The sequence below is a fragment of the Humulus lupulus genome, chromosome 7 (assembly GCF_963169125.1).
Source record: "Humulus lupulus chromosome 7, drHumLupu1.1, whole genome shotgun sequence".
Lineage (NCBI taxonomy): Eukaryota > Viridiplantae > Streptophyta > Magnoliopsida > Rosales > Cannabaceae > Humulus > Humulus lupulus.
In genome coordinates, this window is record NC_084799.1 from 36,069,754 (window position 1) to 36,141,257 (window position 71,504).

At 38.2% G+C, this 71,504-nt stretch overlaps 7 protein-coding genes and 2 non-coding genes across 10 annotated transcripts; 5 read left to right on the forward strand and 4 right to left on the reverse strand.

The window, feature by feature from the left end:
* The first annotated feature begins 14,978 nt into the window (after positions 1–14,978).
* On the forward strand, positions 14,979–16,714 carry LOC133791586 (protein MAINTENANCE OF MERISTEMS-like). Its single transcript, XM_062229509.1, has 4 exons — positions 14,979–15,491; positions 15,619–15,786; positions 15,865–16,194; positions 16,664–16,714. Exons 1-4 carry the CDS (start codon positions 14,979–14,981, stop codon positions 16,712–16,714), a joined length of 1,062 nt encoding a protein of 353 aa, XP_062085493.1.
* A 598-nt stretch (positions 16,715–17,312) lies between these two features.
* On the reverse strand, positions 17,313–18,637 carry LOC133791587 (uncharacterized). The gene is made up of 4 exons (XM_062229510.1): positions 17,932–18,637; positions 17,563–17,808; positions 17,461–17,484; positions 17,313–17,345 (listed from the first exon to the last, which is right to left on the reverse strand). Exons 1-4 carry the CDS (start codon positions 18,076–18,078, stop codon positions 17,313–17,315), a joined length of 450 nt encoding a protein of 149 aa, XP_062085494.1. The 5' UTR covers positions 18,079–18,637.
* Positions 18,638–21,858: 3,221 nt separating this feature from the next.
* LOC133791157 (protein THYLAKOID ASSEMBLY 8-like, chloroplastic) lies at positions 21,859–23,580 on the forward strand. The gene is made up of 3 exons (XM_062229074.1): positions 21,859–22,428; positions 22,716–23,106; positions 23,308–23,580. The coding sequence occupies exons 1-2, from the start codon at positions 22,051–22,053 to the stop codon at positions 23,103–23,105; spliced, it is 768 nt and encodes a 255-aa protein (XP_062085058.1). The 5' UTR covers positions 21,859–22,050; the 3' UTR covers position 23,106; positions 23,308–23,580.
* An 818-nt stretch (positions 23,581–24,398) lies between these two features.
* Positions 24,399–24,480, forward strand: TRNAS-AGA (transfer RNA serine (anticodon AGA)). The gene has a single exon. It is a non-coding gene; the product is annotated as a tRNA-Ser (tRNA).
* Positions 24,481–25,689: 1,209 nt separating this feature from the next.
* Positions 25,690–28,556, forward strand: LOC133791161 (uncharacterized). Its single transcript, XM_062229080.1, has 7 exons — positions 25,690–25,773; positions 26,107–26,267; positions 26,526–26,625; positions 27,287–27,453; positions 27,548–27,623; positions 27,720–27,783; positions 28,225–28,556. Exons 2-6 carry the CDS (start codon positions 26,142–26,144, stop codon positions 27,734–27,736), a joined length of 486 nt encoding a protein of 161 aa, XP_062085064.1. The 5' UTR covers positions 25,690–25,773; positions 26,107–26,141; the 3' UTR covers positions 27,737–27,783; positions 28,225–28,556.
* Positions 28,557–28,706: 150 nt separating this feature from the next.
* Positions 28,707–31,349, reverse strand: LOC133791158 (uncharacterized). The gene has a single exon (XM_062229075.1). It carries the CDS (start codon positions 30,436–30,438, stop codon positions 28,975–28,977), a length of 1,464 nt encoding a protein of 487 aa, XP_062085059.1. The 5' UTR covers positions 30,439–31,349; the 3' UTR covers positions 28,707–28,974.
* On the reverse strand, positions 30,144–44,763 carry LOC133791160 (uncharacterized). Of its 2 annotated transcripts, none has more exons than XM_062229079.1 (2): positions 43,894–44,763; positions 30,144–30,161 (listed from the first exon to the last, which is right to left on the reverse strand). In XM_062229079.1, the coding sequence occupies exon 1, from the start codon at positions 44,556–44,558 to the stop codon at positions 43,917–43,919; it is 642 nt and encodes a 213-aa protein (XP_062085063.1). In that variant the 5' UTR covers positions 44,559–44,763; the 3' UTR covers positions 30,144–30,161; positions 43,894–43,916. The 2 variants fall into 2 exon arrangements, with proteins under 2 accessions (XP_062085063.1, XP_062085062.1); XM_062229078.1 differs by lacking the exon at positions 30,144–30,161 and adding an exon at positions 43,271–43,818 and having other exon boundaries at positions 43,894–44,757.
* On the forward strand, positions 32,492–36,074 carry LOC133791159 (uncharacterized). The gene is made up of 2 exons (XM_062229076.1): positions 32,492–32,583; positions 34,770–36,074. Exon 2 carries the CDS (start codon positions 35,129–35,131, stop codon positions 35,963–35,965), a length of 837 nt encoding a protein of 278 aa, XP_062085060.1. The 5' UTR covers positions 32,492–32,583; positions 34,770–35,128; the 3' UTR covers positions 35,966–36,074.
* Positions 44,764–44,854: 91 nt separating the features above from the next.
* Positions 44,855–44,926, reverse strand: TRNAD-GUC (transfer RNA aspartic acid (anticodon GUC)). The gene has a single exon. It is a non-coding gene; the product is annotated as a tRNA-Asp (tRNA).
* Between the last annotated feature and the right edge of the window lie 26,578 nt (positions 44,927–71,504).

The following is a 71,504-nucleotide window of genomic DNA, read 5'->3' on the forward strand; positions in this document are numbered from 1 at the left end:
AAAATATAATTAATACTAATTCATTTAGAATAAAAATGTTAATTAAACTATTTTTTTTTATTTAAAATCAAGACCTAAACATCGTATTTTGTTCAACTTAATAACAAAATTTAAAAACATTAAAAAAATAATAAGTAAAATTACATGATACCGGGTCTTTTTTATATATATATATATATTAAAAAAAACTATGAAGTTATTAATCTCATATAAATAAAAAAAATAAGTCATAACTAGTGCATCAATTAAGTGGTATCATTATAAGAGCATAATATTTATTTTACTGTTTTATGATTCATTTAATTTATATATAATTAAATATTTGTGATATATTTTATGGAGATTTTCCGTAACCAAGCAAAAAAAGTCAGGTTTTTGATTATTAAAAAGAATAAGAAAATATGATGAATTTTTTTTTATTAATAGTGACAATATATACACCTAGTCCACTAGTAAATCAGTTGATGCGTGAAGTAGCTATGAGATTAATACTTTTACTAAAATATGTAACTGCAAGGTGACATCTTCACCTTTAATATGTAATTATTAAATTTTAGCTTTATATATTATAAAGGATAATAAAGGTCATCTTCATCTCTAACTATTGCCCTTACAGGTTCAACAGTAATTTTTTGACTACCGGAACAGAGAACCACACTTTTGAGAAGGTAGATGACAGAACAGAGAAGGTAAAAAGCTAAAATACAAACATAGTTAAGGAGGTGTACAAGCTTACTGAAAAGAAAATTAAAAATGATGGAAGAAATAACTCTTTAAAGATAAGTGGATTTGTGGAGACCCTGTTCATCGACTACGCATGTCGGATGCGAAGGTTGGACATAGAACCGAGTAGGAAACCCACAGCGAATGCTGAACTTACTTCATTTGCTGAGGTTTTTTCATTCCCATCAAGTGAAGTTGAGGTTTCTTCGGCAGTTGCCTTTGGTCCATTTGTTTGATACTGAATCTTATTCTTGGTTTCTTCATCATCATGGTTTACCTTGTGAGGTGTGACTGTGATACGACCAAAATATGACTCATATTCTTCTATCGCTTCTTCTATGGTGTTGTATCCTCTAAAACAGCTGCCACTAAATCCAAGCACCTCTTTGCTGCAATCAGCCCATGACTCAAAAATACCAGTTGATCTGCCCACAAATACGACATAAATTTTTTTTCGACCCATTGCTTGGAAATAAGATGATGAGATACAAATTAAAAGACGGTCAACTCAAAATAGAGTGTGTCTGAGGAGGAACGGATGGAGTTCTTTATTGGCATTATTTTTTTTATAGTTACTGTGACTTTTAGCCGACTAACACACGGTTATATATTGAGTAATCTTTAGATACCCTGTAAAAAGTCAAACTGGGTTTTTATTTGTTTACTCTCGAATTATTGTCTCTGCGAAAAAAGTGTCGATAAACAGTAACCTCCTGTACATACCATCATGATTTTTTAGCTAAAAACAGCCTTGAACAAATCACCTTATAATTAATTTTAGGGAAACATATATAAAATAAAAAACAATTGGATTTTTTGGATTTATTAAGTGTAGTATGGTAGAGTAAAGTCGAGTAGAGTAGAATAGGGGCAGGTGGAGTGAAAAAGGAGATTTTGACAGAGATGGTATATAATATTTGGTGAAATTGAAGTGACATTGCTGAAATTGGCAAGTCGTCATGCCTATTTGTATGTCCTATTTGTTAAGTTTGTCTTCAGTCTTCTCTTAATGTTAAGTGAGTTTTATACTCATTTATCTATGTGTTTTTAGGTTAAGTGTTAGGGGTTTAGTATTGTTTTGTTCTATTTTATTTTACGCTCGTTTTTATGTGTTTCAGGTGTCCAAGAGATTATGTGACTTAGGTGTGGAACAAATGAACAAAAGTTGGGGGAAATATGTGTTTCAGGCTACTTTCTGCGTGTGCAGTAAAAGGATTTTGGGGCCTAGACTGAGAGAAAAGGAGGCACTTTTGCAGACCTGGACTGACAGAAGAGAGTGACAGAAGATAGTGACTGACAGAAGAAGAGTGGGATCATAGAGAATAATTGGGATCAACATATTTTGGAGTAAGATTATATTTGCTTTATGATTAATTTTTTGTTTATATATTATGGTTGGGTAAAAACTTGGTATTAGAAGAATTTTGAAGTAGAAGTTAAAAAAACAATTTATTATTTTTTATGAAAGGAGAAGGTTACCCTAAAACATATTAAATTTTAAATTTTAATTCTTAAAGAAAAGTTTTTAATTGGTTTGAACCCATATAATGTTGGTATAGACAGAATTGATGAAGTAGACGGAAATCCAATAGTTTTTACAGAAACTTAATCTACTCTTGTTGTTTAGCTTCTTGAAACTAGAGTCTTGGTGTTGAGTCCAATAATAGTTCTTCTTTGAACCAATTAGTTTATTTTGATTTAGTTATCTTGATAAAATTATATACAACTTTTCTTAAAGAAAAATTATATTTTTCAAAGGAAAACTACTATGACTAAGGGGTTATAGTATAATTTTAAAACTTTTTAACACTTCATATTTTTTTTCTTAAATAATAAGAAAGATGTAAAGGCAAGAAAAATTGAGATGGTTAAACACCAAAATATATGCTCATATAAGTAGCACTCATACATACTTCTAGTTCCTATGTTTAATTTAAATTCAAGTTTGTACCATTTGACTTTTTTTATACAAGATGTGTAAGACAAAAATGTAAAGATAATCACGGGGCCAAATTCTGATAGAACAGGTCCACACACCACTTGGTCCTGAAATGCTGGATGTTCTCGTCGATAACAGTATCGAGTGGTAGCCTGGATACTAGATGCTCGATATGTTTGATGGCAAACATACCACAATCCCCACTGCATAGAATCGATTTTGTGTCAATAGAAGATAAAAATAACTTTAATTTTTAGATTTCAATATGCACTAATTAAATAGGGGAATACCTTGTCTTAGTCTGAGGACACTCCTCTGGAGGAATACGACAATATGAGAAAGGCCTTGCATTCTGCTCAGGTATCTTTTGGAGGTCCTCATGGTCGTCAAACAAGCCAGAACACCATAACAATGAAGGCATCAGTAAGCACCAAGGCTTGATCGCTTCCTCCAGGAGAGCGGGACTGACGACGCTATGGCTGGAATCATAAACATTGATGCACCACGTTGGAATGCAGACTTCAATGGCGATCCAATGCGCGGCTTTCTCGACGTGCAAGGAAAAATATACTTCACTCACATTTTGCCATGATATAAGGTATTGATTATCATCGCCCTTCAACATTCTCAACACATTGTCGTCCCATGTATACTTAGGGCCGTTCTCTGTGAAATGATTCCAACGACCTAGGCACACCTGGGGGAAGGTGGTGTTCATTATCGCAGCATCCTGCCGAAATGCATCACGGTAAAAATGGCGTCGGCGGCGTAGCATGTGCAAAGCGGCATCAATATGCTAAAAAAACATAAAAATTTGTTATTACCATCAAAATATTATAAGATTGAAGTGAAAACATGAATGTAATTTACATACCGAATCCCACAGCCAAGTCTGGAGTGTCTGCAACTGTAAGAACCATGCCACACCATGCGTCCCAGTATACATGTTGCGGTCTCTCTTATTGTCAATCTTCCCGACCATCCACCTATGGAAGGTCTTCTCCTGTCGTGGGTGACACTTCCTCAGTGGTTCAGGAACTAGTCCCTGTTTATCTACTCTGAGCTTCTTTGTTGGGTCGGTGAAGTCATCATTACGCTTGGGCCTGCGTTTCTTATTGACAACTTCAAGGCCAGCTGCCTCCTCGAGCTGCAGTACTCGGACACTGGGACTGTCAGCATCACTGTGAGCTACAGATGTCTGGACCTGTGGAGTGGAGGGTTGATCAGCGCGCTCGTAGTCTGAAGGCAACATATCAGACTCTGTATCTGATTTGACGTCGGTTGATCGACCTGAGACCAGTGAGAGCACCTGCGCCAACTGAGCCATGATCGTGGACTGATGAGCCATGATCGTGGTCTGATTCTGTAGTAAGGATGCCTGGCCCTCCTCAACCCTCTTCAGCCTCTCCAAAAGTTGCTCATAATCAGGCTGGGCAACCTGACTAGATGAAGCTGCACAGGCCTGTGAAGTGCGCTCATCAACCCTCTGGACATCCTCATAAAAAATGGAGGCTTCCCTTGCAACTTCTGCTAGCTTGGCTACCTCCTTCTCAGGTACCACTACTTCATCCACTGCAGTCCCAGCCTCCAACTCAGGGAATAACCCAGAATCAACTTCTGGGAGGCTATTGTAGTAGGCTACCTCATTCGGACGTGGCTTCAGCATGGAAAATACCACTAACTGCATAGTTGAATAATATGTGTCAGAAAAACTTTAATAAAGTAAATCGTTAATCAATTAATTTGTGATATTTAACAAGAGAAAATGGAACTTACTCGACGATTGGCGAATATAGGAGCCAACAGAGCTGTCGAAATAGTGATATCAGTCTTCGTAGCCCAGCTGAGCATCCTAGGAATCTGATTCCCACTATTCTCACCGAACTTACTCCCGAAAGAAGGCATGGCCTCAAAAGCCCAGTAAAGAACCGCGGGTGCATAGTAATTGAAAGTATACTTGGCCTCCTTCTGTTTTTTGCTTGACCCCTCTTTCGTTTTCTCCTCATAGTGTTTCAATTGCTTCTTCATGTCCTTTTGAAGGCCTTTGATAACCTTCTTAAATGACAACTTCCCCCAAGGATACTTGAAAAAGTAATCAATATCCTCAACCATCCTCAGGGAATCTCCCCATATCATTGTTGTCTTCTCTGGGGCATTTAGTACCCCCTCTATCAAATAGCACAAACCCAGCTTAAATGCATCTTCTGGGTTTGTGGAGGCCTTCAGTGCATCTTCCAACTGACCAAAACTAACCTTCGGATGACCATTAAAATATTCCTAGATAATCCGATCACTTGAAAGATGCTCTTTCAATTCATCCGAGGACGGTGATTTCCCAAAATTTAGCCCGGTAACTAGGGCAAACTCTGCAATACCAAATCTACAAAGAGTGTTGCCCAGGTAGAATTGACCCTCTTCAGGCTTCTTACTTTGTACCTTGCGCAACATTAGCTGATGGAGCAGAACCCCAGAAAAACTAAACTCTTTTGACTTAGAGAATTGCCCCAATGGGCATGCCTGTGCCCTTTCAATTAGACCGTGCCTCTTAAATTACTCTACAAGGGTATCCAAGTAGGCACTACCCCTGTAAGTGACACGGCCAGGAAAATGCTTCTCCAAAGGCACAATAAGTTCAGGCATCTGAAAAAAATTAACAAAAAACATGTTAAAAAAAACAAAATAAAACTCTAAAGAAACAAAATATACAATCTGGTAAGGCAGTTACTATCGAGGCAGAAACAATCGAGTTCTATCGAGTCTTATCGAGGCAAGGCAAAAAACCAAAGTTTAGTCATATCGAGTCCTATCTATGTGGGTCCTAAAAATCCCAAAGCCATGTAAGCTCAAGTCTTATGAAGTCCTTATCGAGTCCTATCGAGGTGTGTTCTCAAATTAAAAAAGTCTTGTATCATCGAGTCCTATTGATTCCAATCGAGGTATGTTCTAAAATTCCGAGAGTGTCATCGAGGCCCCTTATCGAGTCATATCGATGCCTATTGAGGTATTCCCTAAACTACCCAAAAAGACGGACCATCGAGGCCCATCGATCTCTATCGATGCCTATCGAGGTATTCCCTAAGCTACCCAAAAAGACGGACCATCGAGGCCCATCGATCTATATCGATGCCTATCGAGGTATTCCCTAAGCTACCCAAAAGCCTGTGCCATCGAGGCCCCATCGATCTCTATCGATGCCTATCGAGGTATTCCCTAAACTACCCAAAAAGACGGACCATTGAGGCCCATCGATCTCTATCGATGCCTATCGAGGTATTCCCTAAACTACCCGAAAAGACGAACCATCGAGGCCCATCGATCTCTATCGATGCCTATCGAGGTATTCCCTAAGCTACCCAGAAGCCTGTGCCATCGAGGCCCCATCGATCTCTATCGATGCCTATCGAGGTATTTCCTAAGCTACCCCAAAAGACGGACCATCGAGGCCCATCGATCTCTATCGATGCCTATCGATGTATTCCCTAAGCTACCCAGAAGCCTGTGCCATCGAGGCCCCATCGATCTCTATCGATGCCTATCGAGGTATTTCTTTAAGCTACCCAAAAGCCTGTGCCATCGAGGCCCCATCGATCTATATCGATGCCTATCGAGGTATTTTCTTAAGCTACCCAGAAGCCTGTGCCATCGAGGCCCCATCGATCTCTATCGATACCTATCGATGTATGCTATAAAAGTCCCAAAGTCTGTATCATCGAGTCCCCATCGATCTCTATCGATACCTATCAATTCCTATTGAGTTTCATGAAAAATATCGAAAAAAAACACACATTTCTCATTGCCAACCCCGATCTATCCTATCAATAAAAACCAACAAAAATAACCAGGCACATAGATATAAAACGAAATCCCTAACCTTCTCGACGTTTCCTGAAAATTTTGTTGGCTTTCTAGACGGTTGGCCTTCCCCTTCTCCGATCATCAAGTCCGACCTTTGGCTGCCCTGCTTGGTGTTGTTCGTGGAAGACGAAGAAGCTGGGTTTGAGAAAAGCATGCATTAAAAATCAATAAAACACGCCTTTATATATTTTTTTTTACAATTTATATTTTTGCATTAATTAACCGCTTAAAAATCAATAACCATTAATAGATAACAACGTGTAAATAATTAATCATTGTCTACAATAAATTTCATATTTTATTTCATATATGGTATACGTATTACTATTCTAAAATTCCCAAAACATTTTCGCATCGATTCATATCGATATCTATCGATGCCTATCGAGGTATTCCCTAAGCTACCCAAAAAGACGGACCATCGAGGCCCATCAATCTCTATCGATGCCTATTGAGGTATTCCCTAAGCTACCCAAAAAGACGGACCATCGAGGCCCATCGATCTATATTGATGCCTATCGAGGTATTCCCTAAGCTACCCAGAAGCATGTGCCATCGAGGGCCCATCGATCTCTATCGATGCCTATCGAGGTATTCCCTAAACTACCCAAAAAGACGGACCATCGAGGCCCATCGATCTCTATCGATGCCTATCGAGGTATTCCCTAAACTACCCAAAAAGACGGACCATCGAGGCCCATCGATCTCTATCGATGCCTATCGAGGTATTCCCTAAACTACCCCAAAAGACGGACCATCGAGGCCCATCGATCTCTATCGATGCCTATCGAGGTATTCCCTAAGCTACCCAGAAGCCTGTGCCATCGAGGCCCCATCGATCTCTATCGATGCCTATCGAGGTATTTCCTAAGCTACCCCAAAAAGACGGACCATCGAGGCCCATCGATCTCTATCGATGCCTATCGAGGTATTCCCTAAGCTACCCAGAAGCCTGTGCCATCGAGGCCCCATCGATCTCTATCGATGCCTATCGAGGTATTTCCTTAAGCTACCCAAAAGCCTGTGCCATCGAGGCCCCATCGATCTATATCGATGCCTATCGAGGTATTTCCTTAAGCTACCCAGAAGCCTGTGCCATCGAGGCCCCATCGATCTCTATCGATACCTATCGATGTATGCTATAAAAGTCCCAAAGTCTGTATCATCGAGTCCCCATCGATCTCTATCGATACCTATCAATTCCTATTGAGTTTCATGAAAAATATCGAAAAAAAACACACATTTCTCATTGCCAACCCCGATCTATCCTATCAATAAAAACCAACAAAAATAACCAGGCACATAGATATAAAACGAAATCCCTAACCTTCTCGACGTTTCCTGAAAATTTTGTTGGCTTTCTAGACGGTTGGCCTTCCCCTTCTCCGATCATCAAGTCCGACCTTTGGCTGCCCTGCTTGGTGTTGTTCGTGGAAGACGAAGAAGCTGGGTTTGAGAAAAGCATGCATTAAAAATCAATAAAACACGCCTTTATATATTTTTTTTTACAATTTATATTTTTGCATTAATTAACCGCTTAAAAATCAATAACCATTAATAGATAACAACGTGTAAATAATTAATCATTGTCTACAATAAATTTCATATTTTATTTCATATATGGTATACGTATTACTATTCTAAAATTCCCAAAACATTTTCGCATCGATTCATATCGATATCTATCGATGCCTATCGAGGTATTCCCTAAGCTACCCAAAATGACGGACCATCGAGGCCCATCGATCTCTATCGATGCCTATTGAGGTATTCCCTAAGCTACCCAAAAAGACGGACCATCGAGGCCCATCGATCTATATTGATGCCTATCGAGGTATTCCCTAAGCTACCCAGAAGCATGTGCCATCGAGGGCCCATCGATCTCTATCGATGCCTATCGAGGTATTCCCTAAACTACCCAAAAAGACGGACCATCGAGGCCCATCGATCTCTATCGATGCCTATCGAGGTATTCCCTAAACTACCCAAAAAGACGGACCATCGAGGCCCATCGATCTCTATCGATGCCTATCGAGGTATTCCCTAAACTACCCCAAAAGACGGACCATCGAGGCCCATCGATCTCTATCGATGCCTATCGAGGTATTCCCTAAGCTACCCAGAAGCCTGTGCCATCGAGGCCCCATCGATCTCTATCGATGCCTATCGAGGTATTTCCTAAGCTACCCCAAAAAGACGGACCATCGAGGCCCATCGATCTCTATCGATGCCTATCGAGGTATTCCCTAAGCTACCCAGAAGCCTGTGCCATCGAGGCCCCATCGATCTCTATCGATGCCTATCGAGGTATTTCCTTAAGCTACCCAAAAGCCTGTGCCATCGAGGCCCCATCGATCTATATCGATGCCTATCGAGGTATTTCCTTAAGCTACCCAGAAGCCTGTGCCATCGAGGCCCCATCGATCTCTATCGATGCCTATCGAGGTATGCTATAAAAGTCCCAAAGTCTGTATCATTGAGTCCCCATCGATCTCTATCGATACCTATCGATTCCTATTGAGTTTCATGAAAAATATCGAAAAAAACACACATTTCTCATTGCCAACCCCGATCTATCCTATCAATAAAAACCAACAAAAATAACCAGGCACATAGATATAAAACGAAATCCCTAACCTTCTTGACGTTTCCTGAAAATGTGGTTGGCTTTCTAGACGGTTGGCCTTCCCCTTCTCCGATCGTCAAGTCCGACCTTTGGCTGCCCTGCTTGGTGTTGTTCGTGGAAGACGAAGAAGCTGAGTTTGAGAAAAGCATGCATTAAAAATCAATAAAACACGCCTTTATATATATATTTTTTACAATTTATATTTTTGCATTAATTAACCGCTTAAAAATCAATAACCATTAATAGATAACAACGTGTAAATAATTAATCATTGTCTACAATAAATTTCATATTTTATTTCATATATGGTATACATATTAATACACTATTCTAAAATTACCAAAACATTTTCGCATCGATTCATATCGATATCTATCGATGCCTATCAAGGTATTCCCTAAGCTACCCAAAAAGACGGACCATCGAGGCCCATCGATCTCTATCAATACCTATCGAGGTATTCCCTAAGCTACCCAGAAGCCTGTGCCATCGAGTCCCCATCGATCTCTATCGATGCCTATCGAGGTATTCCCTAACTACCCAAAAAGACGGACCATCGAGGCCCATCGATCTCTATCGATGCCTATCGAGGTATTTCCTTAAGCTACCCAAAAGCCTGTGCCATCGAGGCCCCATCGATCTATATCGATGCCTATCAAGGTATTCCCTAAACTACCCAAAAAGACGGACCATCGAGGCCCATCAAGCTCTATCGATGCCTATCGAGGTATTCCCTAAGCTACCCCAAAAGCCTGTGCCATCGAGGCCCCATTGATCTATATCGATGCCTATCGAGGTATTCTCTCAAATTCCCACAGGCATGTGTCATCGAGTCCCCCATCGATTCTTATCGAGTGCCATCGATGTATGCTCTAAAATTCTCGAAGCCTGTGTCATCGAGTCCCCATCGATTCCTATCGATGTCTATCGATGTATGCTCTAAAATTCCCAAAGCCTGTGTCATCGAGTCCCCCATCGATTCCTATCGATTTCCATCGATGTATGCTTTAATAAATTCCCAAAGCCTGTGTCATCGAGTCCCTCATCGATTCCCATCGATTTACAATTTATATTATTGCATATAACCATTAATTAACCGCTTGATTTTGAAACCAACGTGTAAATAGTTAATCATCGTGTATTAAAAAATAGTGTCACTTATAATTTTGTACAATAAATTTCATATTTTGTTTGTACCAACACCATCATAAACTTTAAATATACATGCCCATTATATTATACTTAATTTTTACCATTTCATATATGGTATACTTATTAATACATTATTTAAATCAATTAAATAGGATAGTTTTATTATATAATAAAGGAAAAATATCATCATGTGGTTTTGGCCAATAAATGGAAATCAAAGATTTTCCTGCATGTGAAAGGGAAATGTGTTTGAGCAAAAATCTAAGGATAAATAAAGAGATATTGGTTGATTGAGATTGGTTCATCTAACGGTGAAAAAAAAAAGACTCTTGGAATGATGTCACTGCAAAAATAATAAATACCGTGTAGACACGGTTTGGACAGTCCCATCCGAACTGAAACCATCATTTTTTCATTTATTGCCTTGCGTGTGAATCTGTTAATATATATTTCATTTATTAATATTTGACCTTCTGTGTCTTTTAACGTTTACGCTTCAGATTGTAGCTCATACAAGAGAACAATGGCTTCCAAAAAAAAATGGTAGGAAATCTTCACATTCCAGAAGGGAGTTTGCTCAATCAAACAATTGGTCCGACTATTCTACAGGCAGCACTCCGTACTACTCTGACGAATTTGAAGTCAATGTAAACCACGACCAAGGTTTTCACCCAAACCCTCCACCCACTATGTCGTCGTCCATTGAAATCCAAGAGAGGTCAGCCAATATTGTTTTGCATGAACTCTCTTCTGACACCAGCGATGCGGAGGAACAACAAAGAATGGGAGGCAAGAAATGTGGGGACGGGGAGGAAGGTATTCATTTTCTACCCATTCTTAACTTTGTAATTTATAATTTTTGGTAATCAGCCCAACATAGTATGAGTTATATCTATTTTTAATTTAGTTTGTTTAACATAGTTTTTATTTCAAATCACATGATGAATATAATCTATTAATGTTGTTATATACTAAAAAATGTTGTCCTAATTCATTAACCCTCGGCGTTATGATGAATCTCTTTCAAGCCAATGGATATAAGAGCGATGGGTGCTTCTGTGCAGACTACACCGACTTCGGTGCTTCCCCATATTCATCTGAGGAGGCACAACCATCGTCGCCATCATTGATGGTGATAGATCCACAACTCTTCCAACGCTATACCATGAGCAAACTCGATGACATCGAAATTAGACAAATAGAGTGCAATAAGAAAGTAGATCGCCTGTCTTCTCAGATGGCTGCCTTCTTCAATGGTGCTGGTCCCAAACCTACTCCACCCACAACAGGTCCATCTACTGGAATCAACAATGGTAATGATAAATAGTTATGTATTATCGTTACGAGGTTTCTGCAGTTTTAAGGATTAAGTACTATATTTTCGTTTGAACTTGTTTGGGGTTACGGAACAGACTCAATATTTTGTATGGTTTGTGTTAGTAAACACGACTTTTGCCTGGAACTATTTCACAATCTGTTTTGGACATGCCCCTTGTAGTACTAATTATGCGTTGGAAGCAAAGACATGATTTTGCTATAGATAATGGCTTAAGTTTTTAATTTTAGTATTGTCGTTCCTATTTATTAAGGTTAATGTGCCTCTACATCATCAATTCTGAGTATGTTTGTTTTAGGGCTGTTTACACATGTGTATAAATAATAACAACTTTGTTTGAAATTTTATACCCACAACATATTAATTAATTATTATTATATATAACAGATTTTATTTAATTTAATAAATAATTAAGGGTGTGATTGGTATAGAATTCCAATCAGATTTTATGTTTTTAAAATTTAAAAGTTGTGGACGTACACAAAAATCTTGTTTGGTTTAACATTTTTTAAAATAATTTTTAAAAACAAACTCTAATTTATCAAAAGATTTAGGAAATGATATTTTCACGTTTTCTTACTTGTTTCTTATGTTCTCATTATATATTAATAGACTTTTTACATTTTTTTTAAGGTCTATGTTATGTACAATAATTTCTCTTTACTGACAAATTTTTTTTTCTTTCTACACTTCTGGTGTTAAATTATTTACTCTATTCTTTCTAATAAAAAGGGTATTTTCTTCAATTTTAAATTCTTATTCACCTTTATAACTATATTTGTTAAAATATTTAATTGTAAAATTATACAAAGGGATGCAATTGATTCTAATTTATAATATATATTTTTAAATAAAATTAAGGTAATGATAAAATATTTTATAAAATAAAGATTACAAAAAAAAATTACTATTAATAAATAAATATAAATTTATCATTTCAATTCTATACTAAAAGTTAAATATTATAAAATAAAAATAGCTAACAAAGTAAAATATTTATCTTACTCCACAAATTATAAATTGAGTTTTTTTAAAAAAACAAAATTTCTTCCTAATTTTCTTTAATTTTTCTTACAGTCTTGATTTTTTTTTCTTCTGTCCTTTTTACAAGTCAATTACTTTTTAAAATTTTTATCATATAAATTTAGTAAAATAATTAATTATAAAATCATATAACAATATAATTTAATTCTAATTATAAAATCATATAAAAAATATTTTCACTTCAATTATTATTATACCAAAAATAAAAAATATATGTTACATATTCAATTTTTAAATTTTCTACCAAAAAATTATTCATTTTTATAGAATTCAAAAATAGTCTTCAGACACTAAATCTAGAACATATTCAGACACTAAATCTAGAATCTTTTTTCAGAATCATACTTTTTCAAAATATAATTTTTAAATCACTAATTGATGCCCTAAAAAAATATAACTAATAAAGTTAATGCCCTAAAAAAAATATAACTTTAATTTATAAAAAATATCAAAGTTAATGACAGTGCAATATAAATTGTTATGAATTTAATTAATGTAATATCATAAAATTTTAATTTATCAATATAATTAAATTTTATCCTGTCACACCATTTCAAAATAAACCTCTCTTAAAAAAAAAATATTATGTATACTCAATCATGATAAACAATAGTATTTTATAAACAATAGTATTTTATCTTTTATCTGTACTTCTCATGCTTTCTCATGATTCACTAATATTCTCCATAAAACAATGTATGAGGGTAGTTATGTCAATTTACACATGGTTATCAGTGTAAATGGTTAGTTAAAAACCAGAGTTATAATTGAATGGTTTTGGCCTATTTTGGACCGTTACACCTATTTTAACAAATGCCACGTATACCTGTTAGGGTTGGGTAGGTTGTCAATTAATTTGTGGGATAAAATATACAGATTTCTCTTCATTCATGATTTTAACATCTTTTGACACTGTACTCAACTACTGTGAATATGATCTCAAAACTCCATTCCCAACCTTCACAAAGTCTATGTAGAATACTTGTACCATCGAAGAGATTCGACAGCGGTGCTGGGTGGGTACAAAAATATTCTGTGGACAGCGGTGGTTGCCGAATTAAAAATCGCAGCCGCCGACAACCTTTGAATCCAATCGTCGGCAAGCAGCAGAAATTCGAGATCCGTTAAAAGGTGTATGTTCTTTAAATAAATCACTTTCCATTTTAACTTCATCCATTTATTATTTACTTAATATCCATTCAAGTTAGAGACGAAAATTTATGTTTAAAAATGTAGGTGTAGGAAAATTAGGGACCTGAGAAACCGACCAAAACCATCTGCTCTGATATATATATATATTTATATATATATATAAAGCATATATCTTCACCAAACTAATGCAACAAAGTTTAGGAAAACATAGGCAGGGACATAAATGGCATCCTCAAGTAAAAGCCATATATAAAAAATGACAACTTTACTGCACTCCTGAGGTGGGGTTAGAAAATATGTTTAATTCGTCTTACATTGGGGAATACATATTTGGCCATGTATGAATCACAAATTTATTTGCACTCTTTGTTGTACTATTACCTTAATTTGTCTCATCGCGTTTTTTATTAAAATTTTAACTGTCACTTCAATCTAGCTTAAATTTGGTAATCGAATTTATCAAAACATGGAACATGAAAAGAGGAATGACCATGTCCGATGAGGTGAAGATGAAACTGGCCTCCAAGCGTGTATGTAAGTCGGACACCCCCATCTCTTCCTCCTCCAGCTCTGGCACCAAGGAATTCATGGTGGGGAAATCCGACCACAACTGAGACATCATTGTACACCAAGGACAGCATGGCATTCGTAGACCGAACAAATTAAGGACAAGGAATTCAGTGGACACTATCCGATTAAATTCAATGGACCACCTTTCATTTGAGGTACTCAATTTAAGTATATATAGCTCCAATTTCATATACTCAATTTAAGTATATATAGCTCCAATTTCATATAGGCATTTAGTTGTACAAACACTTATTCCAACGTATTATTAAAAGTCATTCCTAGTCCTTACACCTCTCGTTTGGTTTTACTTGTTTCTATTTTTATGCATACAACATAAAATTTGCTCATTTGTATTGGGAAGGTCGGTGTGGGTTATTTAAATTATCTTAAAATTGAAAATTTGTATTATTATGAGTACAAAATTAATTAATATACCATGTCAGGAGAAAGAGATTGATATTGACAGGGCAGGAGATTGTGAACTAATCATCGAATGGTATGCTAAGCTCCCAAATTCAGTAAAAGATAGAGTTAGAGTGACAGGATTACAACCTTTAGTGGACGGCATAAACCAATCAGAAATGGATGTTGCACTATTACAAGTACTTGGGGAGAAGTGGTGGGACACAACACATACGTTCATATTCGAGAAATTAGGAGAGATGACATTGACCCCCAAGGATTTTAGTTCAATTTCTGGAATACCAGTGCATGGTAACCCATTGAAAATGGATAGACGCATCCACAAAAATATAGAACAACTAACAAAGTTAGTAGGACAACCACTAGCAACCATTGGCAGAAGAAGGGTGAAATTGAGTTGGCTATACACAGCTTATCGCAATATGCAACTAAGAAATATTGAAGACCATGATATTTTAACTAGGGTCTTCATACTCGCACTACTTGGGTGCACTTTGTTTGCACGTTCTAATAAGATGGTGCACTTGTACTACTTACCGTGTTTGGCTAGTATAGGAGATATAGGATCTTTCAATTGGGGGGGAGCTGCATTGGCTTTTATGTACCAGCAAATGGATGACTTATGTAGACACAACACACACTGCATGGGAGGCCTTTGGAAAGCATGGAAGGTAATACAAAATCTCTGTATGAGGCATGTTTGTGTTGCCATTTTTCTAGTCATCATAGAATGTTGTATAAAACATTAATTTTTAATATATTATTGAAACTTAACAAACAATTTTCTTCTTATAACAGGTTTGGGCAAGGGAATACCTACCATGTGTGCGTGTTACACCACAATCGATATCATCAAAAGTCTTTCCACGAAGCCTTCTGTGGAGTAATTGCCCTCCACCAACAATGGGGATTGCGGCCCTGTTGAAGTACTATAGGGAAAAACTAACAAATCTAACATTGGACGAGGTAAAATCAAATGTACGCTATGCTAGCGTATAGACTGTAATTATGAAACCAAATTCACTAAATTTCTAATTTAACCAGGTTGACCTTTGTCCATGGGGAGATGAAGAAATTCAACCTTACTATGTTGCCCTAAATGAGGTAGCCAACTCCAGTCGAATCTTACTAGTTGGCCCGAACGGAGCAGAGTGGTATTTGGGGGAGCGAGTTTCAATGCAAAGTTGTGGAATTGTTCCCAACCGAATACCACAACTACCACCCAAGTCAATGCTTGTTCGAGAAAAACTGGTCATAATTACAAAGCCGTGGTGTTTGTCTGGTAAATCGGCATCAGAATTCTGGGAAGAACAAACAAAGGAGAACTGTGAAAAGTACAAAAGAGAAGTTTTGTGTACAATAACACACCACAAGGTATGTTATTCAATTTGATGGTGAAAGTTAACTTCAATATTATAAATCACTTGGTATGTGAACTGTGTATTTTTGTATTAAAAAAATTTAATCTCACTTTATCTCGCTATGCCACGAACTCCAAACATTATTTATTTTAACTATAGTACAAAAAGACACATCTATGTCTCAGCTGCATCCTTCATTCTAGCATTCCATAAACTTTTTCTGAATACTTAGAGCAATCTTATATATATTTTTCAAATTCAATATTAGGTAACACAGTCAACACCAAAAACACTTATACGAAAAATAAATGCGGTTCAAAGAGAGTTAATGCAGCAAATGATTACAACAACGACGGCCTTGAATAATTACAAGTCCATACTTGAAAATGTCCACGAGGAAATGGTACCTTAAATCAAATAACAATCCACAAGAATAGGAGTTATATTTAAATCAAAACTAATTGAAATTAATCAAATTGCAGGTTCAATGGACAGGTGAAGACAGCGAAAGTGATTTCAAAAGGGACAACTAAGGAGATTAAAAGGACTCCATCAACAATTCATATACTGGGCCCGTGGGGCAGCAGCAACAATAAAATTAAATTAATACTTGTTCTTCCTTCACTTTTAGAACATAATTACAATAATCAGGTTGTTGTTTATTAATGAACATTTATATGTCTACTTTAAAAACAACTATTGTTGCCCAAGTTCTATATTATTAATTAATAGGACCACTTGTGCTGAAGTTTTGTATAATAACCAATTTTTGAATCCAAGTAACATCCAAAATTAGTGACTGCTTCCTATAGTTGTTTAACAGTTTCATGGTTGAAATATCAGCCACGCGTGTGGCTCATTGGTTAAGTTCAAACATCTTTATTTTTCAACAATTTACAGCCTGAACAACACAAAGCTTTTCCCTAATTTTGTCAATTGAAATCACTATTATTTCTAAAAAAAATAGCTACTCCAAAGATTGTAGACTGGACAAAGAAATCCAAAATAAGGTATATTAACTATAAAATCATTGATAAATTGCAATATATTACAAAACTTAAATCAACACATTCATTGATTCCAATACACTTCAATATCTTCTTTTTATTCTTCCTTAGCGTAGCTTTCTAACTAATGCAATCCTTGCATGTCATAATTGTGTGCCTATTCACATTACTCACAAAATTACAAAACAAAGTTAACAAACGCAGGACGCTTTCTGTATTATAAAATCTCTTCTTTTGTTCAGTGAAGATGTCAAAATTAGTGCCCCTATAACCTTCCAATCAAACTCCCGCGGTACCTAATACAATTCAAACATTAATTATTAGTAATATTATATTTTCACACAATTTTTTTTTAAACATTCAGATACACTAACATATAATGGTCCTATTCGAATAGGTATTCCAGGAACATAGTCATCAACCACATCATCTGCTTCATCACCTAACACTCCCTTCACATATTCTTGTAGAAGCATTCTTGTGACATACACACTGCAATCATAATCAACGCATTTGTATCGATGGGAAATAGGTTCACTTATACTAAATTGTGTAAAAGAAAAATCGGATCCGTAAACTTTTTTGAATTGTTCACTGAATGCATTGTCCATGGAGCATAGCTGTTCACAAAAGACACAAAAAATATTCAAAATGAGTAAAAAAATGATAGTTCATAAATTTTGAAACATTTCTAAAAAATAAAATTATAATGTGAATAAAAAAACTACACAATATATACAAACCATCGACATAATTATGCCACCACATAATAAATACGAAGGAATGCTGAAGTTATCGAACACATTAACTTTCTTCTCAAACATATTGATTACGGCTAGAAACCAATGTCTTTTAGCAAGCACAGGCACGTAAACTTGCCAGATACTCATCAATAAGAATTACTAAAATCTCATAAAAATAAAATAGGAAACCATAAATTATATTCATAAAAGTAATCAATTTAACCTTTTCCAACTGATCAACCTCTCCACACCATTCAAACCATGTCTTTTTATTACTTATAGTACTATAACATAAACTGTCTGGCCGCTACAAAAAGAAAATTAAAAAAACCAAACAATATTGTCATCAACATGGCATACAAAAAAAACAACAAAATTCTTTTAACTAATACAAACCGATAAAGCTGTCGGGATCCACCAGAATCTCATCTTTTTCCCATTCTTTTCCACTTCAACCGCTGATAAAATATCAATCATACAGTTGAAAACCTTCAACATTAAAAAACTTGTCACATATTAGTTAATGTGAGTATAAGTCTTCATTGACCAACCTCAAAATTACAAATTTATTTAACATCCTCACTCTTGCGCTGCATAGTTCTTTATCTCCCAAACTCAAAAAATCAGACCTCCGCCCAACTACTTTGTCTCCCAAGAAAACTATCTCCCTTGTAAATGAAAAAATTAGTTCAAATAATTATATCATCTGTTTAAATATAACATGGCCAAATATTTAAATACAAAGCATTCAAAAGCTTACACCGGAGGTAATTTCGAGTCCATCACATAGTTCAACAACTTTTCCTCATAATCGTTCAACAACTCCAAATTTGACCACTTTGTTCGGCTTAAGAGGTCTCCACTAATGCAACAACGATCCAAAGTATACTAAATTCAAACACTACAAGTTAAGTAGATTCTAAGATTATTCCAACTACATGTATTTGTATTGGATTTAGTACACCAAAATAAAAAAAATATAATCAACAATACCTTCCCAACAATTTTATCAACTTCGCTATCTTCAATGTCATACATATCACAATCAAAACCACTACCTCCAAATTTCAAAACCAATTTCCTTTCATCCTCAAAGTGCCATTTTATTTTTTCTTCAGTCGTCGACAATGAAATCCTATCACAATGTTTGCTCTCACTAACAATATCTGTAAATTTTTCCAGTTCCATACATAAATCATTCCCTTCTACACAACTAGACCACACTTTCTCACTATGATTAGATACACCACTCTTCTTCTCCCTACCCACTTCAGGATCAAATAAAATCTTATCATTCAAACTATTACCATCAACACCATCAACCTCTAAATCATTCATTTCTACAGTAAAAGTACCAATATTGGAAGGCCCCTCTCCAATTTCTACACCCAACTCATCGCAACCAAGCACACTAGGCAACTTATCAACTTCGCTTATCTCATTTAAGTCAACCAAAAAAACCTCCTCCGACTCAAGTTGAACATTTTTAACCCCCCCCCCCCCCCCATCAACGGGATCAAGTTTTCGCAACTCCAATTCCACTTGTAATGTTTTGGATTTAGATAACTCAACCTTTCCCAAATTCATCGACGGTGTTCCTACACTAAATTTATCTTCCAAACGACCCACCTCCACCATATCTACATTTGCACCATCCAATTTACTCAATTTCTCACTCACAATGTTACATTCACTCATTACCAAAGATGCCTTCTCCAAAAAAACTTCAAAAGAATTGCCCTCTTCTCCTTCTCTAACCTCAGACAAACGAAGCTGGGAAACACCATGTCTAAGAGATGCAATTTCCTGCTTCAATTCCTTCACTTCACTCTCATGTGAATTCAATGCCAACAAGATGTCCCCTAACTTTTCCCTATCCATAGTTGCCTACAATAACAAAGAATTTCTTTCCATAATTATAATTATTATATAATAATTTAAATTGGTTATCGACATTTACACATCATCAATGGTGTCACATTAAAATAATAATTGCTTCACCAAAATATCAGCTTCGCCTAACATATTGGAGAAACCCCCAAAATTGGGTAATATATTAACAACAGTAAAAACACTAATTTTAAACGACTTTAATTTCCAATCAAAACGAATTGCAGTCTATTGTTAAACTTTAGTGACATATCATAACCCAGTAGTATTGGAATATGTTGTCCCTAGTTTTATATATAACAATATTATACATAGCTATAACCACCACAACCTTTTCCAATTCATGGGAATATATTTCAAATAAGTTTTCACAGACTACTTCAGAAAAAACCAACAAACCGAAGGGAAGTCATGAAATCATGTATATATATAAAATAATAGAAATGCTTTAATACTTAACAAATCCTTAGCAAAAGTTCAATCTACTCAACTACATAAACGGCACCTCTTCATCAACCTAATACCATAAATGACACCTTCCATGCATAAACATCATTCTTCTTTAATTTAGCATTTTTTTCAAACAAACCCCTCGCATTGAAACATAACAAGCAAACAGAATGCCAAACTAAAATCACTAAACACAGTAGGTCATGGCTAAGTTAAGTTGTAAATCAACTATTATTACTGGTCTTAATTGTACAAACCTGCTACAAATCTAACATCACTACGGACCACACAAAAATTACCCCAAAATAACAGAGTCCAACCTGCACACCCCAAAATAACAGAGTCGAATCAGCTTTGGTGCTTAGACAGAGAAACTTCACTCTCCAACTCCGCAGCCCCTAAATCCACAAATAAGAAACCACCAGTAGCCTTGCTTTGAAACCCAGTCTGAAATCAACCACAGCCTAACGCCCCACTGCCAAACACATATATCGTTAATTTACATTCGTATAATAGGTGGAAACTGTGAATTTCTTCACTATATTTTATCTTTATTTGTTGTTCAATTAACTATATATTTAGTCCCTCCATTACAAAGAGATATCAAAGCTTGGAGAGAATCAATGAATTAGTAATGGGTTCAATCCATAAACAGGCAAAGATAGTCTAGCTAACAATAATTTAAGCCAAAATCTTCATAACCCACCTTAAGTATCTGTGGGTAAGAAAATATCAAAGCTTGGAGAGATTCAATGAAAAATAATACAAATTGCAGACTACAGAGAAACTTTGTATATACCTGATCTTATGAGATGGGCAGGTTCGTGAAAGCTAAATTAATGGCAAGAAAATGATAATTGGACTTCAATAGGATAAGGCAAGGAAGTTTGAAAGCTATAGTGTTCCCTAGGCGATACGAGGTAATAGTTTCCAGGCCTTATATACAGTGATTCAATAAAAGCAATCACAAGCGGATGGATTACTTGGATTCCAGGTACAGCAGAGATCAATGGCCGAACTAGAGATCAATGGCCGAACTAGTTTGAAGTAAATAGATTCGTCTTACTAGCCTAACAAGAGCAGGAAAGTCGAAAAGAAACAGATTCGGAAGAGAGAGAGAGAGAATAGTTGTGAATGTGGATGGGTTCGATTGTGAGGGAAAGAGAGAGAGAATAGTTATGAGAGAGATAGACCAAATATTTGGAAAATCACAGCCCTTTATTTGATCAAAGGGTGCAAAATAAACGTCCCCACCGGTGGAAATGTTTTTACAGTCTCCACTTGAGCAATGCCCTATATTTATATATATAAACATTTTCGGACAGGTTAATATGTTGTTTTTGTTTAGTATCTAGTTTTCATTTTATCAATGTGGGTTTTCATTATCTTCTGGTTGGTTGGACTGAACTTGAATGTGGATTTTCATTATATTCTGGTTGGTTGGACTGAATTTGCGTTATTCTTGTGTGATTCATAATTACTCTATGACTTTTATGGATTTGTTTTTGTTTCATTTTCCTTAATAAATAAATAACTGAAAAATGGACAATAAATAAAATAAAAAACAATGTGAGTAAGTATATTTTTGAAATATTATTGTCTCAATAACCATATGACTTCGTTATAATTGGTTGTTGTAGGTTTGGTTCCGCAGTATCAACTTTCCTATGCATTTACACTGACAAGTGACACCAAAGGCATAACAGCCGGAAGCGCTGACACTCCCAAACGAAGCCTTTGAGCCACTCTATTGATCGACTTTTTTCTATCAGAGTTCTGATGGCGACTCGAGCATTTTCAAGATCAAAAATTTCAACCTTGGTTTCAGGATTATTCCGAGTAATTCACTGTACACCGATTAAGGAGACGCTGTTGCCTATAAAATCAAAAGTTTTAGCATTTGAAATCGATTCGCGGGAACCCATTTGCGGGTTTAGACTATACCATGACGGAAGGCCCAGGGGACCCCTTTGGAGAGGCAAGAAGCTTATTGGGAAAGAAGCGCTTTTTGTGATATTGGGGTTGAAGAGGTTCAAGGATGACGAAGAGAAGCTTGACAAGTTTATCAAAACCCATGTTCTGAGGCTTTTGAAGCTTGATTTGATTGCTGTTCTCACTGAACTTGAGCGCCAGGAGGAGGTTACTTTGGCTACCAAGGTTCTTATATTTACTTTTTCTTGCTTTCTTCTTCTGTTGCCAATATGTTTTCATATCTGCTCGCAACGTGTTTGACTAAATGTTACTTAGATATGTATGGACTTGGACACGTTTTGCTCATGCTTCTCACGCATTTTAAGCAGAGCAGTTTAACTCATTACGCTTGCAATCTGTTTGATTAAATGCTTAGAAGACATATGTGCACTTGTAAAAGAATTAATTCGATGTTGTTTGTTGTAATGGCGCTTCTTTGTGTGACCTCACTAGCAACTCAATGAATCTTTCAGGTATTTAATGTGGTTCGAAAGCAAGACTGGTACAAGGCTGATGTTTTTATGTACAAAGACTTGATTATTGCACTTGCAAGGAGTAAGAAAATGGATGAAGTTATGCAGCTATGGGAGAGCATGAAAAATGAAGATATATTTCCCGATTCTCAAACATATTCAGAAGTTATTAGAGGTTTTTTGAGCATTGGTTCTCCTGGAGATGCAATGAACATATACGAGGACATGAAGAAATCTCCAGACCCGCCAGAAGAGTTGCCTTTTAGGATTTTACTGAAGGGCCTCCTGCCACACCCTCTTTTGAGAAACAGAGTCAAGCAAGACTTTGAAGAGCTCTTTCCCGAAAAGCATATGTATGATCCGCCAGAAGAGATATTTGGCGCACACTGAGGTTTGCATTTCACCTTTATTATGTCGTTCCCTCTAAGCTCATTCTGGCTCACATATTTTGTCATGTATCTAATTGACTGTACGTATGTTATTCATATCATTTTTAGCATACATTCTCTCTTTTTTGTTATATTCATCTTTTTTCAGGTCTTTCTTGTAATTAGAAATCTAAAAGACAAAATCTGTATTGTTTTACTTGCAGAAGAAGAAAGATACGAAACCAAGAAGTTGGTGATCTTCTGCAATATGCAAGGAGCGTGCTGTTGGTGAAGACTGGAGTCAGCCCAGAACAATGTTTTCTCTCCTTAGCCTAAACGATATTAGGATATATTTTTTTCCCTTCACTTATCATTTTAGAGAGGTAGAGTCAGGTTTTAGAAGTTTCATATGGTTTTTGTTCTCCTCATATGGGGCATTATCGATTGTATATTGAAGCTTATGAACATAATAAAAAACATGATTTAATCAACTCAAACTTCTAAAATCTTTCTTCCTTTCTAAAACTATTGAAGTGAAAACCTGATGAGAATGAAATTTCGAGCTGCTTAAACAGAATCTGTTATATGTAAGGAATGCTTATACAAGAAAGATGGTGTCTACCATTTATCATGGCCATTTTAGTCTTTAACTTGAAGCTAAACAGTTCATGGAATCCTTTTAGATGTTGTGGCTAAAGGTTTTTCTTAGAAAGTCATGTTTGATTTGGTAGAACATAGGTAGAGAGAATTGTAATTTGAAATGGAATAATATTTAAAAATAAACTTTAAAGGACTCGTAATAGATTGGCAATTCAAGAATAACCATCTAATGGAATTATCATTCATTTGTTTAAAATGGAAAGTATAAAGGAATGGTTATTCACATTCCATTCTAAAATTTATTCCTTTAAAACCAAACATGCCCACATAAATGTTAAAAAGCACAACCCCATATAATATAATAGAAGAATAATGATATGTGCACCTAAAATATGTACTCAACAGTAACGTGTCACTACTTTTTAAAACAGTGAATCTTAATTTTAATAAATGTGATTGACACATCATTATGTGTAATGTTTGGGTGCATACATTATTACTCGTAATATAACAAAGAGCAATTTCCTAATGTTTTGAAGATGAAAAAGCAAATTCAATGGAATTAGCTTGTTTCTCGCTTAATCATGTGTCACATATTTGTAAACGAATCAGTATTTGGTTCTAATATAGAAACGATCGGTAGAGAGCCTATAAAGAGTATTGTAAGATAAAGGTAACAAACAAATATTTTATAATGATGTCAACAAATCATTGAGTGGGCGTGCCGGAGTGGTTATCGGGCATGACTAGAAATCATGTGGGCTTTGCCCGCGCAGGTTCGAATCCTGCCGCTCACGACGATTTTTATTTTTTGGCCATTTTTTAAACGAATAGATTGTCATTGACTCATTGTGAGAATTGATTCTTTAGATCATTTCTTTTATCCTTTATTTGGATAGATAGACCAAACTCTTATCACTTTGCTTTGCTCCAAGTTCAGATTTGATCGGTCCACTTCCACTTATGTCCAAAACAAACGACAAAATCACCAATAAATATATATTCAGCATTTTACTTGGAAAAATCTAAGCAATTCATCATACTCGAGTTCTGATATGAATGCAAGTAGTGGCTAGCTAGCTGCAACTTACCATGTCTTCACATTTTCCTACCAAATTGAAGTATATATATTGAATATATAATGATGATGGGACCCTAAGGTTAGAAATTTCTCAAAATGCATGATACAACAAATAATTGCATTGTTTGTCTCATATCTAAAAGTCAAATGTATACACCAAAGTGCTGCAAATAGAGTTAAAGGATCGAGCTCTCTCTCTCTCTCTCTATTCTTTATGGCTCACAAAGCTTTTAATTTCAGTGATCGTTTCAATTCAAACCAATAATTTTAACCGAATTGATTTTGCTCTAAAGCTTTCGCTACAATCCAAAGAAAAATCATATCAGCTAAAAGACATTGACACAGAAATTGTTCTCTTCTGTTTACAAGTTTTACTGATATTAAATTCTCATGTCTCTATGTTCTATACGCATACACCAACTTCTCATACTCATGAGCTATGAAGATATCTTAGATATGGTTTGGTAGCTTTATATGAGAGAGAGAGAGAGAGAGACGTAGTATATGGTCCTCTTTTGATTTTTAGAGGAAGACAGCCAATGAAGTTGGAGTCCACCACTATTTTGGAAGAAAAAAGATGCAACCTTATCTAATTTAGTACTGGTGGGATCAGAAGAAAGATTAATAATATTTGGTTTTTTGTGATTAATCAATCCATGCCTTTTTCAACTTGTTTATTAAAGAAAATCACTGACTAAGAATGAGGACATTTCGAGGAACAAAGACAAAGAATCAGAAATGAGCAATGAACATGGCACGGCATAGCAGAGAGGCAGAGAGAGGGGTCATAATAATATGCTATGAAAGAGTGGAAATTATCCATTTGGGTACACGTGGCGCTAGAGTGTTCGTCCCTTGGGACGACATGTGGAGCCCACGTGGCACTTATCCGTTTAATATGTCGTGGAAAACGATGATGATGGTTGGTTGGTTAATATGATATTATATTGTAAAAATGCAGATAATAGAATGTAAAGGACAGTGAGAAGGAAATTTCCCAGGCTTTTTGGTAATCAAAAAAAAAAAAAAAAAAAAAAGAAGAAGAAGAAGAAGAAAGAGAGAAGGAATAATAATAAAAGAAATTATTTCTATAATTTTTGGCAGATGGTGGCACATGGGCGGCACTCTCTCAGCAGTGCCGTCCTTCTATAAAAGAGATTTTCTTACTGTGAATTTTTGCATGAGTTTCTGATATTTTTTCACACACTGTTTCTTTCTCTGCCTTTTCTTTTCTTCATTGTTTGTTTATTTCAACTGGGTTTATTAAGCTCCGGAGTAGCTTTTTCAGGTTAAATAAATAACCTTTATCAGATTATTTCAACTGGGTTAACTTTTTCTGCAGATAGTTTTGCTTAGTGAGTTAACTGACAAAGGTCAATGGAGGGTAAGAAGCAAGCTAACTCGTCTTCATCTTTTACTGCCGAGCTTTTTGGTGGCAAAGAGTTTCCATCTCAGCACCTGTCCACTGGGATTTTCGCTTCCATTTTTCCTCCTCCATCGAAGGCATGTTCATTTACTGCTTTAGAAATTTTACATGCTTTTTTGCTTCTTATCATTTATGTTTATTGTAAAGAAATATATATATAAATTTATATATGAGCTATTAACGAAGGAAAAATCGTCCCTCTACTGAGGAGGAAATGGTTTTGGGTGGCTTGGTTTGGCCACACAAGTGTAAAAAAGGAAAAACTAGAGCAAAAATGTTCCATCTATGTAGTTTGTTAATGTCACTCAATTGGTTTATTTTTGGTCTGGTTTTAGGTGGTGGGGAGGAACTCCCAAAGTTCTGATCTTATAGGATCTTGGCAGAAACATGCCCCTGGAAACCAAACATGGCCCACCAACAAATATGGAAGCTCAGGTATAATTATCACTCAGATATGGTTTGCTTCTACATCTTTTCATTTCTTCATCTCTTAATCAATAAAAAAAGAATGGAATTCTTGATTTTAGAATCGACACTAAATCTTATTAAAAAATAAGTTATGTTATTGGGAGATACTTCCTTTCATATGCTCCTATTTTTTAAAAGCCAAATTCTTAGAAATTAGTAGAACTGTCATATATTCTAGGAAACGAAAAAGCTATATTCGATATCAATATTGTATGATGCGTTGTCAAAATAGAATATTTTGAAGTTTTTTTTTTTGTTGGTGAAAGTATACATACATCTAAAGAGTAACGCTGGAGACAAACACTAAATTTAATTAATTATATTTGTCTAATTAATTTTAGTAAGTTGGACCATCTCATTTATAATTCTTTAGTTTAAATTAATTACACCTTTTTATGTGTCTTTAGCATCAATCATGTCTAAAATCATTTTTCTCTATCAATCACCATATCATACTAGCTTATGCGAAAAGACTCGATATTTTCTCTCTTTTTTTTTTTTTCCAAACTGATACAAATGAAATGTCTAATTCTTTTCATTTCTCTCATCATATTCATTCCACTATGGAAGTTCTCATCTTCTCTAATGGATAATCTATACCTCAAACTTGTATTTCCCCCATACATAGCTAAGAATGGCGAAGTTGAACGATGTAGCATACCCTACAAGGACAGGAGTTCCGTTCTTCAAGAAGAAAGAGTGGAACCATGTCATCTAAGTTCTTCGATTTATTATGGAGGGCAAGATGTGTATTCCCATTCTCAAAGTTCCCAAATCTCTGAATCTTACCCTGTGGTGAGTCTTGATTATATACTGTGAGCATGATTAATTGATAAAAACGTGTAAATAAATAATTTGTTGTGATCGTGTATTCTTTTGAATGAATTAGTTCAAAAAAGATGGCCGGGAAGATGATCCAAATGGAAGCAATTCGAATGATGCTTCTCGAGGAAATTGGTGGCAAGGTCATAATAATAATAGTAGTAGTAGTAGTTAAACTCTTTGAGATTATGTTCTTAGACCATTTTGGTATCTGAACATTTTCACTTGGGTTTCTGCAGGTTCGCTTTATTATTAGGACCTTTGTCCTCCAACGCAGCATGAATTCTCCAACTATTTTTTGAGGTGTGCAAATATCCAAATCCATTGCTTATAACAGAATGAGATTTTGTTTTTTCTTTCTGCTGAGACATACTTTATTTACTTTACCTGTAATGTGAGAACAACTTTGAACTCTGCTTCCTCATTTCCCATGCATGTCAGTTTATCATGAATATTTTTTATAGCAAGAAACAAAAAAGAAAGAGCCACGGTAGTACTTTTTTCATTAAAGTTTCCCGGATTGCCAACCTCACTTCTGAATGAATTCAGCACTCATTTACTTACAGTTCACTAGCTTCTGAAAACCTTATTAGATTCTAAGACACTAATTTTCATAAAATGGACTTTTTCAAACTATGTCACCTATCTGATTCTTATGCTAATTGTTTTATTCATGCATCAACACTGATACATATATGGTATATCAGCAAATAATTGTTTGTCTTCTTACCCTCTCTCTTGCAGGGATGCACATGAAGCCAGGATGGAAAGCACAGGCAACAAACAATTTGCTATATAAATAAGTAGCTCAGCTTGGGGCATGGTTAACATAAATAAACAGCCGATACCTAAAGAGCTGACAGTGGATTTATTTAAGTCAGAAAATGCTAAACATTTTATGACAATGTAGTTGTTCTGTACGAGTTAAGACCAGGCTGAAAGATGAAAGATTCACTAAACTATTTTGCTGGCTTAAATTTCTTTTTTCATGCTATTTTAGAGCCTGTAATGTTCGTCTATGAATTGATGGTACAGGCCTTTTTTCCATTATATATCAACGTAGATGTTCGTAAGCGCTTAAATTGTCTTGTTGACAGTCCTAAATCCTATGAAAGATTCTTGAAGATATATGCAATTCGAGAGTAAACACGTCCCGTTTCAAATGCTCGTAAGATTTATTTTTATAAGAGGATTATCTTCAAGATCAACAAAATCACTAACAGAACTAGAGCAAGAGGCACAGATATGGATTACGTAAAAAGTGAATACAAATACAGTAGGCGCACTTTTATAACAGTTACAAAGAAGGCAATTAGCCAAATCTATACGTTTGGCAATAGCCAAATATGTTTCTACGTTCTAACTTGAACCCAAGAAAACTTTGTTGTGCCCCTCTGTCATATCCTACAGCTAATGCTTATAGGAATCCAAGTTAAAAATTCACTTTTGGAAAATCCTCCTGAACTGAAAAAGTTGAGCATAATCTGCTATTCTTTACTTTGATGAACCTCGGTAACGACAGTAATTGTCCTCGTTTCCTTCACCATCTGCTATGCAAAGGAAAAGCCTTTCGTAAGCAGCTGTCATCTTCGTGGCTGTGAATACCTGCAAACCCTTCTGCCTAGCTGCCTGACCCTTCTGCTTTAAAGCTTCTTTTCCATCATCAAGAACTTTAGACAGGATATTCTTTAACGAAGCTACAGTTGGTGAGAATGTATAACCCATTTCAGAGCCCACTATTACAGACCCTGTAATGCTGGCAACCCTGGTTGCCATTACTGGTTTACCAGACAGAATTGCTTCTAGTAAAGTATGATCCAATCCCTGCGCTCGAAGAGTTGGGTTCACAAATATGTCTATTGCGCTATAGAAAGCCGACAACTGAGCTTGATCTAAAGGCCCCAAAACAAGTACATTGGCTCCCAGATCTCTGTATCTAGAAGCCCAAGGACCATCTCCTGCAACCAGAACAAGAATTCTTTCTCTGAACTTATCATTTTCCGTTATTAACTGTTTCAAAGCCTCGAACATTATTGGATGTCCTTTATCCCTCACCAGCCTTCCGGCCATCCCCAAAACTATTCTCGATTCAGGGATACCAAGCTCTAATTTAAAATCCTCCCCCTTGGCAATATCTGGTTTGAAAATTTCCTCATCCACTCCATTAAGAATAATATGAACTCGATCTTCCCGGATCATGTAAATCCTCTTTAGGATATCTCCAGCATGGTCACTGGTGGCAACGTGATGAGCATAAGATGGAAAGAATTTCACCTCATTAACAACCCTTATAAGTTTCTCAGTCAATACACTTGCCTGTGGTTCCTCAGGATTCCGCAGAAGCTCTTGAATGATGTCCGAATGAATTGTTTCGTAGGCAATCCCGTGCCAAGAAACAGCAAGGTTGGTTAGACCACGAGATCGAGTATGAAAGAGGCCAACACTTTCAGTGTGCACCACATCGAAAGGCTTTCCAGTTGAGTTTTGAGTTAGGAATTGCTTCCAGACCGTAGCTTGGTCCAAATAACCTCCAGTTGTTGGTTCTGACAGGTGAAAATATAAATTGCTTATTGTGTAACTAGGGAAGGTAGAATTTAGATGGGACGTGGTGAAGACATGGAGCTCATGACCTCGTTTTGCAAGCTCAAGGTGAAGAGTCAACGCGTGACGTTCAAGCCCTCCTGCATGAGATTTATGAGGCCATTTCTTGACAAAGAGACCAATTTTTAAGAGTTTTCTAGACGGATATAAGGGGAAAGACAGATAATTCCACGCTGAAGGATATGTAAGAAGGTTAATTGGTTGGACTCGCTCCAGCTCCATTTTTTGATGTAAAATAAAACATGGACCAGAACAATCACACCAATAGACAAATGATATGAATGAGAATGAACAAAGCAAGAAGATAATGCAATAGAGCCGACGAAAACTAACCATAGAAACTTGCTCCTTTGCCATGGAAGTGTGGGCAAAGAAGCATAAAAAAGATATTCGAAAGACTAAAGTTAAATTTAGATCGAGAAATCTTGGGTACAAAAGCGAGCAATCTTAATCTATTCTCAGTATGAAAGAAGCGAATGACTTGGGAGAAAAACTTACAGGAGATTAGATGAGATGGTATGAATTGTTTTGACAGAGAACGGTGTCAAGTCTCACAATCCCTTTTTTCTTGATCTCAAGACTCTATACATTGATAATCTCAATGATTAATTGTTATAAAGAACCATGTGACTTGCTTGAGCAGCAAAGTTTATGCATTTTGACTTAGAAGCTCTAGTTGACCTACTTAAATCTAGCACGTTTAGTATATACTATATACCAAGGAAAGCCCATTTCCAGCCGCTGTTTCAGGCTCACAGCCATGTATGAGCCACTTCCGATGAAAAATAGTATTCTATACTAGAGAGGTTAAATGAACCATCACCCTACAGTGGACAATAAATAATGCAACTCTACCAGATTCTCCATCTAAACCACTAATTTAATATTATATCGAATTCTTTGTCAAAAGAAAAATATATATTATATCAAATTCCAAATCCCAATGACTAGTTTACTCAGTATAAAATTCTCTTTTGCATTAGTTCTGAACAGTGTCAGATAAGCTTTACTCCAAAGCAAGCCAACTGTTTCATGAATGGCACTACTCATCAATAAGCAACAACACAATTTCTGCCAGGTCTAAGTTGCAACTTGTTGCTTTCTCAGCCAAGAAGATCATAAATCAAATGAAGAGCAATTAATGAGCCCACAATTCCAATTATCACTTCCATTTTTTTTTATTCTAAACTTTCACATTGAGAATCATTAACTTAAAATCACTAGAACTTGAAAGCATGTATATACATATCTGTTGACGCCGTTTTTGGTCAACAGATAAAAGAAGAGAGCACGTAAACAATTAAAGACAATGGCTAAAACAAATAAACGAATCAGACACGCGGTTTTTACGTGGTTCAGCAGTTAAATCTGCCTAGTCCACGAGTCTCTGTTATTAATCTCAAGATTATCTCTGAACAATCCTTTAGCATGAATTCTCCAGAGTTTTCTCTCAAGAATCAGAAATTCGGTCCTTTACAATGGTGCATCACTTCTCTATTTATAGAGAAGGATGCAGAATACTATCCCACACATTTTGGGTAGTTACTCTTTTGTGAATAAAAATAAATGGCCTTAAATGCCAATAATCAGATATACAAGGAAACGTTCCCCAAAGATCAGGAAACGCATAACTGACTAAATAATATCCCACGATTTTTGGGGATTTACATCAATAAATGAGGATCATATCCCATATCTACAACACTTGTAGATATTCAAGGTAGCCATTGAGTATCTCCAAGGCTTCACGTCATTGTGCGAGCCACTGACACTTCCCGAGCTGACATTTCTTTCGAGATGGCATATCGAGCTCGAGATCCCTGCTCCGAAGTTGTTTCTGAAGATGAGGGGCTCACAGAGCTATCCTTCGAGATCGAGATCATTTCGAGGTCACCCTATTCGAGGTCTGTACCATACTTTGCAGGCTCCGATTTACAATCGTAGAGCATACCCTAACCCTCACGAGACCATTTAATGCGAACTCAGCTTTCGAGGTCATATTTGCTACGACTCGAAATCTGGGTATAACATTTTGCCCCCTCAAAAGTATTTGTTCGAATCCTAAGAGAAGGAAACTTTTGAACTACTCTTTTCGGGAACCATACCGCCACACTCTTAAAAACGGACACGTGCCAGATGGGTATTGCTCACTTTAGGTACTTGAGTACCTTGGGAACATGCCCACGATCGTTCGCCTGACAGCTTTTCGGCGCTATCTTATCATCGACTCCCCTCCATTCGATCTGTTGAGGATTTCAATCAACGTTCCTGATTAATTCAGTTTTCCCACCTATTTATGCAAGACTCCCTCTTCGTCTTCTTCACATTTTCTCATCACAGACCAGAAAAAAGAAACACTCCCTAAACCTCTTACCATAGTTTATGCTCATTGCATGTTTTCCAGGCCGAAGAAACAAAAGAATCCTGGTTTGTACGAGTCAGTGAGTTCTTTCCTGCAACCTCTTCTCCACTCGACGATTTCGCTGCACTCCCCATTACTGTGTAAGTACGCCATTTTTGTTGTTCCTTTTATACTGTGCTTGCTGTGTATGTTAGTTTACGTTATTAGCATGATGCGTTAGGAGGGTTTGAACCGATAGGTTTTTAGGCTTTCTGGATTTTCACTCTGGAAGTTCGTCTCTGGTTTATACTCAAATTCAACGTTTGAATGTGGTTTCAACTTTCTGGGTTTTGAAAATTTTAGGCTATGTTTCTTGTACACCAAGTTTTCGGGTAAAAACCCTTATTCTTGACAATTACACGAAACCCGAAAAAGCCCTTTCCTGGCTAACCGCCACCTTTCTTTCCCTTGAACTTCGGGATTTTCAAAAAATCATCCACGTTCTTTTTCTTCCCTGTGGGACACGCGCCCTGACCCCTTAGCGAGCGTCTAAATTCTTAGTTTCTTGCCCTTAAATCTCCGAGCTCATTCTTTCGAGCTCGCGATCCTTGCATGCATGGCCCTCACCATTATTTCTTTCTCGTTAGATGTCACAGAATCCGGAAAGACGGTGGGGGTCACTACGAGCAATTCCTTACGAGCCCAAATCTCCGAGCCCGGAATCGATCTTTGCCCGGAACCAGCGTCGGATTAAAGAATACGAGATCGCACGGGAACAAGAAGACATTCGAGCACACTATCGTCGCCAGATAGACGAGGTCATCGAAAAGAAGAGAAGGGTCCTTCGAGAAGCCATCTATCCGGAGCCGAACCCCGGGCCTAGGCCAGTTCCCCTCGACCCCGCGTTAAAAGTCACGGTAGCATACCATCCGGGGGAACTTCAGTTTTCCTTAATGGCGGAGCCTTCATCTTCGCAGCCTAGGAGGGAGATGTTTGAAGCCGAATTCTACCAGAGCTCGGTTACCACCTCCGACCAGATAACTGACATCCTGGCTATTCATGGCCTTAGCTCGCTAGACACACTGAAGTGTCGAGCTCCGACAAGGCATGAACGGAGCTGCTTCGCTCCTGGGGGTCGCGACTCCAGTGTGAAATACGCGGCCTGGAGCCAGGAACACCTAAAGGCAGGAGCTTTGCTGCCCCTGAAGTCCTTTTTCAGGGACTTTATCGATTTCGTTGGGTTGGCTCCATTCCAACTCAACACCAATTCATACAGGGTGCTGTCTGCCCTGAGGTCCTTGTTTCACGAGCAGGGGTGGACAGGTCCTTCACCCCAAGAGATTTTATATCTCTTTTGCTTGAAGAGTAATCCCTCCCGAGCTCGGGGAGGAGATGGTTTCTACTATCTTTCGAGCTACCCCAAAGAGACAAAAATCTTTGAAGATCTTCCAAACCATCCTCCTGACTTCAAGAAGGCTTTTTTCTGGACAGACGGTCTATTCCCGTCTCGACATCGTTCGTTTAGGCGAATTCGTAAGTATTCCCGTTACTTTCTACTTTTGAGCTCGAATTTTTAGCCCTTGAATCCATGTTTAGTTGAAGTGTATCTCGCCTTTCAGCTAACTTTCAGCGTCCCACCCCTGACGAGACAATGAAGGAGCACAGAGAGAGCCTGCTCCGACTCCCTTATGGCAGGAGGTCTCTCTCATTTCTGCTACATGAGGACAAGCTTCGAGCTTGTGGCTTGTTGGGACAAAGCCAGTCGACCTCTGACTGGTCCAGTAACAAATATGAACGCTGGGAGGAAGTGCCTCTGCCCACAGGCATCCTTCCTCCGAGGAGGGAAAGGAAAGCACCTCTCCCAATTCGCTCGAGAAGTCCGCGGTCAGGGAACGAGGCAAATGATGAAGCCTCGGGTTCGGACTCCGATGGAGGTAAAACCCTTCCTACTTCGCGAATGTGGTCTCCCACTTTATTAAAACACAGGCCCAATAGACTAGTCTCGTGCCCACAGGATAGATATCACTTCTACATATGGAGTTGGGTAGATGACTGTGTCCATAGGTTTGATAGTGGGCTCGGGAAATACGACACTATGTATACCACAGACGAGATGTGGAATGGGATAGCTGTGCAGTATGGGACCAATGACTATAGGGACCTTTCGAGGTTATCACCAACTTATAGGGAAGGCCCTCCCCCCGCCTCTTCTGAAGGCGGGGGAATTTCATGGTCCCCAAGCTCGAGCTCGGGGGAAAGTTCCAGTTAGGTTTTTTCTTTCACCACTCTATATAGTGTTGGAGTAACTTGTATTTCTTTTACTGACTCACTGTGATGACTTGTGCAGGCAACATGGACTCCGACCTCGACGCCCTCATCGACAATGCGGGTGCCAAGAGGAGCAAGCGCCCCAGGGCAAGGGGACTGACAACCAGTCAGCCTGGGAAAAGCTCCAAGAGATCTAGGAAAACGCCTCCTCCTCCCCCGCCGGCTTCGAGCTCTGTTGCTGCGTCGACTGGCCAGACTAACGTCCCCACGACGATACCACCCTCGCAGGCCGTCGTCTCTGTGGTGGCGCCGGCCTCGCAGACTGATATCGCTGCCGTGGTTGAATCCCAACCTCCTGTGGCGGGTCAAATGCCTTCTACCCAGCTCGTCAAAAGACCTTCTGCTTCCTGAGCTCAGAAGCTAACTATTTCCACCCATATGGACTCGTATGTGGTGGATAATGCTGCCGGTCCTCACGGGTCTACGCTGATCTCGGATGTAATGTCCCGGATTGGCCAGAGCTACGGCAATTTCGAGGCTCCTCAGTGGCAGTGTCTAACTGGCACTCGGGACCGCACTGTCCTGTACGAGAAGAGTATCGAGCACACTGCCGCGGTAAGTATCCTATATATTCCCTTTGCTTACATTCATGCTGTCTCGAGGCTAATGATGGTTTCTTCCTTTTTTCAGGCTCTTGCTTTCACTGCCCAGCTTAATTACGAGCTGAACAACGAGGTCCATTCGAGCAGGACCCTCGCCCAAGAGGAGAGGGACCTCCACCTTAAAGCGAATGATGACCTGAAGGCAGTGAATACTAAGCTCGAGGCAGTGGTTAAGGAGCGTGAGGAAATGGCCAAGGAGCTCAGAAAGCTGAAAAACGAACTCGAGGAGCAGAAGAAAGACAACATCCAGCTTCGGGAGACCAATAAGAAGCTCGAGGAAGACAAGGCCGTCACCCTCGACCTCATGGAGGATATCAAAACCCGCCTTACTGCCGAGTTCAAAGAAAAGAAGGAAACGGCGGTTGATTCAGCCATGTACCGGATGTGGGCCTATAACGAAGAACTGGATACCAGTTTTTTGGGTCCCCTCGAGGCGTCCTTCCTCGAACGATGGAATGCTCGGCTCGAGAAGGAAGAGGCTGAGCAGCTCGAGAAGGATAAAGCTGCTCCGAGTACCGTTTCGGAGGGAGCTCAGGAGGATAGTCATGCTATTCGTCCTGAGGGGTCCGGTGCCACTGATGCTGAGAAGGCCAAGGAGACTCCTCTTCTTTGAATCTGACCTCGGGGAGATCAGTTTTCGGGGCTGCGTCCCATTATTTCTGTAATTATTTCAACTTATGCCCACGGGGCTGATACAATTCCCTTTATTATTCTTTTATATGCTTACATTTCTTGGTTAGAAATATTTTGCATATTTTTATAATTGATGGATCGGTTATGTTTATTTATGCATACAAACATAGTTTGGATTTAGGCTCGAAATTCGATGCCTTCATGCATAGTTTATTCGAATTATCCGTTTCCAACCTCGTTATTTATCAAGGTCGGACATTACTGTAACCATGAACTGAAAAGTACTTATATGGCATGTAATATGAATGATTTGGTTAATCTTTTTAGTCACTTTTCCTCATCCTTAGTGTCTTAGCTCCGAGGTTATGAGTTCGGAACTATTTTAAGATGTTCCAGCCTCGATCTCGACATATTTTGTGACGGGTTTAGGCTCCCATTCATCATTGATCGATAATTTGGCTGGTTTGTTCCAAACCTGTTATGCTTGCACATCTGGTTAACTCCAAACGTTTTTGGTTTTTGGTAGCTTGGTAATGTCCGAACTATCTAAGCCCACGTACTTGGTCATTTCCAAATACTTAATGTTTTAATTCGGTTAAGTCCGAACTATCTAAGCTCGCTCGGTTAAGTCCGAACTATCTAAACTCGCGTATTTGGTTATATCCAAATACTTTTTTGTTTTTGATAACTCGGTTAAGTCCGAACTATCTAAGCTCGCGTATTTGGTTGTATCCAAATACTTTTTGTATTTTTTTTTTCTTTAAGCCGGAGGTATGTATACCAATGTTGCCCCCTTAATATCCTATGAGTGTGACCATAGGTTATTAAATTAAGAGAGATTGCAAAAATAAAAATAAATTACATGTGAAACAAAGTAGACCCTTTATTTGAAATTCAAAAACAAACTAAGTACAGAAAATCATGGTTACGGGCGACACTTCCTACACTATTGATAATATGGTCTAAGGTGTTCGCCATTCCATGCTCGTGGTATGAGGTTCCCATCTAATCTCGCAAGTTTGTATACGCCAGGGCGGATGACTGATTCTATCTGGTATGGTCCTTCCCAGTTTGGCTCGAGTACTCCTGCTGCTGGATCTCGGGTTGCTAAGAATACTCGTCTCAAAATCAGGTCTCCTACTCCGAACTTTCGACTTCGAACCCTTTTATTGAAATATCTTGTTGTTCGTTGCTGGTAAGCAGCATTTCTTAGCTGAGCCTCCTCCCTTTTTTCTTCGATCAAGTCTAGGGTTTCTTCGAGCTGAGTATGATTGGAACTTTGGTCGTAAATCTGAGTTCGAATCGTTGGAATTTCGACCTCAATGGGCAACATTGCCTCGCAGCCGTATGCTAGAGAAAATGGAGTATGTCCAGTTGATGTCCGAGCTGTAGTTCTATATCCCCAAAGGACTTGGGGTAATTCCTCAGGCCATCGTCCCTTTGCTTCTTCCAACTTTTTCTTCAAGGAACTCTTGAGAGTTTTATTAACGGCTTCGACCTGACCGTTCGCCTGAGGGTGAGCCACTGACGAAAAGCTCTTGATTATGCCGTTCTTGTTACAAAAGTTGGTAAATAAGTCGCAGTCAAACTGGGTTCCGTTGTCAGACACAATCTTTCTTGGCACTCCATATCGGCATACGATGCTCTTTACCACGAAATCTAGGATCTTCTTTGAAGTTATGGTCGCTAGTGGTTCAGCCTCTGTCCATTTTGTGAAGTAATCAACTGCGACCACAGCATACTTTACTCCTCCTTTGCCAGTTGGGAGTGAGCCTATGAGGTCGATGCCCCATACCGCAAAAGGCCATGGGGACGTCAACACGGTTAGTTCGGAAGGTGGAGCTCGGGGTATCGTGGCGAATCTCTGGCACTTGTCGCACTTTTTCACGAACTCGAAAGAATCCGTTTTAATGGTTGGCCAGAAATATCCTTGGCGTATAATCTTCTTGGATAGGCTGTGCCCCCCGGTATGATCTCCGCAGAATCCTTCATGAATTTCTTCAATAATCTTCTTTGCCTCGGGGGGAGTCACGCATCTGAGCAATGGCATGGAATACCCTCTTCTGTATAGTCTTCCATCCAGGATGGTGTAACGAGGAAGTTGATACATTAGTTTTCGAGCCTGACTTCGATCTTTTGGAAGAATTCCATTTTCGAGGTATTCAACGATCGGACTCATCCAGGTCGGTTCTGTCTCGATCATGCACACATCTTCCTTGTCTGACTCAGTAATGTTGGGTGCTGACAAATGTTCTATGGGTACAACATTCAGCTCCTCATTTTCTGTGGAAGTGGCGAGCCGAGCTAAGGCATCTGCATTTGAGTTTTGTTCTCGGGGAACTTGTTCGATTGCATAAAACTCAAAAAACTCCAATGCGTACTTTGCCTTCTCCAGATAAGCTGCCATTTTTGTGCCACGAGCCTGATACTCTCCCAAGATTTGATTAACTACGAGCTGAGAGTCGCTGTAGCAATGTATAGCTCTGGCCTTGAGTTCCTTTGCTATTCGTAGTCCCGCCAGTAAAGCCTCGTACTCAGCTTCATTATTAGATGCTTTAAAGCCGAACCTTAATGCAGAGTGAAATTTGCTCCCTGCAGGGGTGATCAGAATAACTCCTGCCCCCGCTCCATTATCATTTGACGACCCGTCGACGTAAAGTTTCCACAGCTCGTGGGCCGTGGTTGTTACCTCGTCGTCGGCTGTACCGGTGCACTCTACTATAAAATCTGCCAACGCTTGTGCCTTAATGGTTGTTCTCGGATGGTAGGTGATCTCGAATTGTCCGAGCTCAACAGCCCACTTAAGGAGTCGACCAGATGCCTCTGGTTTGGACAAGACTTGCCTTAATGGTTGATCTGTCAGTACATGGATAGGATGTGCCTGAAAGTAAGGGCGGAGCTTTCGAGATGAGTGGATCAGACTGAGGGCGAGTTTCTCCATCAGTGGATACCTTGACTCTGCCCCCAGTAATCTTTTACTGATGTAGTAGACGGGTTTCTGTATTCTCTCTTCCTCTCGGACGAGCACCGCGCTTATCGCGTGTTCAGTTGTTGAGAGATATAAGAACAGTACTTCTCCCGTCTCAGGTTTCGATAGGATAGGTGGTTCGGCTAAGTGCCTTTTTAGCTCTTGAAAGGCTAGCTCGCACTCGTCTGTCCATTCGAACTTTTTACTTCCTTTCAATAAGTTGAAGAACGGGAGACCGCGGTCCGTTGACTTCGAAATGAACCTGCCCAGAGCTGCCATCCTGCCAGTCAAGCTTTGAACATCTTTATGCTTCCGAGGTGAAGGCATATCGATCAGGGCCTTTATTTTATCGGGATTAGCCTCGATTCCACGAGAGTTGACAATGAAACCCAGAAATTTCCCTGAAGACACCCCAAAAGTGCACTTCTGAGGATTCAACTTCATGTTGTACTTTCTGAGCACGCCAAAGCACTCTTCGAGGTCATCAACATGGTTCTTGTTAAGTTGAGACTTTACGAGCATGTCGTCAACATAAAATTCCATGTTGTTCCCTATTTGCTCTGAGAACATCATGTTTACGAGCCGCTGGTACGTGGCTCCGGCATTCTTGAGTCCGAATGGCATGACATTGTAGCAGTAGAGCCCTTTATCCGTAATGAAGCTCGTATGCTCTTGGTCGGGGGCATGCATGGGAATCTGGTTATATCCAGAATAGGCATCCATGAACGACATCAGACCATGCCCCGCCGTGGCATCCACGAGCTGATCAATTCTCGGTAGGGGAAAACAGTCTTTCGGACAGGCCTTGTTGAGGTCTGAGTAGTCAATGCACGTCCTCCATGTCCCATTGGGTTTCGGGACCAACATTGGATCGGCCACCCAATCAGGGTAAAAAGCGTCCCTTATAAAATTATTTGCTTTCAGCCTGTCCACCTCCTCCTTTAGTGCTTTCTTTCTGTCTTCATCCAGCTGCCTTCGCTTTTGCTGCTTCGGAGGAAAGCTTTTGTCTATATTCAATGCGTGGCTCGCTACATTAGGGCTTATTCCCACCATGTCAGAGTGGGACCACGCGAAGACATCCTGGTTTTTCTTCAGAAAGCAAATTAATTGCTATTTTGATTCGTCTAGGAGGTGTTTCCCGACCTTCACCTTTTTCGAGGGATCAGATTCATCGAGCTGAACCTCTTCGAGCTCCTCCAAAGGTTGGAGGTCAATCTTCTCTTCAATCCTTGGATCGATCTCCTCATCAATTTCTAAAACTGTCCCATCTTTATACTGTATGACAACAAGTGCTTGCGCGCTTGTCTGTTTCTTTCCCCTTAAGGAAATGCTGTAGCACTCTCTTCCTGCCAATTGATCTCCTTTCAATGTTCCGACCCCGCTTGGAGTTGGGAACTTAAGGGCTAGATGTCTTACAGATGAGACTGCCCCCAGCCCGACCAGGGCGGGTCTTCCGAGCAATACATTGTAGGCAGATGGTAACTCTACTACCACGAACTCCATCATCTTGGTCACCGAGACTGGATAATCTCCCAAGGTCACAGGGAGTTCAATGGACCCCATACAGGCGGTTCCTTCTCCAGAAAAGCCGTACAAAGTGGTTGCACAAGCCCTCAGGTCGCGAAGGGAGAGTCCCATTTTTTCTAGGGTTGCTTTATAAAGAATGTTAACTGAGCTCCCATTGTCTATGAGAACTCGGCGCACTCTTTTGTTGGCAAGTTGTAGGGTGATGACGAGCGGATCATGATGAGGGAACTGGACGTGAGAGGCATCCTCCTCGGTGAAGGTTATAGGCTGAGTCTCAACCCTTTGGCTTTTTGGTGCCCTTGGTTCGGGTTCATATGGAGACCCGTCCCCAGTCTTCAGCTCATTCACATATCGTGTTTTAGCATTTCTGCCCCCTCCTGCGAGATGAGGACCTCCCGAGATGGTTATTACGTCCTCTCCATCTATCGGCAGTGGCCTATCCTCATCCCGAGATCGGGAGTTATTATTCTGTGTTGCCGGAAGCGCGGCTACTCTCTGGCTGGCAGTAGCCTGTCCAGTATTCTGGTTTTTGACATACTGCCGGAAATAACCTCTCGAGATCAATCCTTCGATCTCGTCTTTCAGCTGTCGGCACTCATCAGTTGTGTGGCCGGTGTCCCTATGAAATCGACAATACTTGCTGGAGTCCCTCTTGGACTTTTGATTCCTCATTGGATCCGGACGCCTGAAGGGGACCTGGTTTTCATTAGCCAGGTATATGTTTTCCCGAGACTCGTTGAGCTCGGTATGCACTTTATATACGGAGAAATATCTTTCTCCTTTTTTCTTCTTTCCTCCATCAGCCTCGGGATTATTTCCCTCGCTTTTTTTTCTCTTGGAAGGATTCTCCGAGGTAGGCTGTGTAACTAGGGGGTCAACCGAGGTTGAGGTGGAGTTAACGTTTATCGTGGTAGTTTCGGTCTGCGAGGTCGCTTTGAGTGTTGACCTCACTTCCTCTACATTGACGAATTTCTGCGCCCGTCTGTTAAACTCGGTTATCGACCTCACCGGTTTCCCTTGTATGTCATCCCAAAGTGCACTTCCGGGTAAAACACCAGCTCGGATGGCCATCAAGTGCCCGCTGTCATCCACGTCACGAGCTCGGGCGACCTCTAGATTAAATCTTGTCAGGTAGCTCTTTAGTGTTTCGCCTGGTTGTTGTCGGACGTTAGTCAAAGTAGATGCTTCGGGTCTGACTCCCACCATAGCCCGGAACTGCTTCTTGAAGTCTCTAGACAATTGATCCCACGAAGTTATAGAATGTCTCTTGTACTTCTCGAACCAACTCTTGGCAGGCCCGGCCAATGATGTTGGAAACAACATACATCTGAGCTCGTAACCCACGTTACTAGCTCTCATGATAGTGTTGAATGTACTCAGATGGCTGCATGGGTCGGTTTTTCCTTCAAACGCTGGGACGTGAGGAATCCGGAACCCTTGGGGGAACTGAGTGTTAGAAATATTGGGAGCAAACGGCTCGAGCTCCTCATCGGAGTCCTCATATCGACCGTTTCCTCGCTCATTCTTCAAAAGCCTAAAGGCTTTTTCGAGCTGATCGATCCTTTCTTGTACTGGGTCCTTAGGCGGTGTTGGGAATTGATAGTCATTAATCGCGATCCCAGGCTCGCGTCTCCGTGAGGGATCTCTACTCCCATTCAGATGATTCCTAAGATCCGGGTTTGTCTGATCTCCCTTTCCCCTGCTCTGATTCAGGTGATTGCGCAGGTCGGGATGGCTCTTGTGATTCCTAGTATTTTTACGACCCCGGTCGTGTTTACTGACAGACCTTGTTTCTCCGGACTCATCGCTAGTGAAACTCATCGATCGGTCATTTCGTGGTGGATCCTTTCTACGTTGCCTCGTCACTGCAGTGCGAGATCGGGACGTCTGACTTCTCTCGGATGGCGCGCCTTTCCGCCCCTGGAACGTCTCCTCGTCTCCTTGTCTCTCCCCTGTACGCCCTTCATCCTGATCTCGACCAGGTTGAGCGTTCCTGCGGGGAGGTGAAGGATATCTTATGGGAGACGGAGGAAACCGTATAGGTGACGGTGGTTGCCGTCCTTGTCTCGGCCTGGAAGGTCCAGAATTTGCCCGAGATGGGCCGGTTGCGTTTGGTGCGCTACCAGGAACCTGAGTCCGTGCCTCGACAGGAGCTTGGTTGTTCTCAGTTCCTGCTGGCACTTCCACAGGTGGATTAGGCGGGACCCGAGCTCGGGTACTCCTCTGAGGCCTAGAAGGAGCAGATGGCTCTGTTGGTGCTGGAGGCTGAGCTGGCCTCCTTGTGTTAGCATTTTTTCGTGGACGCCCACGGGGCCTCCGGGGAGGAACGTGCACGTCCCTTGGAGGAGGGGCTCGGTCTTCGCGCGGAGGTGGGGGCTGAGCCACCTGCGCCTCTGCGGCTATCCTAGTCAACTCCTCGTTACGTTTGTTGGCATCTGCCAGCAGTTGTTTCAGCTGCCGATTCTCCAATTCTACAATAGGGACATAACGCTCAGGGTTATAATACATGTCCTCATCCCTTGGTTGTGGAGGTGGTCCCCGGGAATCAGAGGATCCACTCCTTTCTTCAGCGTCCGGGTTCTCCATTGGTTGTTTTCCAGGACGCCTTGGGTAATTTTCTTCAGGAGTGTTCTGATTGTTTGTAGCCATGAATCTTTCTGGGATGGATGCTTGAGGCTCTCAATGAAAGCACCAAACTGTTGACGCCGTTTTTGGTCAACAGATAAAAGAAGAGAGCACGTAAACAATTAAAGACAATGGCTAAAACAAATAAACGAATCAGACACGCGGTTTTTACGTGGTTCAGCAGTTAAATCTGCCTAGTCCACGAGTCTCTGTTATTAATCTCAAGATTATCTCTGAACAATCCTTTAGCATGAATTCTCCAGAGTTTTCTCTCAAGAATCAGAAATTCGGTCCTTTACAATGGTGCATCACTTCTCTATTTATAGAGAAGGATGCAGAATACTATCCCACACATTTTGGGTAGTTACTCTTTTGTGAATAAAAATAAATGGCCTTAAATGCCAATAATCAGATATACAAGGAAACGTTCCCCAAAGATCAGGAAACGCATAACTGACTAAATAATATCCCACGATTTTTGGGGATTTACATCAATAAATGAGGATCATATCCCATATCTACAACACTTGTAGATATTCAAGGTAGCCATTGAGTATCTCCAAGGCTTCACGTCATTGGCGGAGGTCACCCTATTCGAGGTCTGTACCATACTTTGCAGGCTCCGATTTACAATCGTAGAGCATACCCTAACTCTCACGAGACCATTTAATGCGAACTCAGCTTTCGAGGTCATATTTGCTACGGCTCGAAATCTGGGTATAACAATATCAAAATAATTTACATTAAAAAATATATTGAAAGAAAGCTTCGAATTTTACAGAACTCACCACAACAATTATTTTGATATATTTTAGCGAGTGAAGGCATGAAGCACAAGAGCAACATAGACGATGAGTGCCAAAGGAACCAAAATAACCAGAGGAACAACCGCAGCAAACGTATAGACACTCCCACAAGCCAAAGTCCCAAATTTGATCTGAACCAAATCCACCAAAGCCAGCATCAAAAACCCACATCCGGAAACCGACCCAACAGCCGAAACCATCATCCCCAATCTCAAAGCCACCTGGTTCACGTGCCCTAGGTGGAAACCCTCAAGATCACCAGGCCCACTGCCTTCCCTAATCTTAATTGCCTGTTTCAGGGTCAAAGCGATGAGGCTCGAGAAGAGGAACGAGCTGAAGGAATACACGTGGTAGGTGATGAGGCCCTCCGTTACATCGGAACCAGCAGCACAAGCCGAATCGGCAGCGTCAATGAGGGTGGTTAGGGGATCGAACGTTGGGTACCAATTAAGACCGAGGAAGAGCGCGAGGGTGAAAAGGGAATTTACATTAACGAGACCGTCTAATGCCAATATATGAATGTTAGTCCTGCTTAGCGCCCGTCTTCGGAAACACGCGACGGAAAATTTCGCCGGCTCGACTTCGCCGGGGCCGGCGGATTTAGTAGGGAAAGCATTGTTATTAGAAAACTGATTCCCTCCCTTCATTATTTTGTTCTATGCAAAATCTGTGGTCGTACATTGAAGCTTTGAAGATTTGAATTAGAATAGAGTTTGGCGTGGGTTCTCTGCTCATCGTCTTCTTCCATTTCACGCAAGAAGGAGTGTTTCCAAGAAGAAAGCAACGTATGTATGGACTCCACTGTATATTGTACGAAACCGTTTTAACTCGTTCATACACTGACAAAAAAAGGAAAAAAAAAGAGTGTAACTGTAATAACTTTTAGTTTAGGGGTATAGATGCAATTTTCTCAAAAATCAAATAGGAAAAAAATTTAATGTAACGCCGTTGCCGGGGATCGAACCCGGGTCACCCGCGTGACAGGCGGGAATACTTACCACTATACTACAACGACTTTTTGGTTACACTAATAATATTTATTATTTTACTATTTTCCGTCTAAAATCTCTACATCGAAATTACATGCATAAATAATATAAGCGATATTCAACCAAATTTAACGTTTATTTTTTTGTTGAACTCCTTAGGAATACTAAAATTTGAATGATTTCCAAAATGTTTACCAAAGAAATTTCTCAATGATATTAAATTCTCCAAACTTTTTACATTCTTGTTCTATACCATAAATACAAAACACTGATTTTATAAACATAACTAACTTTTAGCAGACACCGCAGTAAAAATCAAAGCTCCAGAACCAGGACTAGAAATGCAGTAAGGACCAAACGATGATTTAATAAAACAAATCCTTAAATAAGGAGCTGGAAAACGCCAAAATATTTTGATATCAGATAAGCTCATAATTTCATGTGAAAACACATGTTTTAATTTAGGTAAGAATTGGAACCCTATCCTATAACCAAGTATTATGAAATGATCAGGCACCTAGGAACTTGACATAAATACTTGGAAAACTAGCTTTTCTGAACATGATTTTCTTGAAATAAAAGCAGGACAATTCAATAAGCAAAAGCACACCAAATGTAGAAGTAACTAGAAAATGTAAACATGCACTTAATGTAGGCACCCACTCTATGAGTGATGCAATCACCACTCTATCTATGATATTATAATTGTCATAATAATTGTGTTGAGATTCAATAAATTTAACTTTTATACATAAAGCAGAGTTAGTTAGTTAATGGCTATTTATATAAATTGCCACATATGTATTACATACGCTCTCACTCTAAGCCATAATTAATTTTACCTTAACACACTAATTTCAACAAAAAGAAAACTAAGAGACTCCCATACTAAACTCTATACCTATAGAATGTCACTCTCACAGTGCCATTAACAAACCAAACCTCTTCAAACATATAAAATATTGAATTTGGCATTATGCCATTATCGCAAGACCAAGACTTTTAAATGAAGAGCTGTGGTTTTCCTACTCACCTCTGCCCCTTTGTAGATGCTAATTTAATAACTTCTATCATCAAAAAGCTCATTTCTTCCTGCATTTATTTATAGTAAAACTATAGTTTATTAAACAGTACTGTGGGAGTAGTTTCTCCGAATTCCAACTAATTCTGTTAATGGGTTGTTTGGTTTACAACTGTCATAAAAACCTCATTAACTTAAGTGTTATTTCAGTCCTTGGTCTATAAAAGGACAACTTGAATCCACTTGTTACAGAAGAGAAAAATTCAGATAAAACAACAGAAAAGCCAGATTAGAAGAGAGAGCTCAAGTGTGGAAATCAAGATTGAGTATTGAGAAAGGTTGTGAGAGATGGATTTGGGGAACTGTATTGAGAAGCACAACTGTTGGGAAAGTGCTTGCTCAGGGATTGAGAGGAAAACACCCGTGTGATTGAGTGTTTAGAGAGTTTGATCCAAGATTGTTCCAAGAAGCTCCATTGAAGTCTTGTACTCATTTCGTTAATTGAATAAAGAAGAGATAGTGGTTCCTAAAACTGGATTAGGTTCAAGATCATATTGATCTTGTTCTGAACTAGTATATATACTTGTGTTGATTTATGCTTTCATATTTTTCATTTTCTAAGTGTTTGATAATTAGTCTTACTGATTTGTGTTCTTAGATTCATCTCTAGTTTACTGAGATTCATTTGAGGTTCTTGAACTAGGAAATTTATCCTCATTTCCAACAAAATCAGAGCCAGGTTTTTTATCAAAACGGGAGAAGAAAGTTCAAGATCCTAGAGCTTCTGCATTACAACTGATACATAACACAAGCTAAAAGACTATGTCAACCATGGCCAAGTTCGAGCTTGAGAAATTTAATGGTACAACCGATTTCTCATTGTGGAGAGAAAGTCGTAAAGGAATTTTGGTACACCAGAAAGTAGCCAAGATTCTTGGAGATCAGAAGTTACTGGCTGATAAGAAACCTGAAGAAATAGCTGAGAAGGAAGAAATGACCTATTATACCATAAACATGTACCTATCAAATGGAGTACGAAGGAAATTGACTTCAGAGACTACGGCAAAGGGATTATGGGATAAGATGGAAAAATTATATTTAAAGCCTTCTATTTAGTGTAAATCTTGGGCACTGACTAATCTTAGGACTAACTTATTTTGAACATATAATCATATTTATATTCCACTGTGATTACGTCACTATAAATAAGATTAGCTATATGCTCGGGATTTAATAGAAGTTTTTATTAAACAAATAATCATGAAAATAAAACATGTGAGCAAAGTGATTGACCAAGTCAAAAAATGATTTCTATTCTTTTATTGATAATAAAATGAGATTACAAAGAAATTGAGTTTTAATTAGGGCATAAAACCCCAATATGGGACATATAAGTGAGCAGGGGTTGAGAGAGCTTCACAAACAAGGAAGTATAGACAAGTTGAAGACCTGTGCATTACCTTTCTGTGAAGCATGTGTATTTGGAAAGCAGCATAAAAATTAAATTCACTGCAGCAAAGCACAATACCAAAGGAGTCTTGGAGTACATTCACTCGGATTTATGGGGGCCTAGCAAAATACCAACACACTCAGGTAAGCATTACTTTCTATCTATAGTAGATGATTATTCGAGATGTATTTGGGTATATTTACTTAGGACTAAAGATGAATGTCTAGAAAAATTTAAAGGATGGAAAAATCAGGTGGAAAATCAAACAAACTCTAGAATTAAGACTCTTAGAACCCAATAATGGCTTAGAATTTATAAACCATGAGTTTGACATGTTGTGCAATGATTATGGTATCACTTGACATAGGGCAGTAATTAGTACTCCTGAACAGAATGGAGTTGCTAAGAGGATGAATCGTACTCTATTGAATAAGGTTAGGTGTTTGCTGGTAAGTTCAGTGTTGTCTAAATCTTATTGGGGAGAAGCACTTGCTACTGCATGCTATTTGATAAATTGGAGTCCTAACAGATCTATAGATTCGAAAACTCCATATGAAATGTGGTATGGAAAAGCCCCAAGCTTGAAACATTTGGGAGTTTTTGGTTGTACAACATATGCACACCAGTCCAATGATAAACTAGGCACTAAATCTGTCAAGGGAATTTTTCTTGGTTACCCTATAGGAACTAAATGTTATAGACTTTGTGTTAATCAAAATGGTAAGCCTAAAATTATAATTTCAAGAAATGTTATCTTTAATGAGCATGATTTTCCTCACTTGAAAGCCGAGATTGGTAGTGTTTCAAATGATGCAGGTGGAACAAGTAAAATGAACATAGCTGAGTTTGAAGTTAAGCTGAGAAACTTTGAAGGAAATACTCAAGCTACTGCTGATATGAATGACCAAAGTGAATCTGAAACTGAGCTAGATGCAACAGAACAACAACCTGATCTATCTGGGTATCAACTGGCAAGAGATCGAGAGAGAAGAGTTATACAACCTCTAGCAAGATATGCTGAAGCTGACTTGGTGGCTTATGCACTTGCATCAGTGCAGCAAACTAACACACCAGAACCCAACAGTGTTGAAGAGGCTCTTTCAAGGAAGAACAAGGCTGAATGGAGTCAAGCAATGAAAGAAGAAATGGATTCATTGAGCAAAAACAGAACATGGGATTTAGTTGCAAAACCAAAAGGTCAGAAAGTGATTTCATGAAAATGGATTTTCAAGGTGAAGGAAGGTCTGACTAAAGATGAGCCTTTGAGGTTCAAAGCAAGGCTCGTCACAAAGGGGTTTACACAAGTGGAAGGAATCGATTACAATGAAGTGTTCTCACCTGTAGTAAAGTATAAGACTATAAGATTGATGCTATCTCTTGTAGCACAACAAAAATTAGAAGTATAACAGCTTGATGTCAAGACTGCCTTCTTAAATGGTTTTATAGAGGAGGACATTTATATGCATCAACCACCTGGTTTTTGAGTGGAATCAAGCAACAAAGATATGGTTTGCAAGCTTAGAAGGTCATTGTATGGACTTAAATAGTCACCATGACAATGGAATAAGAGATTCGACACCTATGTTCAAGACATTGGATTTGTTATATCAAAGTTTGATCATTGCCTATACTACAAAAATATTGAGCAATCTAAATCAGTTTCTCTCTTACTATCTGTAGATGATATGCTCATTATGGGGAAGGACAAGACAGTGATAAAAGGCATCAAAGACAAGCTGAAAGATGAATTTGAAAAGAAGGAGCTTGGTCAATGTAATGCCCTGAATTCTCTGATATGGTTTAATGGCGGGATTAGTAGGCCGGGAGGGCCATACTTGTTTAATTATGCCATTAAATGATATTATGCATGTATATGAAAATTATATTATAATATGATGTTAAATGCATGCATGTGGATCCACATCTGTTTACAAGGGTACTTTGGTAATTTGGCCCGTTGAGGGCATAATTGTTTATTTGTTAGCATGTCAATGATATATTGTGAGGCCACATTATAATGTGGATTGGTTCGAGTTATTCGGCATGAGACGATCTTTAAATATAAATTATCGGTTTGGTCATAACAGGCTTAAGCTTGGGGCTCGGAGTGAGTCTCGGGGTGATTTTAATGATTAGAGCGTTACCGGGAATTATAGGGTAACGAGATATGAATTATTGGTGTTTGAGGTTATCGAGATTAGCGGGAATTGGAGAGCATTAATTATAATTAACGGTATAGGTTGGAAAGGAAAATTTTGCCCTTGGGAAGGCTTTAGAAACCTTAAGTGACCTAGGGGCATTTAGGTCATTTGGTTTGGATGTATATGAAACTTTAGTGGCTGTAGAAAAATAGAACAAAAACAGAGCCCTTACTTCTCCTTCCCGTACATCATTTTCTCTCATCTCTCCTTTGGAGTTTTTGAGCCCAAATTGAGGAATCAAGCTAGGAAATCAAGGGGTTGAGTTCATAGAGTTGGTTCAGCCATTGAAGGGGATTTAATCTCAAGCTTAAGGTGAGTTTCAGCCATAAGTTTTCTGGTTTTACTCTATTTTCTTTTAGTTTTCAGCCTATGATTTTGTTGAGGATAGTTTGGATTAATGGAAGTTTTGATTGATGTTTAACTTGGGTTTTGATGAGGGTTTGATATAGATGATGTTTAGGGGTTGGATTGAGTGTTGGGATGAGGTTTGGAATTGGTTTGAAGGTTTGGTTTCAAGGAAAAACGCAGGGGAAGAAAGGTGGTGTTTGCTGGTTTGCGTAAAGGGCCGCGGCATGGCTATGGTGAGCCACGACCTATGTTGGCATTTTTGGGGCAGAAATGCCTCTGTAAGAGAGGTGAGCCGTGGCATGGCTGTGGTGAGCCGCGGCCCATAAGGGCATTTTTGGCCAGAAATGTGTTTTTAGCTTGGGGATTTAAGCCTTAGGCCTCGGGATCGATCCTACTACCCGGTTTAGTAGGATTCGATGTCTCGGAGGCTAGGTTTTGATTTGGGAACCCTTTGTTATCATTTTTATTGATGGAATCCCATAATTGGTTATGACCAAGTAACCGCTAAAGGACCAAAAGATTGATCGTTCTCAGGGGTCGTTCTTATATTAATTTTCACTCGAACCAGAGGTAAGAAAACTGCACCCTGTGTATATATGACATGCGTGATTATTATTAAGGCATGTTGATTGATAAATGTGGACATGGATTGCCTATTGAATGCTAGCGAATGTTAAATACTTGTATATGTACTGATTAGTCAAGGGCACTGACCTAAAGAGTCAGAAATGGCATAGCGTCATGAACGCCGAGCCAAATGAAGATTAGATCTAATCGATATCAGCAAAGAATAACTCATATGGGGTATTAATGTTGGACCGATCCTAAGGTCGATGAACTTATAAGCGCTTGTCTCATCTAAGACCAGTTATTCAGAGCCAGGGCATATGGCCCCGGTGACTGTTTGTCACATGGCTAGGGAACACTGTTCCAAGGTTATGACTCTATGGTCATGAGGAAGGTTATGTTGGTGACTATTCACCATACACCTATCCTGTCCAAATTTATGAAAGGTTCTCTTATCAGTTAAGCCCGAGTGACCCTAACGTCACATGGCTAGAGGGGGCTGTACCCACTTTTGTGACTGTTGCGACGGTCACCAATTTGTTTGGACTGATGGTCCTGAATGATTATTATGATCATTGTTGATATTATATCATGCTTTATTGCATTTTCTTGCTGGGCCTTGGCTCATGGGTGCCATGTGGTGCAGGTAAAAGGAAGGAAAAGCTCACCCAGCCTTGAGTGGAGAGCTTAGGTGGTGGTGTGTACATATGCGGCCGCTTGACCACCACGGCCAAGGCGTTCTCAGAGGAACTAGGGGGTTTACCCTATTTTTGCTGCTTAGGTCGGTGGGATTGTAAATTTAAAACTGTAATGACCATTTTGTACTGAGAACAACTTGTAAATGTTTTGACTAGCTCTGTAGAGCAGTTTGTAATGAAAGATATCCATTCCTCTTTGTTAGTTTTATACCTTAACCTGTTAATTACACTTAGAGCACGTTTTTGACTAAAGGTGTAACGACCCGAATTTGCTAATCAGGCTTAGGGCCTTGATTAGTGTGCCTGGAGGGCAATAAGTGGTTTAATATGCTTATGTGTGGATTTATGTGTATATATGATTATGATGCATGTTTAATTGAGTTAAATGCGCATGTGGGCCCCGTTTGGACATTAGGGGCATAAGTGTGACAAATGAGATAAATGTTGTATATATGTGATATGTTTGTATAGCACGATCCGAGACAGTCCTGGGGAGCGGTTAGTCAGAGAGTCACAACAGGGTTGAGATTCGGACTCGGAGCGAGTCGAGGGGTAATTTGGGTGTTAGATGAAATATGGGGTTATCGGGACATGAAAATAAATATTTGGAGATATATTTGAGGATAGAATGTCTAGGCGGGAATATTTGGGAAATTTACCATTTTGCCCTTGTGGACGTTTTGGTACCCCGAGCCTTGAGGTAACCCTTTAGACTTAAGTCAAATAAAACAAAAAGGGAGAATTGTTTAGAAACTTGAGGAAACCGACACATATTTCCCTTTGAACTGAAGTTAGTTCTTGTCTCTCTCTCTTTCACTCTCTAAGGCAAAACTCAAAGGGAACTCAAAGGAATTGGCTGGGAATTAAAGGGATTTCAGCTGGGATACTCTAGGAACTTGAAGCTTGGGGATTGAGGATCAAACTCAGGGACTAAGCTCTGCAAGGTAAGCTTTAATTACTAAGGTTTAGTTTTAAATTTCTGCTGGTTATAGGGGATTGCATGTTAGCCAAGCTTGATTTGTCTTTGGGTGTTCTAGCTGAGTTTTGGAGCATACTTTAATGGGGTCTTGGTGTTGTTTCTGGGCTAGAATAACTGTGCTGGATATCTGGGAATATTAGTCAAGTTTTAGGATGGATTGGCTTGGGGAAAGGTTTAGAAAAATGGTGTAAAATCTGGTTTCGGTGTAGAGCGCCGCGGCCCGCGTGCGCACGCGGCCATGGGAGGCTGAGAGGTTCATGCGCGCCGTGGCGCCTGGTGGGCGCGCCGCAGCCCGTGTGGGGGTCAGTGGGGTGCTAGCCTCTGTTTCGAGGGTAGCCGTTGCTCTTGTGTGTGGGGCCGCGACCCTTAGTGCCAATCTGAGTTTTTAAGGGTATTTAGGCTTGGGAACCTATGGGGTAAGGCTCGGGATGGATTTTATCACCCGGATTGATAGAATTCAAGGTCCCGGAGGTTGGGGTTATGGCTCGAGGTTATTTATTGGATTAGAATTTGATGGATGGACATTATTACTGTGTTGTGGCTAGGGTTTCGGCGAGGCTCACGTTAGAGGACTGTGCTCGGGGCATCGATGCTCAGAAAGCTCGGAACTCAGGTAAGAAAACCCCTGTTCCCATAGAGCTTATGTGCAGGGCTGAGCCCAATGTGTTTGTATGGAATTGATATGCAGGGCCGGGCCCAATATGTTAGATCTGCAGGGCGTAGCCCTTTATCTGTTTATATTGGAATTTTGTACTTGCTTGTTATATTATGTGTGTTATTCTAAGAGTGAACGGCAAGAGCTGGGAACAGTGTAGACTGAGAACGGCGAGGGGCCGAGAACGGCGTTAGGCACGTTGAGTGCAAGGCCGAGAACGGCAAAGGGCCGGGAGCAGCGTTGAGCACGTAAAGCGCGAGCTGCCAGGGCGGGTCCCTAAAAGGATACTTGGGATATCCTCACGGCGTGGTCCACGAACCCAGGGCTTGGTAAACACCTAGGACGGCTAAGCCGTATGTGTGTAGCCATTGGTGACCTGCTTATATGCTTGACTTATGTATTGCATATGTTATCTGTTTGTGGGTTTTCTTGCTGGGCTTCGGCTCACAGATGCTCTGTGGTGCAGGTAAGGGTAAGGAGAAGATCAACCAACCATGAGTATAGCTGGCGTGAGGCGGCATGTACATGTTTGGCCAGCCTAGCTGCCACAGCCAGAGGATTTTGGGAGGTGCTTGTAAATGAACTTGAATTTTGTCGTTTAGCCGACTTAGTACAACATTTATGTTGTAAATATTTTTAAACTGTATTTTGGGATCCCAGGTGTTAAACTTTTATGATTTACTATGAAAAATTATTATCTTTGATGTTTTTTCCTTTGTTTACGGCTTAATTACACTGTTGACCTAAAACCTCGATTAGCGAGTTAAAAGCACGTTTTTAAACTCACTTTGTAACGACTCTAAGGAAGTAGGGCGTTACAAAAGGACTCGGTAGTGGCTCAAATTTCCGGTCCACCGTTCACCGTAACTGTTCTGGGGTAACCAGGGCGTTACAGTCAAGTCCAAAGGATACTTGGGATAGAAGTGACAAGGAACAGAAAAGATGGGATTCTGAATCTTAAACAAGCAAGTTATATTCAGAGGGTACTTCAGAGATTCAACATGCAGGATTCAAAGAGTGTTTCGGTGCCTCTACGAGGACAATTTGTACTTTCAAAAGATCAAAGTCCAAAGACTATCAAAGAGACAAAGGAAATGGCAAAAGTCTCTTATGCTATGGCACTAGGGTGTTTAATGTACATCATGGTCAGTACTAGACCAGAAATAGCACATGCTCTAAGCATTCTTAGCAGGTTTATGTCCAACCCCGGATTAGAGCGTTGGAATGCTTTGAAGTGGCTACTTAGATATCTAAAGGGAACTACTGAGATGGGACTGAGATACAAGCAGATAGATCAAAAAGTTACACTTGAAGGTTTTGTAGATGCAGACTATGCAACAAGTAAGGATACAAGGAGGTCAACTACTTCATATGTATTCACAATAAATGGAGATTCTTATGTTGGAAGTCCCAACTACAGTCAGTGGTGGCACTATCAACAACTAAAGTTGAGTTCACGGCCACCACCGAAGCATTCAAAGAGGCAATATGGTTACAAAGAATGCTACAAGAGCTGAAGATGATGAAAGGTAAAGCTAAGATATACTCAGATAGTCAATCTTCAATTCACCTCTGTAAAAATCCAATATACCATGAAAAGAGCAGACACATTGACATTCATTTGTTTTGGATAAGAGAAAAGATAGAGGAAGATGTGATATCATTGGACAAGATTGGTACTGAGGATAATCCAGCTGATATAGGAACTAAGGTGCTACCTGTGAACAAGTTTAAGCATTGCTTAAACTTGCTCAACCTTGGTAACTAATGCTGGAACTCTAGGATCACTATCTCTACAAGTGGAATTCTATTACTACACTTAGGTTGTGATTTGAAGAATCTAGGTGGAATTTGTGGGAGTAGTTTCTCCAAATCCCAACTAATTATGTTAATGGGTTGTTTTGTTCACAACTATCATAACAACCTCATTAACTTAAGTGTTATTTCAGTCCCTGGTCTATAAAAGGACGACTTGAATCCACTTGTTACAATAGAGAAAAATTCAGATGAAACAACAGAAAAGCCAGATTAGAAGAGAAAGCTCAAAGTGTGGAAATCAAGATTAAGTATTGAGAAAGGTTGTGAGAGCTGGGTTTGGGGAACTGTATTGAGAAGCACAACTATTGGGAAAGTGCTTGCTCAAGGATTGAGAGGAAAACACCTGTGTGATTGAGTGTTTAGAGAGTTTGATCCAAGATTGTTCCAAGAAGCTCCATTGAAGTCTTGTACTCATTTCGCTGATTGAATAAAGAAGAGATAGTGGTTCCTAAAATTGGATTAGGTTCAAGATTACATTGATCTTGTTCTGAACCAGTATATATACTTGTGTTGATTTATGCTTTCATATTTTTCATTTTCTAACTGTTTGATAATTAGTCTTACTTATTTGTGTTCTTAGATTCATCTCTAGTTTATTGAGATTCATATGAGGTTCTTGAACTGAGAAATTTATCCTCATTTCCAACAAGTACTTACACCTTATTAATAGGCATGACAAATTGGGTTGGTGAGGTGGGGAGGGGCACCGACCCAACGGGGCGTCTTTGCTTCGGCAAAAATGGGGCGGGGAGAGGCTGGCCCGCCCCACTATCAATTCAAGCAGGGCAGTCCTGCCCCGAATTTTTTTTTCTATACTAAAACTCAATATTAAAAAAAGATTATTTTGATATATATGCAACTATTATATATTTTTCTTAACATTATTATTTATAGGATGTCTTAGTGTTGGTTCTACAATAGTGATGTGTCTTTATATGTATTTATGGTACCCTTTTATATTAGTATTATTTTTTTTTCTTTAGTCAAGAAAAATGGATTACAAATATCCAGGTCTACTATGATTTTACAAATGAGATAATATATATTTCAAAACTTTTTCTTTTTTTATTGAAATAGGGTCATATAATGTATACTATATAAACTATTTATAATTTTATTTCTTACTTTTAATCTAATTTAATTAAAATTAAAATTTTCTTTTTTAAAAAAAGTTAAACGAGTCGGTGCAGATCCACCCCGATTCAGTCGGGGCTGGGCGGAAGTGGGGCGGGGCGAGGCATACCCACCCCATTTACATGCCTACTTATTAAGCACTTCCACTTTCTCATATATTACCATGAAAAACAAAATATGTATATTTTAATAGTCCCAATCATAAATTGATTACACTTCATTCATGTATGTATATTGATACTTTAGTAATTTGATTAATGAGTCATATCTGAGTTGATAACTGGAGGTTTGAGTTTTACTTTTTTTCTTATTATTATTCATTATATGTTATGAATACATTATAATATAGTACATGTGGATTATGAATGATTTTTTTTCTTCTATTATATAAGAACATTACTCAACTAGACCTTAGAACATTATGGAAAGTATTTGTTGACCCTCAATTTGGTCAACGACACAGAGTCACAAAAAATGATAGAAATTAAAGAAATAAATGCAAGAATATAAACAACACAAGGATTTTATAGTGGTTCGGCCCTAGAGATTGGTAATAACCTACGTTCACTAAATGTTTTTATTGATGTAAAACCCCAAAACCCGCGATCAGCGAACAATGGTGCATTGAGTTTCACAAGTCTCAAAGATAGATACAAGTACTGTGTATAAAATCATTATTTCTCTCTAAATACAAAATATTGCACGTGAAATGAATAAATCCTATGAGTCATATTTATAGGCTCATGGATGTACGTATGGGCCTATGAGCCATGTTCAACTGACGTTACAAGCATAACAAATAATAACATAAAAAATGATATTTACATATAAAATAATTAAATATTTATGAAATATCTAACTTATAACCGTTTCTGAGCATTTGTCTCGGTCCCACGAGTAGCTCTAGTCGAATGCTTATGTCACCTTCTCTTCATGTTGCTCAGCATATACCTTGCGTCTATTTGAGCAACTTAATCTTTTCTGATACTTTGGTCGTCGGTCGACCAACCTTCCTTAATAGTCAGTCACATGCTATTCATGTGCCTCTTTTACATGCCACGTCTTCATACAAATATTTTGGAAAACATTTTCCCCCCAAGTTTATTTTAATGCGAACAACATTTAATAAACTTACGACCAGCAAACCTGCTGACCCGTCACATTTGACTGTATTTACTTTCTCGAAAAGGTAAGTAATCATGTCCTTTTTGGTTTCCCAAAAATGATTTGACAGTTATTGTGGTTTCCCATGCCTCGAAACTCTACTCGCATCATTACTCATCAGACATATCCGAGCAGTATAAATACAAGCCCCTTCACTCCTTTTCACTTTTACCCAAACTTTCTCTTTCCTCAAGAACTCTCTCAAAACTGCCAAGATTTTTTCAGTGCAATCCAAAGCTTTTGGAGTAATTTCGAGAAATTTCTCCTTGATTTCTTCCACAATCTTTACTCCAAGTAAGTTTTTTTTAACAAAATCTTCAGATTTTGTAACAATTTACCTGCGTTTTTGTTGTGATTTGTCTGTTTCGTAACTGGTTTTGCACTGTTCTTGATGAGTTTTTTGGTAAATCGGGTTTAGGAAAAAACACATAGAAAAAATATGTTAAAATAGGTATTTTAGGTAATATATTGCATATAACAATGTTTAGGGAAAGTATTGGGGTTTATTTACACTAATTTCAGGTCAAAAATCGATGTGAAATTTTGATTTTGGGTATTTCGAAAAAACTGAGTTTTTCCCGTCCGTTTATGAAGATGAAATTTTTTTTCCGAAAAAACTTTTCAAATTCACTTTTTGATATGTTTTTCCAATCTGCTCGCAAGTTTTTTGTGTTTTTACGAGGATGCTACTATTCGGATAAAAGCATAACTTTTATCCATGAGCAACATTATCCTTTTCTTTATTTCCTTTTGTTCTTCTTTCTCTATTGGTCGTAGATTCTCACTTCCCCTTATTCTTCTCAGATATTCATGCATGATCCCTGAGAAGGTGAGAGGCCAATTGACAACGATCTCCTCGCCTTGTTGTTAGAATTTCTTTCCCGGGAGCACAACAATTTTTTTTACGTATATGACTAATAAGAGACAATCTATCTATAGGAACAACCTTCTCTGCCCATACCAGAGTCTTTGGTACCACACCCTATTCCCACGACCAATTTTCCTCAAAAAGCACCAAAGAAAAAACCAAATATGGGATGTGTCAAACATACTGCCCAGAGAAAAAGAAAACCCACCGATCCACCTACTAGCCAGCCAACAACAAACACTAAGGGTCCTTCGAGCGACCCACAACCCTTAAGGGTTGCACCACCAGATATCCAACCTAAGGCCCGCCTACATGAGGTCCCATGAGCATATGTACCTTGGTACACCGCCCCTCCAAGCATCATATCGACCAGGATGGTGGCAAAGTATCCTAAGAAGTATGGGCTTCTTGGGATTACTATATATAGGCCTACACCTGACCAGAGGGAAAACGTGCCTGGAGGTGTCTTTAGTGCTTGGTCGAGGTACTACATAGAAGCGGGGGAAATTTTTCCCTTGCACAACTATTTCCGAGGGGTAGCACATTATTTCAAGGTCGCCCCATTTCAAATAACCCCCAATGGATATAGAGTGCTGTTATCACTCTATATTTTGTACAACCATAAAAAAGTGGCATGTGCCCACCCCTCACGAGATTGATTTTTTGTTTAATCTCAAATCCAACCCCAACCAAAATAACACGGGGTTCTTCCAATTTTATCACCAGGAATCTGGTCACACATTCCCGAGTGATATATGTTGGGAATTATTCTCTAAAAGCAATTGTAGTAGACAATGGTTTTAATGAAATCAATAAATGAATTGAATTATTGCATATATGTAGCTTATGTACTATATTATTACTAATCATATTAAGTAATCATCAGAAAATTCTCAAGTTCATCTATGTGGTCTCAATCTCATATTGGTATGAGAGGATCGAGATTAAGATAATGAACTTAAATAGTTCGTAGTAAAATAAAGGTATGGAATCTTTAGATTAATTACTGCTCGTGCGGTCCACTAGTATTATGAATACATGTGACCTAGATCTGGTTTACTAGTGTAGTAGGATACTTTAGTGGAGGTACTTTACATGCTGAGAGTATGTAGAACTGGACCAAATGTGTTTTAATAATACTTGTTTAAATAACATTTTGTAGTATTATAAAACACATCAACTGTTGATCATATATAAGCTGATCTTAATCCTGAAGTTACTATGAACTCCTATATATGTTACTTGATCCTTTGATTCATGCGTTACAGTTTTTCAGAATGATCAGGCTAAGAACAATTGTTTTGGGGACTCAATGATGTATATGACTGGGGACATAGTTTAACAAATATGTAATCTATACATTCTCATAGATTGAATGATGATTCCCTTTTGGGTTGGCTTTTGGAACTGAAAAGGTTATTGACGTCAAATTCGTAATCAAATTATGAATTAACCTTCACTAGTAAAGTCAATGGTACACTTGGAATCAAGATATAATTAAAAGGGTAAAACAATAATTTTATTTCCATTTAATTATGAATCATCAATAGAGGATTAATTTGTATGTAATGATTATATCAATGGAGACTTTATGGTTACAATAAATTACTTAGTGAATATATGTCTTTAATTCTCAAGAGTTCAGTCTCATATTTATAGTGGAATAATCATGAGATTAATAAATATGATTAATGAATCAAAGAGTTTTGGTTAATAATCTTTTATTTGTTGGAGCTTGGAATTATTAGTCCATAAGTCCCCGGGGCGGCTCTATCAACACTAATCAAGGTAAGAGTTGATACAGGGTTAAACTGTGAATGAGCTATTTGAGATAATATTTATTTTTTGGGATAAAGGTGCAATTATGTGATAATTGAAGTTGCACAATTTGTTATTGCATTTGTGTAATTTCGAAATTGTGTAGAAATAAAATAAATTGATTTTAATCAATTATTTTATGTAAGTGTGAATAAATACATATGGATAGTCAAAATTAGTTTTGATTATTATATTCATTTAATTAATAATAAGATGATGATGGAAATTCAAATTTTGAATTTTGAATTTTGAATTTTGAAATTTAAGTTGTTATCTTTTTCTTTAATTATTGATTGATTAAAAATAAAAACACATGAAAAATCAAAATCTCATTTTACAGGGATAGGCCACACGCATAGGGCTTGGACTGCTCTATGGGTGTGGCACATTAGATGTATATGATATTGGTTTTTAAATTTTAATTTTTTAAATAATTATATAAATAAATATTTTAAAATGGGTTTTAAAATGGTATGTTAGATTTTTGTCTATCATCATTATTATTATAAAAGGTAATTGATTTTTCTTCATTATGATTATTATGGTAATAATGTCTATATTCTATTTGATAGAAAATAAAAACAACAAGTTTTTGACAAATTTGAAATAGAGAAGAAAAAGCTATCATCTTTTTCACAAAAAGAAAAACATATTCTCTCTAGCCTATAATCAAAAGTCTCATGTTTTGAGAATACTTTTGATTCACAAAAATTGATCCTTGTTCTCTTTGTGCCTACCCACATCTTGAGGTGTAGAGAAGGTATTGGAAGATCTAGGTGTGAGTACTCAATCAAGGGTAGGAAGATCGAAATACATATGAAAAGATTCAAGGATTCTTGACAGGCTACAAGAGGTAAATCGTTTTCGTATTATCTTAATGTTCATATTATATATTGATTAGCATATTGCATATTAAAGGATCCTCATATAAAGATTGTTTATATGAAAAAAATTTGTATACCATTACCGCAATTTTCGTTGTGCAGTAGGAACCGTTCCTAACAATATAACCTATAAATCCAATGTGGGGAAGTGCTGCCAAGAGTATTTCCTCACAACCGATTTGGTCGCAGATAACATCGCCTTCACTCAAGGAGGCAAATTCTTTAGTCTCTGTTCGATGTTCTCTTAGTCTCTTTTTTATTTTTTCTATGTCCATAGTCAGTTTGTATTGTATCTAGGTCCATGGTACCGACCAGAACCCACTCCAGAAATGGAGATAAGGGTTGCAGCATTGGCCAGCATGACACATATATAAAAAAATGTCAAGGAGCTGGTCAGGTTGGTCGGCCTTTTGGAGCCTCACCAAGAGGTGAGGGAATCGACAGTGGGGAGTGCCATTGGAGATGGCACTGAGGAACAAGAAAACACCAAACAACAATAAGATGTGTCACAACCCCTCAAACGTATGCTTTCCCTTATTTTGCTCGTGTGTTTACATATGTTTATAATATGCTTTGCTTGCTTAGTATCTTATATGCCCCCCAAGTGATCGAGGAGTTTAAGGTTCTTGATCACTTGCCATTGACCAACACCTATTCGAACATTACTGCTCGCATACTTATAAAACAATCAATGATAATATAACAAAACAACACACGTAATAAGCAAATACTTGTAATAAATACAATAATTTCCAAGAATAACTAGCTGCGCACAGTTCCATTTATTTATCATAAAAAATGGACAAAAATTCTTGTCTGTACGAGTGATAAAAAATTGATCATACACTCATAAGAAACCAGCCATCTAATTGGCCAGCCCTTGTTCAAAAACTTGTAAAAAGTAAAATTAATACAAGCCAAATCTTTAAAAAGAAATGTTTATTGATAATACTTGTGCAACTGTTCTCCGTTCAAATAGCGAGGAACAAGATCTTCATTTAAGTGAGCAATTTTGTATGTGTCTGGTTGACGAATTTCTTCAATTTGATATAGACCTCTCCAACTTGGTCTAAGTACTCCAGCAGCATGATCACGCATGTTGAGAAAATCCTTCTAAGTACCAAGTCTCCTACATCAAACTTTCTTTCGCATACTTTAGAGTTAAAATATCAAGCTAACTTTTGCTGGTAGGCTGTAACTCGTAGTTGGGCTTGTTCGCGCCTTTCATTAACCAAGTCCAAAGACTCCATTAATAATTGGTTATTCATATTATGGTCATATGTTAACCTTCTATGTAAGGGTGGATCTAACTTAACTGGTAACACGACCTCATACCCATATGCTAAAGAAAATGGCGTATGGCCTGTTGCTGTTCGGTGTGTTGTTCTATATGACCAGAGTATCTCGGGTAATTGTTCTGGCCATGCTCCTTTTGCCTCTTCAAGCCTTTTTTTTTTCCCGTGTGTCCTTTAGCATTTTGTTTATAGCTTCTACTTGTCCGTTCGCTTGTGTATGGGCGATTGATGAAAAGCTTTTCGTTATGCCATGTCGTTCGCAAAAATCGGTAAACAAGTCACTGTCAAATTGCGTGCCATTATCTGATAAGATATTTTTTGGCAATCCATATCAGCATACAATATTTTTGATAACAAAATCTAGTACCTTCTTGGTCGTGATTGTCGTGAGCGGTTCAGCTTCTGCCACTTTGTAAAGTAGTCTACAGCAACTACTGCGTATTTGGCATTTCCCTTTCCTGTAGGCAAAGATCTGATCAAGTCTATTCCTCAAACTATGAATGGTCATGGGCTTAGCATCTATTTAAGCTCATTTGGGGCTGCTCGAGTTATCTTGGAGAATCTGTGGCATTTATCACAATTCTTAAAAAACTCCATAGAATCTTCAATCATAGTAGGCCAGAAATACCCTTGTTGAAGAATCTTTTTTTGACAACCTTTGCCCCCCAGCATGATCTCCACAGAACCCTTCATGTACTTCTCGCATCATTTCCATAGCTTTTTCCTTGGAAATACATCTCAACAAGGCCATAGAATATCCTCGTCGATACAAGATTCCTTCGAGCAAGATAAAGTGAGTCGATTGACTTTGTAGTGTTCTCGCCTTATTTCTGTCTGCAGGTAACAATCCATGTTCGAGATATTGAATGATGGGAGTCATCCAATTGTCGGATACTTGTATTACTAGGGAGGATTCTTCTACTTCAATGCTGGGAGCTGACAAACATTTGACTGGTACTATACTCAAAGTGTCAACGTCTTTGGCATTTTCTAGTTTGGCTAAGGCATCGGCGTTGGAGTTCTGGTCGCGAGGTACTTGCTGTAAAGTATACTTTTCAAACTATGATAGCAAGTATTTTGCCTTGTTTAGATACGCGACCATCTTGAGACCCATGGCCTGATATTCTTCAATGATTTGATTAACAACTAGTTGAGAGTCGCTGTATATCTCTAGCGAATTTAAGTTCACATCTTTGGCTAGTCTCAAACCTGGGAGCAACGCTTCGTATTCGACTTCATTGTTGGAGGAATTGAAGTCGAATCTTATTGCTCAATGAAACTGATGCCCTTCGGGGGTTATTAGAATCAATCCTGCCCCAGGGTTATGCTCATTTGATGATCCATCCATGAATAGTCTCTAGGCGGGAGCTTTGTCTTGGGCTTCAGGATTGATAATCTGCTCGTTGGCTGGGAGTCTAGTGAATTTAGCTACAAAGTCTGCTAAGGCTTATCCTTTTATGACTACTCATGGTGCATAAGAAATTTCGAACTGCCCTAGCTCAATTGCCCATTTTAGTAGTCGATTAGCGACTTTTGGTTTTTGCAAGACTTGTCGTGGTGATTGGTCGGTAAAAACTACTATGGGGTGAGCTTGAAAGTAGGTTCGCAGTTTTCTTGATGCCAGTATCAACCAGTAAGCCAATTTCTCTATAGTCGGATAACGTAACTCTGCCCCCACTAGCCTTTTACTTAAATAGTATACTGCCTTCTAAATGTTGTCTTCTTCCTTGATCAAAACAGTGCTGGCAACATATTCTGTTATTGCTAGGTAGATGTACTAAGTTTCTTCTTCGACCGACTTGGACAAAATGGGTGGTCATGACATATGGTCCTTGAGTGCCTGAAAAGCATGTTCGCACTCTTCTGTCCATTCGAACTTTTTTTCTCCTCTGAGTAGATTAAAAAATAGGACTCATTTGTCCATAAACTTAGATATAAATCTGCTCAGAGCTGTAATTCTTTCTGTTAGGCTTTGTACATCTTTAATTTTGGCCGATGACTGCATCTCGATTAGAGCTCGAATTTTTTCGGGATTGGCTTCGATTCCTCGCGAGTTACTATGAATCCCAAAAAAAATCATGATCTGACTCCAAAGGAACACTTAAGGGGATTAAGCTTCATCTAATATTTATTCTAGATGTTGAAGTATTCCTATAGGTACTTGACGTGCTCACCAGCTTTTTTCGACTTAACCAACATGTCATCAACGTAAACCTCCATCTTATTGTTGATCAGGTCTTTGAACATGTGGTTTATTAGTCGTTGGTAAGTTGCACCAGCGTTTTTCAAATCAAAAGGAATTACTTTGTAACAATAAAGCCATGTATCTGTTCGAAAGTTTGTATGTTCCTCATCAGGTGGATGCATACTAATTTAATTATAGCTGGAGTATGCATCCATGACTGATAAGATTTTGTGCCCTGATGTAGCATCGATCAGCTGGTCGATCCTGGGAAGTGGGAAAAAATCTTTTGAGCAGGCTTTATTAAGGTCTGTGAAATCTGCGCAAGTCCTCCATTTGTCATTCAATTTAGGGAGATGTACAAGATTAAAGACCCAAGATGGATAAAACGCTACCCTGGTGAATCAATTTTCCTTTAGCTTCTCGACTTCCTCTTTTAAGGCTTTAGACCTGTCTTTGTCGATCAGCCTTCTCTTTTGTTGTACCGGTGGGTGTTTTTTGTCTATGTTCAGGACATGGCTAATAACTACCGGGTCAATTCCAACCATGTCTTTATGCAACCAAGTAAAGACCTCCTAGTTCTTCCTCAAAAATTCAACCAACTTTTCTTAGATTTTTGTCTCTAAGTTTTTACCAACTTTCACAACTCTGGTCGGATCTTTTTCTTCTAGTTAGACCTCCTTGAGGTCCTCCACAGGTCCAATACTTTCCTCAAAATCTCCAAAGGGAGGATCTAAGTTTCTATCCTCACTTTGGGCAACACTTTATTTGGTGACTTCTTCACCTGATTGGGCATGTGATTTGTTTACCACTAGCAACATTTTTCTGCTTCGCTCCCTAATCTGCATTTTCTTGCTTTTGTGATTGATGAGTTATAACACTCTCTGGTCTCTCGTTGGTTTCCCAACACGCACTCAACTCCTGCTGTTAGGAACAGTTCCTAGAGACAACTTTAATGGTAGTATTGTATACAGCAAATTTTTTTGTTATAGACAACTTTATATGAGGATCGTTTAATATGCAATATGTTAATTAATATAGTATGTATATGTAAAAATAATACGAAATGATTTACCTCTTGTAGCCTATCAAGAATCCTTGAATCTTTTCATATATATTTCGATCTTCCTATCCTCGCCAGAGTACTCACTCCTAGATCTTCCAAGACGTTCTCTACACCTCAAGATGTGGGTGGGCACATAGAGAACAAGAATCAATATTTTTGAATAAAAAATATTCTCAACACATGAGACTCTTGATTATAGGCTAGAGAGAAAGGTGTTTCTCTTGTGTGAAAAAGATTATAGTTTTTCTTCTATGTGTAAAAACTTGTTGTTGTGCTTCTATTTTCTATCATATAGAATATATAGATATTATTATCATAATAATAATAATAATAAAATTTATCATCAAGTCTTACTTTCCATTTTAAAACCCTTTTCAAAATGTTTTATTAATTAATTAAATAAAATAAAAAACTAGTAATCGATCACCATCAATAGTGCATGTGGCACTCTACCCGAAAAAATGGGATTTCATTTTTTCATGTATTTTTAATTTTATTAATTAATAATTAGAAATTCAAACAAGGTATCATCTTTTTAAGTAAAAGATAACAACTTAAATTTCAAAATTCAAAATTTGAATTTCCATTATCATCTTATTATTAATTAAATAAATATAATAATCAAAACTAATTTTGACTATCCATATTTATGTATTCACACTTAAATAAAATAATTGATTAAAGTCAATTTATTCTATTTCTACACAATTTCAAAAATTGCACAAATGTAATAATAAATTGTGCAACTTCAATTATCACATAATTGCACATTTATCCCGAAGAATAAATATTCTCTCAAATAGCCCATTCACAGTTTGACTCTTGTATCAACTCTCACCTTAATTAGTGTTATATAGCCGCCCCAAGAACCTATGGACCAATAATTCCAAGCTCCAATAAATAAAATATTATTAACCAAAACTCTTTGATTTGATAATTATATTTATTAATCTCATGATTATTCTACTATAAATATGAGACTGAACTCTTGAGAATTAAAGATATGTATTTACTAAGTACTTTATTGTAACCATAAAGTGTCCATTGATATAATCATTACATACAAATTAATCCTATATTGATGATTCATAATTAAGTGGGAATAGATTACCGTTTGACCCTTTTAATTATATTTTGAATCCTACTGTACCATCGACTTTACTAGTGAAGGTTAATTCATATTCTGATTATGAATTTGACGTCAATAACCTTTTCAGTTCCAAAAGCCAACCCAGTAGGGAATCATCATTCAATCTATAATAAGGTATAGATTCCATATCTGTTGAGCTATGTCCCCAGCCATATACATCATTGAGTCCCCAAAATAATAGTTATTAGCCTGATCATTCTGACAAACCGTAATGCATGAATCAAAGGATCAAATAACATATATAGGAGTTCATAGTAACTTCAAGATTAAGATTAGTTTGTATATGATCATCAGTTAATGTGTTTTATAATAATACGAAACAATATTTAAACAAGTATTATTAAATCACATGTGGTACAGTTCTACATACTCTCAGCATGCAAAGTACCTCCACTAAAGTGTCCTACTACACTAGTAACCGGGATCTAGGTCACATGTATTCATAATACTAGTGGACCTTACTAGCAGTAATTAATCTAAAGATTCCATAACTTTATTTTACTGCGAACTATTTAAGTTCATAATCTCAATTTCGATCCTCTCATACCAATATGAGATTGAGACCACATAGATGAACTTGGGAATTTTATGATATTTACTTAATATTATTAATAATAATATAGTACATAAGCTACATATATACAATAATTCAATTCATTCATGTATTTCATTAAAACTATTGTTAACTACAATTTCTTTAAGGGCATAATTCCCAACAATCTCCCACTTGTCCTAAAGAAAATGGAGCATTTCCCTCAACCCCATGCTTACATGACCCTGAAAAGATTTAATAGATAAAGTCTTTGTGAATGGATCTGCAAGATTATCTTTAGAGGCAAACTTAAAGACAGTAACATCTCCTTTGTTGACTATGTCTCAGATCAAGTGATATTTCCTCTCGATGTGCTTTCCTCTCTTGTGACTTCTGGGTTCCTTTGAATTAGCTATTTCCCCACTGTTATAACAGTACAGAACAAGTGGCTGATCCATGTCTGGGAAAACTTCCAGATCAATATAGAACTTCTTGAGCCACATAGCCTCTTTAGCTGCTTCACAAGCTGCTATGTATTCGGCTTCCATGGTGGAGTCTGCAATACTGGATTGTTTAATACTTCTTTAAACTACAACACCTCCTCCAAGTGTGAAAACTGATCCAGATGTTGACTTTCGACTATCTTTGTCTGATTGAAAATCAGAATTAGTATATCTAGTGGGGTTCAGGTCTCCACCTGAATACACAAGCATGTAATCTCTTGTATGTCTAAGATACTTGAAAATATTCTTTACTGTTGTCCAATGACTCAATCCAAGATTGGATTGATAACGGCTGACTATCCCTACTATATAATATATGTGAGGTCTGGTGCATAACATTGCATACATCAGACTACCTACTGCAGAGGCATAGGGATACTGTCTCATGTCCTCCTCTTTCTAAGGTGTTTATGGACATTGTTATTTAAATAATTTAACTCCTGACTGGGTAGACATAGTGCCTTTCTTGGAGTTTTGCATGCCAAATCGTTCTAGCACTTTATCAATATAAGTTGCTTGAGATAGTGCCAAAGTTTTATTCTTTCGATCTCTACAGATCTGAATTCCCAAGACATATTTGGCTTCTCCCAAATCTTTCATTTGGAATTGCTCAGCTAACCATTTCTTTACTTTTGATAATGTCTCTATGTCATTCCCAATGAGTAGAATATCATCAACGTAAAGAACAAGGAATACCACAATCTTATCTTTGATTTGTTTGTAAACATAAGGTTCATCAATGTTTTGTTCAAAACCAAACGTTTTGATTGTTTCATCAAATCTAAGATTCCAAGATCTCAAAGCTTGTTTAAGTCCATAAATAGACTTAAGAAGCTTGCAAACCTTTTCCTCCTGATCCTTAACTTTGAACCCTTTTGGTTGAGACATGTAAATGGTTTCCTCAAGATAGCCATTCAAAAAAGCTATTTGAATGTCCATTTTCCAAATCTCATAATCCATGCAAGCACTTATGGATAAGAGTATGCTGATAGGTTTGAGCATGGCCACAGGTGAAAAAGTTTCTTCATAATCAACTCCTTCTTTCCGTGTGTAGCCTTTTGTCACTAGCCTTGCTTTGAAAGTCTCTAGTTTCCCATCTGCTCCTCTCTTCTTCTTGAATATCCATTTGCAACCAATAGGTTTAACATTTTCAGGTGGATCTTCAAGAGTCCAGACAGAATTGGAATACATTGATTCCATTTCAAGGTCCATGACATTTAGCCATTTTTCGTTGTCAGCATCTTCCATTGCATCTCTATATGTCAATGGATCATCTTTGTTTGTGTCAAACACAAGAATTTGAACTTCATGTTCAGAGCATACTGGTTGTTTACCTACCCTCCCACTATGACGAAGCTTTCTATTGTTATGACTAGAACTAGCGATATCCTTTAGCCGTTTTTCATTTTCCATTGCTGGTGATTGGTCTTGTTTACTTGAGACCATTTCCTCGAGTACGATTTTACTTGAGGTTTATGGTTATTTATATATTCATGCTTCAGAAAAGTAGCATTTGTAGATACAAACATTTTTTTATCTTTAGGACTATAAAATATACCACCTTTTGTTTCTTTGGAATATCCTACAAACATGCACACTTCAGTGCGTGATTCCAACTTCCCAGTCTTTCCTTTAAGCATGTGTGCAAGACAACCCCATATACAGAATATGTCATAATCTCAAATGCCACATATATGTTTCACGTTCGAATTCTGCCTTTTGTCTTTTAATAGATCTGGGATTTGTAGTTTTAAATAATTCAGAATTATAAACATGCTCGACATTGGACTCTAACTTGTAAAGTCCACCTTCAGACTTTGCATAACAAATGTCAAAACCATATTGTGAAATAACAATCGAATTATTATTAAAAGAAATATTAAAACCTTGTTCATGCATTTTTGATAAGGAAATCAAATTTATCGAGCTTCCAGAATCTACCAACACTCGTATTACCATCATGTTGGCAATTTGAACGTCCACGACCAAGGGATCTGAGCGGGAGAATCATACATGTTGTGCGTCCAGCTTAGAGAAAGTTATACTGTCTTCCTCTTTTCGAGATTTTTTGGGAGTTCGCTCCTCAATGTTTAACATTTCTATGTCATGTTCATGACATAGGGTTCTGACATATCTCTCATGTGCCTTACCACTATCACCAGATATATGCAGTACCCCACAGATAGTCAGCAAAGTACCAGCGATCGGGGCTGGTTGAAGCGGAGGCGAGCGTTGGCATACATGTGCCTTCTCATTGCATCCATTAGCCCTTTGCTGGGAGTTTCCCCCTACTTGCACATATCTTCTCAGATGTCCCGGTCAGATAAGGAACTCGATATCGTCCTTCAGCTGGTTACACTCGTTGGTATTATGGCCATAGTCGTTGTGGAAATGACAAAACTTGGTTGTGTCCCGCTTGGATATGTCCTTTCTGATCGAGACTGGTCACCTGAAAAGGACTGAGGTGTGAGTGGCCTGATACACTTCTGCTCTGTTGTCGACCATGGTCGTTTAGTTAGTGAACCTCGACTCGTATCTATTCTACTTAGGGTGCTTTTTGTTAGATGTCATCTGCTCAACATTTGCCCTTTTCCTCCATTCTTATTATTGTTGTTGCCATTATTGCCGTTGGGTTTTCTATACCGACTGGCAGCCTTGGTCGACTCTTCCTTTTTTCCTTGGTTGGCCTTTAAACACTTTCCTTCATTGGTGATAGCCTCCTCCAACTTGATATATTTGTCTGCTCAGTCAAAAAATTCTTGAGTACTTTTGACTCCATTTGTCCTTAGGTTGCTCCAAAGAGGAGATTAGCGCTGTACTCCAGCTATGATGGCCATCATCTTTCCCTCGTATCTAACTATTTTGGCCTGAGCTGCTGCTTGCATAAACCTCTGTTTGTATTCCTTGAGAGACTCTCCTTCCTTTTGTCTGATATCGACCAACTGATTGGCCTCTGTCGGATGTATCTGACCAGCATAAAATTGTCTATAGAATTCCTTTATGAACATGTCCCATGAAATTATGTTGGCTGGTTGAAAGTTTAAGTACCATTCCTAGGCCGAATCAGATAAAGTAGTAGGAACGATTCTAGATCGAGAATCTCCTGACACCTTCTGGATGTCCATTTGTATCTTAAACTTATTCATGTGAGACACCGGGTCTTCTCTTCCTAAAAAATTTGGGCAGTACTGACATTTTGAATTTGCTTGGGATTTTTGCCATAGCAATTTTGTTGATGAACGGGGTGCCCTTTCTCCAGTCATAATCAACATGGGACATTTTATTCCCGACCAGCTATTGTACAACCTGATTCAGGACATCTATTTGTAACGACTAAACTATTTCTAAGACTTTGGACCATTAAAACTACTAGACATAACTACTAATTTGGGAAACATATATTATAAATAACATAACTTTATTTAAAACCCAAAATATTGTAGCAATACAAGATAAGGTAAAACTATAAAATAAAATGTGATATGGTATGGGATCCCATTGTTTATAAAACATAAAGCATAAACTTTAATTGTTTAAATACTAATTGCGGAAATACATCAAAACATAATTTAAAACGTCATCCTCGATCGTCACGTAGTCCATTTAATCCATTCATCCTCAACACACAAGCCAAGCTGCCATGAATCTTTCCGCCCTCCATAACCATTTTCATGCATCAAACTAAAAATAAAGGAATGAGCCTAATGCCCAGCAAGGAAAATCTACTAACAACATACATCATAACTCATAAACATAAGACTATATTATGAACATATACTATAAAACATATATAATATAGGACTACAATATTAATGGCCATTAACTCATTAACATGGCATGTGATAAACCATCTAGGTCTTATGTCCACTAATCGAGGTAGGTTAGATCACATGGTAATATATGATAACCCATCTAGGTCCTTTGTCTACTAATCGAGGTAGGGTAAATCGTAACTATAAACCATGAAAATGATAAAAATTCTTGGGGCTTGCTATCTAAGCAAGTCATATGCCCAAGCGACTACAAAACATATTCTTGGGGCTTGCTATCTAAGTAAGTCATATGCCCAAGGACTACAAAAGATAATTATACATATACATATTATAGAATAAAACATATCATAACATAAACATATAAGCACATATAATCTATCCTATTTTCCTTACCAAAAATTGTGATATTTGAGAACAAGAACGAGATTGGAACACTCCTAAACACAAACAGCAAAACCATGAGTATTTCTAAAGAATGAAGATGAAAAGAGAACTAAA

Coding starts and splice junctions, on each gene's coding strand:
- LOC133791159 (XM_062229076.1), top strand. CDS start 35,129: ATGGACTCGTATGTGGTGGATAATGCTGCCGGTCCTCACGGGTCTACG.
- LOC133791586 (XM_062229509.1), top strand. CDS start 14,979: ATGGATGTTGCACTATTACAAGTACTTGGGGAGAAGTGGTGGGACACA. Junction 15,787..15,864: donor CAAATCTAACATTGGACGAG/GTAAAATCAAAT, acceptor TAATTTAACCAG/GTTGACCTTTGTCCATGGGG. Junction 16,195..16,663: donor GTACAATAACACACCACAAG/GTATGTTATTCA, acceptor ATCAAATTGCAG/GTTCAATGGACAGGTGAAGA.
- LOC133791160 (XM_062229079.1), bottom strand. CDS start 44,558: ATGAAGGGAGGGAATCAGTTTTCTAATAACAATGCTTTCCCTACTAAA.
- LOC133791161 (XM_062229080.1), top strand. CDS start 26,142: ATGGAGGGTAAGAAGCAAGCTAACTCGTCTTCATCTTTTACTGCCGAG. Junction 26,268..26,525: donor TTTTTCCTCCTCCATCGAAG/GCATGTTCATTT, acceptor GTCTGGTTTTAG/GTGGTGGGGAGGAACTCCCA. Junction 27,454..27,547: donor TCTCTGAATCTTACCCTGTG/GTGAGTCTTGAT, acceptor TGAATGAATTAG/TTCAAAAAAGATGGCCGGGA.
- LOC133791158 (XM_062229075.1), bottom strand. CDS start 30,438: ATGGCAAAGGAGCAAGTTTCTATGGTTAGTTTTCGTCGGCTCTATTGC.
- LOC133791587 (XM_062229510.1), bottom strand. CDS start 18,078: ATGAGTATCTGGCAAGTTTACGTGCCTGTGCTTGCTAAAAGACATTGG. Junction 17,809..17,931: donor GTGGCATAATTATGTCGATG/GTTTGTATATAT, acceptor TTTTGTGAACAG/CTATGCTCCATGGACAATGC. Junction 17,485..17,562: donor TTCGAATAGGACCATTATAT/GTTAGTGTATCT, acceptor GAATTGTATTAG/GTACCGCGGGAGTTTGATTG.
- LOC133791157 (XM_062229074.1), top strand. CDS start 22,051: ATGGCGACTCGAGCATTTTCAAGATCAAAAATTTCAACCTTGGTTTCA. Junction 22,429..22,715: donor AGGTTACTTTGGCTACCAAG/GTTCTTATATTT, acceptor TGAATCTTTCAG/GTATTTAATGTGGTTCGAAA.